At 35.5% G+C, this 72,089-nt stretch overlaps 2 protein-coding genes and 1 long non-coding RNA gene across 14 annotated transcripts; all 3 read left to right on the top strand.

Annotated features, from left to right (window-relative positions):
• The first annotated feature begins 20,496 nt into the window (after positions 1–20,496).
• Positions 20,497–25,485, top strand: LOC132617597 (uncharacterized). Of its 2 annotated transcripts, XR_009573787.1 has the most exons (5): positions 20,497–20,621; positions 22,263–22,699; positions 22,953–23,692; positions 23,773–23,916; positions 24,084–25,485. It is a non-coding gene; the product is annotated as an uncharacterized LOC132617597 (long non-coding RNA). The 2 variants fall into 2 exon arrangements; XR_009573786.1 differs by having other exon boundaries at positions 23,773–25,485.
• A 311-nt stretch (positions 25,486–25,796) lies between these two features.
• LOC132616523 (uncharacterized) lies at positions 25,797–30,945 on the top strand. 10 transcript variants are annotated; one of them, XR_009573236.1, is made up of 4 exons: positions 25,797–26,081; positions 26,457–26,501; positions 30,134–30,460; positions 30,553–30,945. XR_009573236.1 is itself a non-coding variant. In XM_060330975.1 (4 exons), exons 1-4 carry the CDS (start codon positions 26,015–26,017, stop codon positions 30,639–30,641), a joined length of 315 nt encoding a protein of 104 aa, XP_060186958.1. In that variant the 5' UTR covers positions 25,815–26,014; the 3' UTR covers positions 30,642–30,945. The 10 variants fall into 10 exon arrangements, 2 of the variants coding, with proteins under 2 accessions (XP_060186958.1, XP_060186959.1); XM_060330975.1 differs by having other exon boundaries at positions 25,815–26,081; positions 30,347–30,460; XR_009573235.1 differs by having other exon boundaries at positions 25,830–26,081; positions 30,276–30,460.
• A 30,848-nt stretch (positions 30,946–61,793) lies between these two features.
• Positions 61,794–65,864, top strand: LOC132618337 (uncharacterized). Of its 2 annotated transcripts, none has more exons than XM_060333402.1 (5): positions 61,794–62,260; positions 63,597–63,718; positions 64,080–64,171; positions 65,262–65,326; positions 65,443–65,864. In XM_060333402.1, exons 1-5 carry the CDS (start codon positions 61,917–61,919, stop codon positions 65,471–65,473), a joined length of 654 nt encoding a protein of 217 aa, XP_060189385.1. In that variant the 5' UTR covers positions 61,794–61,916; the 3' UTR covers positions 65,474–65,864. The 2 variants fall into 2 exon arrangements, with proteins under 2 accessions (XP_060189385.1, XP_060189384.1); XM_060333401.1 differs by having other exon boundaries at positions 61,798–62,260; positions 65,262–65,348.
• Positions 65,865–72,089: the final 6,225 nt, after the last annotated feature.

Raw genomic sequence — 72,089 nt, 5'->3', positions numbered from 1 at the left:
AATTTCTCTCTAATATTATTTTTAGTAGTTCTTTAGATTCCACACAACCCTCTCCTACTTATCTATGTATATTTGTTATTGATTTCAAGAGCTAAATAAACTGGAAGAAAAATATAATATTATCGATAAACACAAAATATGTAAATTAAAAAAAAATTATAGAAAACATGCAACCGTTTAGGGTTTGGATGGCAACCCCTGATCCGATTGATGAGAATATTGATGATAGTTGGATGTGTTAGTTTAATTAGCGACAAAAGAAAATTGTTAAGTATTTGTTTCTTCTATACAAATTTTGTGTAATATCTAAGTATGTTTTTTTACAAAAAATAAAATAAAAAATAGTTAAATTATTAATTGGTATATTATATAGCTTATGATTAAATTTTTCTTAACATAAAATAATTTATATTTATAAATATAATTTATCTAATAAATTTTGTACTAACAATAAATGAGACATAAATCATTTTGTGTTTGAATTAAAATTTAAATTCTTGTAAAAATCATATCGTTATTAGTGTAAATAACTTTAAGGATATTTAAATCATTTTAACATAAAAATATACTTATTACCAGTTTTTGGTCGAACACTTCAGCTACTTATTATCAGTTTCAGCGTTTTTATCCAAACATGTAACTGCTTATTTATTAAATCAGCTCTAGCACTTAAAATTGCTGATCAGCATTTAATACTTATCAGCTACTTTAAATTAGCTAAGCCAAACGGACTCTTAATATGCTTAAAGTGACCATTAATTAGGGTAAGAATATACATACATATATATATATATAATTTAGTGTACACCGACTGAAATTAGCTTTTTCTTTTGTACAAAAGCCTTTTGGCCTCTTCCATAAGAAGAATTCACGATAACACCCGCATTCATCATTATACTACCAGCTAGAGAGTTTTCTGTATAAAGAAAAAAAGGTTGAATTTGGAAACTATTTATGGAAGACCACTTGGTGAATGGCGATCCTGAAAGGAAAGGCTTTATTATTTATTACTTTGTCTAAAAACTGTCAAACAAATAATAAATTGAGGACACTTTATACTCATGAATATGGTTTTCTTTTTTCTGGCCACTGTATGAAACTATGAATCACAACTTCCAGGAGTTCCCATTGTCCCCATGCAAATTTTATTTTCATTTCACCTTACTGATGGTTCTTGTAATCCTACTAATTAATCCCACTAAATCAGCCATTTAAATATTACTAATACGTTTTCTTCTTGTTGATAATATTGGTGTACATTGTAATGAGTGTGTCGGCATTTTTCTTTGACCTCTCCATGACCAAAATGCCCCTCCCAGCGTATATCACCAACTTACTTGTAAATAAATATTCTTAAGAAAAATGATTAGCAGATGAAAGTGAAAGTCAAGATGACAGTTACGTTTTTTTTTTTTTTTTTTTAAAAGTAAGTGAATTAGAAAAAACTTCACGTCCCCTCCAAGTTTCCGAAAGCGCCCAATTTTTTCCACTCGGGAAAGGTCACCGTCCCACTAAATTGTAATTCTAGATAATTACATGTACGTCTATATACTTAAAAAAATTTACTCCTTCATGTTTGACTTGACACATCCCTTAAGGAGCAATAAATAAAATAATAACTTTACTACATTACGCAGTCACTATCAATTCCTTAAAGTTTCCAACCCAACGATCAATAATAAGGGTAAAATAGGTATGAGATAGTAAAATATCTTTTGATTTTTCAAACTGGACAAGTAAAAGTAGACATCTATTTTCAGTATAATGGACAAATCGGGAGTATTTTGGACTTAATGAATATATCCAGTTAGTATTTAATTAATCATGATTAAATGACAAATTTTTGATTAAAAAATAAATAAACGTTACAGATTGGTTATCGTATATACAACGAATATAAATAATTATTCTCTTCGATTTCTTTTACAAGTCCAGTATTGACTTTGGTTTCCAGTTAAGAGTTACGTTACTTAAATATTTATTTTATAAATTATTGATATTGTTATGCTTTGAATAATAATGAGTAAAAATTCAAAATATACATAAATCTCTCTTTATTTGCTAAACTAAACAAATTTAAAAAAAAAAAAAAATCGGAAAGAGTATTTTGAGGCACATGGAGAACCCGGCTGATTCTTTTGAATAAAAAAAATAAAGAACATTTACAATATTCAATTTTTCTTATTTTCCTTAAAATCAATAAATAAGGTGTGAAAACTCAATGTCAAACACTTCCGGAGGCACGGAATTTTATGTATTTAATCTTCATTTTTGTAACACGAATTGGACTAACCTTGTCCATATATATAAATCCACCTTCCACCTTTTCTACTACTCTATTAACACAACAACAACATTCTTTAACCATGAAAAGTCTCTTTCATTTCATTTTCTTCTTCTTCCTCCTCTTCACCTCTCCAATAATAGTACCACTTCATGCCATCCGGCTACCACCACCAGCTGCCCAATTTTCTGGTCCGTCGATGACGACAAAACAAGAAGTTTTTCATCCTCAACAGGTAAGTGCTCCGTTTGCTAGAGATTTTGAGTCCAACAAGAGGAGGGTTCCCACTGGACCAAATCCACTTCACAACAAGAAAAGAAAGAGTTGAAAGCATGTCGAATGAAGAATTAGCTAGTTCTAATAGGAATGTTTGGCGGGGACTATATACCGTTTTATCCGTTTGAGGTACAATAATTTATTTTTCACTTATTAGTAATTTGTCTATTTGGTTGTAGAGTTTTCGTCTGTATTATATTGGTGATTCAAAATTCTTATTCACCAATTTCAACTTTGTACAAAGTATAGAAACCTTATTTTCACACACGTACGTAATTTGTTTTAATTCCACAATTTTTTTTTAGCCTATACTGAGCTATATATGTGTTATGCTTATGTAGATTTTGCGAGAAGAAGGGAATATGTGGTGTTTGTTAGGTACTGCAGAAATAGTTTGATTTGACTTGATTATTGATTATTCTAGCACTGCATTTTTTCTTCATTTTTTTTTAAATTGTACTACTTAAACTACTTTGTAAGAATGGTGTTTTCGCACCAAGTTAGCCTCAGAATAACGAACATTTAGAAAAGAACAATATTCAATGCTTAATTTGCTGTTGGTCACCCTTCATAGTTTCTTCAATGTCTTTGCTACAAGAGAGACCTATCGGAATCTGCTTCATTAAACTTAATGAAGTGCAGTAGTGCAGAAAGTACGTACAGATTTAAATTGAGTACATGTTACATTGACAATTTTTCAAACCTGCAGAAAGAAAAAGAGAAGTCCCACTAGTATTGTTTATGGATTTTGTACTTTTGATCATATACATATATGTGTTTGCAACAAATTTTTGATATGGAAAATAAATTGCAACCACAAATATAAAGAGATTTTATTTATCAAGATTGTGAGTACAAATCTGTATCATCCCTTGATTCTTCTCTCCTATTTTTTTTTTCGTAATTCAAGGGCTGTTAGTAGCGTATTTCTCGAACGTAAGATGATTTGGATTTGGATATGTGTGAACTTTCTTGGAATGTATTTGATCTCCATGAAAGGATATTGTAGATCTTCTTGAAGTATTTGGTTGTCAAAAAATATCCGGCCACATATTGACTATTTTTGAATACCCCTAGTTTATGAGATATTTTGAGATGTGTCTTGATCTCTTTATGAATACCCAGAGTTTATGAGATATTCGAGATGCCTTTCCTAGGGAATATGTGTCCCTTTATATAGGCGTGAGCTAAGGTTTAGGGTAAAGTAGCCTCCAAGAAACCCTAACTCACCTTAGAGTTTGAAGATGGATTGAACTCATCTTGTAGAGTCCTATTTCAAATCCAGTAAAATTTCACTGTCTACAAATGCCCCCTACTTCAAGGTTTGTCAGAGTGTAGACTTGCTGAAACTCAAAGACGAGACTTGAAGTACCCATAAAAATGGAGCTTCCATCTTTGCAGTTTTGTGGCTCTAGATTTGGCATATCTAATTTGTGAGAGAAGAGATGAAGGGCAGATTTAGTCCCACTGGGCGTGCCAATTTGTTTGCAACAAATTTTCTCAAGATATAGAAAATAAACTGCAATCACAAAATAAATAAAAAGAGTGATCCCATTTGATGATAAAGAATCCGGGTACAATTATGTTTATTCCCTTGATTCTTCTTTCCTAATTTTCTCCGTGATTCGAGGGCCGTTAGTAGTGTATTTCTGGAACATAGGAAGACTTTCTTGTGATGTATTTGATCTCCAAGAACATCGGGCAAGCTTTGAGAAAGCCAGGTATTTGATACCTTGATCTCTTTATGAATATCGCAGAGTTTGTGGGATATTCGAGATGTCTTTTCAAGGGAATATGTGTCCCTTTATATAGGCTTGAGCTAGGATTTAGGATAGAGTAGCCTTCAAGAAACCCTAATAGACCTTGGAGTTTGAAGACAGATTGGACTCATCTTGTCGAGTCATATTTTAAATCCGATACAATTTCGGTGTCTACAATATGTACAAAAAGATCCATCATATGTTAACTCTTCAAATAAACAAACGAAAAGGAAGAAAGAAACACTCACTTTTTTTTCAAAAAAAATCATTTTATCAGTACTTCTCCATTCAATAAAAATAAGGAAATAATTTCAGGTGAAAAGCGATTTTTGAATTAAAAAGATTAATTAAGAAAGGAAAATTAATAAATGAAATATCATTTATAAATTGGATTAATAGCACTTTTGGTCCCACAATTATTGATTAATTTTGATTTCAATCCTTATGGTATCTGACTAAGCACATTAAGCCTTTAATTAATTAAATTGTGCATTGTTGATCCTTTTGCTTGTGATTATACACAAAATTACCATAATAATTAACCTCTCCGCCACTTAACACTCTTGTGATGTTAAATATTTACTATTATTTCATATTGGACGGTAATATAGTTCTACAACTAATAAAATAATATATTTTCCACATAGGCCAAATATTCCCCTGAACTATCGGAAAAGGGTCAAATATACCCCTCGTTATATTTTGGGTCCAAATATACCCCTGTAGTTATACTATTGGTTTGAATATACCCTTCCTCCATTAAAGTTGTCCAAGGTGGACATCCAATCCTACGTGGCATTAATATTTGATGAGGTGGATGCCGCGTGGCATGCCACCTTATCACCCCTAGCCCATTTTACACCTCCATCTATTTATTTTCGCCACTAAACTTTTCGTCACCGTGACCACCACCAATCTATGTTCGTGCATACGGTCTCCTTAGTTTATTATATATCGTTTTGAGGTAAATGGTCACCACCTTACGACTTGCCAGCCGAGTAATTGACGTGTTGCGACGAACTCATAAAACCAACAAATAGATCAAAAAGCACAATAGTAACCGTGATAAAACAGTTTTGTATCTTAATCCTGTCTCCATAATTCTAATCTTTGAAAAAGCAGATCTTTTCCTCCATATAATAGTGTCAACGGTCGAAATTTCGATATGAAAGCTTTGTTATATCTAGACCCATTAATATCTCCACTACTACCTATTACAAAAACCAGAACTTTATAGAGCCCTCAAAATTCTTTCTGAATTCCCTTCAAATGTGTTGATTATTGGGTCGGAAGAAAGAAGAGTTATTTTGCTATAAATATTCTATTGGATTCGTCGGCATCGATTGAAGAACTGAGGGTTCAAGAACCAGATATCAAGAACCCAGCTTTGTCAACTTCCTATCAGAATTCTGAGTTTCCAAAGCCCAATCAAACTGTATTGGATGCTCAAACCAAAGTTTGTACTGGGCCCACTCGAACCAAGCCTCTCAATGAGGAATAGACCTTTAAGGTTTTGGACGCCATCCTCATATTAGGTTTTCTTCCTGGTGGTGGTCAGGGTGGCGATAACGATGGCGGAAATTTTAGTGGTGGAAACAAATAGATGGAGGGGTAAAATGGGCTGGGGTGATGAGGTGGCATGCCACATGGCATCCACCTCTGTGGCAATCCACCTCATCAAATATTAGTGTCATGTAGGATTGGATGTCCACCTTGAATAACTTTAACGGAGAAGGGATATATTTAAACCAATAGTATAATGACAGGGGTATATTTGGACCCAAAGTATAAGGAGGGGTATATTTAACCCTTTTCCGATAGTTCAAGGTATATTTGGCCCTTTTCCGATAGTTCAAGGTATATTTGGCCCTTTTCCGTATATTTAATCATATACCAAGGACCAAATAAAAAGTTTATCGATGACTTACAGATAGAAAATTATTGATGTCACTTTCAAATTTTTGTCAGTTTCCCAATTAGGAGAGGGGATGGGCTCTCGACTCGTTTTCACAAGGTTAATGTTGGAAGGGGTATGAATGATTTAATTAGTGTACACAGACCCCAGTGTGTCATGATGGACCCAAAATTTAAATTTTAAACAAGAATCATAAATATAATCATAGTATTAATATCATACAACCACCCAGCATTTAATAACACTAGCCTTTCATTAATTCATACAGAGAATAAACAGTATACCTAGCTGGCTACTCATCTTCTTTCTCGAGTTAATTCTCAAGATGATCACTCAAATTTGAACAATTGTCTATAAATATTATTTTTGTTTTTTCTTAGAATAACAAAATTACTCAACTATTCATATTTTTCTCAAAATATACTAAACACTTCAAAAGCCTCATTCTCTCCTAGTTGGCATGTCATACCATTAAAGCTTGTTTTCTTACTAATAAAACTATTTAACTCACTATTTAACCAAACTCATGTCTTATACCCATTCAAACATGACCCGATTAAAGTATTTTAATTATAGATTAAGTTTTAAAATCAAAATTTAAATTTAAAAAAAAATTAATTTGAGTTACTTTAGGGATTAATATAATGCTAGATGTTAACATCACAAGTTGGAATATCTATATCTTAATATGAAATAGACTAAGAATATATTATATTTCATATAATACTAGTAAAAGAATAGTTTAAAATAAAATATAAGCGTAATAATAATACTTTAAAATAAATATTATAGTAATGAAAGTTATATACCTTCTGCATGAGAAATAAAAAAACTTGATGGTATGGCAATGAAAATACCAAAAATTACACACTATATGTTAGGATAAATAACTCAAAATACAAAGGAAAAATTAGATTAAAATTAGATTTTGTATAAATTCCAGTTCATTCTTTTGATAGTTAATCTAGTCAATTTACGGTGTAAGATAAACACTGATCTATTTTTCTATAGGGTTAAATATAGCTTAAGAAATATTAGAAAATTAGCAAATTCAAAAGAGAGAGAGGAAAAAAAAAGAACAACATTTAAATTGAGACCAAAAGGGTAATTTCAAATATCTTAAGGTCGTTAGCAACTCATTATTTAATGTCGAATATGTACAATCAAAATAAGTATTTTCAAGAATCCCTAGATGATATTGGTGTCGCATAAAATGATGAAATAGCAAATCCGTCAACTTGAAGTTAGAAATGCGGAGAAGTATGATTTTGTAAAACTTAAACTTATATGCCGCTTTTTCAATCGGGTCATATTTGATCGGGTAAGACATGGATTTGGTTAAATGGATTTAATGAATTAAATAGGCTTGTAATTTTAAAACAAATAAGATTTAGTATATGAGATGTCAACTAGGAGAGAATGAGGGTGTTGAGCTACTTAATATATTTTGAGGAAAATAGGGATAGTTGAGTGACTTTGTTGTCCCAAAAGAAACAAAAATGATATTTGTAGGCAATTGCTCAACCTTGGATAACTATCTAGGGAATTAACTTCTTCTTTCTCTCACAATTAAATGCTGGAATAAAATCCTTCTTCTTCATTCTTTATTTATATACTCCTTTCATTCATTTTTACTTGTTCAATATAAAAAGAATATTGTTACTTTCAGCATATTAAGAGAAAGCATACTCATTTTTTTCATGTTTTACCCTTAGTATTAAGGGAAAAGGGTCAAAAATACCCCTCTCCTTTGGAAAAAGGGCTAAAAATATCCTCCGAACTTATTTTGGGTCAAAAATATCCCTCCCATCCTTAAAGTTTTCAAATATACCCCTATCTTGACGGAAATTATTCCCCAAAATGACCCGAAATCATTTTTTAAACCTGCTCCATCATTTAAACCCGATCCAACTAAATAATAACCCATAATATTCCCTTATTCCCCCAATACGTAGGTTTGAAGTTTGAGGGAATTTGGGGAATAAGAGGATCTTATTGGTTATTATTTAGTTGAGTCGAGTTTAAAAAATAATTTCGGGTTATTTTACGGGATAATTTCCGTCAAGATAGGGGTATATTTGAAAACTTTAAGGATGAGAGGGGTAATTTTGACCCAAAATAAGTTCAGAGGATATTTTTAACCCATTTTCCAAAGTAGAGAGGTATTTTTGACCCTTTTCCCTAGTATTAATCATTTCTTCCTCAAATCATTTCTCAAGACTTAAGACTAAACATCAATTAATATGAATATTATGATAAAATACGATATTGTTATAAAATGAAGCTAAAAGAGTAACAATAGTAAATGATGAAAACAATAGAAATAGATAGACAAGAGAGGAGAGATTTTATTATTCTTCCAAAATGTGTTACAAGTTCATTTCATATGAAAACTTATGCCTCTATTTATAGTGCTACATATGCATTCAATATATGAGATAATGGAAGAACCATTATGATGGTGGAAGATAATGGAAGAACCATTAAGATGGTGGAAGATAATGGAAGAGGCATTATATTTGTGTAGTGGACATCCATACTATATATTTCATAACACTCCCCCTTGGATGTCCATAGATGATGTGTATCGTTAAAAACCTTATTAGGAAAAACCCTGTGGGAAAAAGCCTCAATGAAGGAAAAAAAGTACACATATCTAGTAATACGCTTTGAGAGCTGCCTCATTAAAAACCTTACCAAGAAAAAACCCAATGGGACAAAACCTTGGTTAAGGGAAAAAGAGTACAACACGTATTTCACCCCCCCTGATGAAGACCAAAATTCAGATGTCGGAGTCTTCGCATTCCAATCTTGAATATCATCTTCTCAAGAGTTGAAATTGGTAAAGATTTTGTGAACAAATCTGCAGGATTGTCACTTGAACGGATTTGTTGCACATCAATATCACCATTATTCTGGAGATCATGTGTGAAAAATAACTTTGGTGAAATGTGCTTCGTTCTATCTCATTTTATGAAACCTACTTTCAATTGGGCAATGCATGTTGCATTATTTTCATATAAGATTGTGGGTATTTTATCACATTTCAAACCACACTTTTCTCGAATGAGATGTATCATTGACCTCAGCCATACAACTTCACGGCTCGCTTCATGAATAGCTATTATCTCAGCATGATTTGATGAGGTAGCCACAATAGACTGCTTTGTAGATCGCCAAGATATGGCAGCGCCCCCACAAATAAATACATAGCCTGTTTGAGATCTAGCTTTATGTGGGTCAGATAAATTGTCATGACCCAACCCCGTAGGCCGTGACTAGTGCCCGAACTGGGCACCCGAACACACTCATCCAATCCGAATCACATACAGATAGCGTATACGGGCACAAATATCACACGCTGCCTCAAATTATATCAAACTGTCTCAGACACATTTCAACACAACCATATATATATATCAGAAGCCGGCAAGGCTATCAAAAGGCGCAACGGCCCAAAACATATACAAATGCACGCCGACAAGGCTGCCATGGCGAGTGGGATCATACAAACACACCTGTACAGAAGTAGGCACAACCCACATATACGTCTACAGACCTCTAAACAAACCAACCGAATCATATGGCGGGACAGGGCCCCGCCGTACCCCTGAACAAATATATACATATGCAACGAATGAATATATATACCAAAATGTAGGCTCCGGGATAAGAGGAGCACTCCAAACAACAGAAGAGGGTGTCCTAAACTGGTGGATCACCAAACTGTGCGTCTGTACCTGCGGGCATGAAACGCAGCCCCCCCCCCCCCCCCCCCCCGAAGAAAGGGGGTCAGTACGAAATATGTACTGAGTATGCAAAGCAGAAGATACAGAAATCCAACCATAACTGAAGCATAAGGTACAGAAGGGAATACCGAATCAGTATATCAAAACCGGTACGGAAATCATATGTACATAATGCAAGTAAAAGAAATCATGCATAAGGCTCATGAACGTGGTCGCCACTCCGACATTGGCGCCACAACACAGCATACTCCGGAAATTTTCAAATCTCCGTACAACCCCGAACATAACATATCATCACACACATCATATCATAAGCCATATCACAGCATAACTCCATAAACGGAACCCGGCCCTATGGCGAGGTCTCGGGAACCGTAACACAGCATACTGCCGAATATATCATAGTACGCACGATCACAAAACCGGCCCGGGAATCGGCGAACGATGTCATAATAATGGGCACGAGCAGAGTAGTGCGGAAACTAATGCAATTTACATATCAAAACATTTATGAAACTGGATATAATCATATGACAACCCGTTAGGCAAACTAGTCCGGACAATTGATCAATACGGGGTTTATCTCACAAAAGTACTTCTGAAATCGTATTTATAGTTCAAAACATAAATCAGAATATCACGGAGCCACCAAACATTATCCTTTAGTAGCTAAAGTCATAAGCAAAAGTCTCTTTCCGATATCATGCAAAGATAAGTCAAATAGGGAAAACTAAGAAGTCTCGGAGTTAGGGGGCCCACCTGGGTCAAGTCGAGGTGGCGGACAAGAATCATGAACATTAGGCTCTATGGAATCATCCATGAAAGCTTCAGAGCGATGCGATTACGTTTACGAAAGTTGCGGGTGGTTGATCATTTTTCCAACAAACATGAGAATTATAGTTCAATTATATTGAATGAATCGTACCCAAAAATCAAGTTCGGATTTCCATGAACAGAATTGTCCCCGAGGCTCAGATCTCAACCTAGTATATCTAGGACATGCCAAAAGAAGGAAAGGGGTAGCTTTACATACCTTTTCCGCCTCCTATACGTCTCCAAAATCACGTCTCAAGTTCGCCAAAATCTACAATTTGGTCATAGTTACCAATTATGAGTTGCAAGCTTTTAAGAATTTCAAGTCTTAAATTCATATTGTCTACCGAAATTTCGGCAGCATTTCCCCTATAAATTCAACATCCCCGAGGGTTAACTCGGCCATAATATATCAACAACAACAACCCAACAATGCCAACAACATCAAAAATCGTCACAAAACGCACTATAACATAAATAGTCCTCTTTTCTACATAAGGCGACAATTTCCATTCCAACTTCACAATATCAAGCTAATATCAACATTCTCATATTCATTTACTAACTCAAGGTTATTCAAACATTTCCGCCAATTCCATATTCTATCCGAAACTTCAACGAATGCAACAACACTACCAACTCGCATTGTTTTCTTCCAAATTCATTAACAACAACCATAATTCACATTTAGAATCTCACTCTCACAATTATATAAAAATCATATAATTCCCCATAATAACATACAACCAATTTCAATACTAACTCAAATCGTTAGACCTTTATTTACGTCACAAATGTCATAACGACACATCTAACAAACTAAACGGAATTCAATTCACCTTCCCTTGGTTACACCATGGCTCACGGCCACACGCCACTTCACACACACACACGGCTTCACACACACACATCACAACTAAATATGCTACATAGAATCAATTCATCAACCCAATCACAACACACACATCTACACGACCATACACACCATACACGGCTCACCTCCAACTTACTATATTTCACAAATTTCATCCATATTAACATACTACAACATGCATAAAACATTCACAACTCATAAAACAAGATCAAATCTTACCTTTCTTCTTCAACTCCACAAATAGGCTAGGGTCTGCGATCTACTAGACGGATGGTTTGATCGCTCCAACAACACTTCCACGTTACTTAGGGACCTCCAATTAGTGGATTTGCACCAAAGAAAATTTTTTGGGATGGCTAAAATTGGACTTGGTTTTTCTTGGGTTTGGCCGAGAGGTCCCTTAGAGGTGTTTTCAGTGATTTTTGTTTCTTGAATCTTCTAATGGATATAGAATGAAGACTTAGCCCTTTTATATTAATTTGTCACATGATCAATCACATGACTAATTCATGTTGTGGACTTGGGCCAAGGATTGGCCAGCCATCCCCTTGATTTGAGCCTCAATTCCATAGATTTTTTTTAGCCCAATTTGTTTATGGATCTTATTTTATAATTCACGGAACTAATTTTCGGAAATTTCAATTTTGCCCTTGGCCTTCTTCCTCATTTCCGCATCCGTATTTCTCATGAATATCACACATATGTTAAATAAATTAAAACATAACCTTATTTCCTACAACTCAAGATTATTCCAAATCTTTCAAACGCGCAAAACACGGGATATAACATAAATACCCTGCATCGGCATAACCAACAAGATCGGGACTGCAATTGCTAGAATAAAATAAGCCCAAATCGATAGTCCCCTTTAGATACCTCAATATGTGTTTAATTCCGTTCCAGTGTCTCCTTGTAGGAGCACAACTATGTCTCGCTAACACATTAACTGAAAATGTTATGTCAGGCCTTGTGGTATTGGCAAGATACATTAGTGCACCAATTGCACTAAGATATGGTACTTCTGGACCAAGACTTTCCTCATTCTTTTCTTGAGGTCGGAACGGATCTTTATTCGCATCAAGTGATCGAACAACCATCGGAGTACTTAATGGATGTGCTTTATCCATATAAAATCGTTTCAACACTTTCTCTGTATAGGCAGATTGATGGACAAAAATGCCATTTGTCAAATGTTCAATTTGCAAACCAAGGCATAATTTTGTCTTTCTAAGATCTTTCATCTCAAATTCCTTCTTTAAATAATCAATTGCCTTTTTGAGCTCTGCAGGAGTTCCAATAAGGTTTATGTCGTCAACATATACAACAAGTACAACAAACTCCAATATTACTTTCTTTATAAAAACACATGGGCAAATTGCATCATTTGTATAGCCTTCCTTTAACAAATATTCACTAAGGAGGTTATACCACATGCGCCCGGATTGCTTCAAACCATATAATGATCTTTGTAATCTGATTGAATACATTTCCCGAGACTTTGAACTACATGCTTCAGGCATCTTAAATCCTTCAGGGATTTTCATGTATATTTCATTTTCAAGTGATCCATATAGATATTCTGTAACCACATCCATCAAATGCATCTCAAGTCTCTCATGGACAACGAAACTAATGAGATAACGTAATGTTATTGTATCCTTAACAGGGGAGTATGTCTCTTCATAATCAACACCAGGCCTTTGTGAAAATCCTTGTGCAACAAGGCGTGTCTTATATCTTTGTATCTCACTTTTCTCATTTCTTTTTCGCACAAAAACCCATTTATAACCAACAGGTTTAATGCCATTAGGTGTTTGGACTACAGGTCCAAAAACTTCCCGTTTGGTAAGTGAGTTTAACTCTGATTAAATTGCCTCTTGCCACTTTGGCCAATCACGTCTTTCTTGGCATTCTTTAACAGATTAGGGTTCAAGATCCTCACTATCTTGCATAATTCTTGTTGCAACATTATAGGCAAAGGCATAATCCACATTTATTTCCAATCGATTCAAATTAGTCCCAACATTAATTGGATTAATTGATATTTCCTCATTTTCTTGAGTCCCAGGCTCATTGAATTCTTCAAGAATATCACTATTGCTCAAATCTCGAATTTCTTTATGAGGTTCTTTCGTAGTGTCATCTTGACCATTTGTTTTTCTTTTTCTAGGATTTCGATCCTTAGAACCCAGTGGTCTACCACGCTTCTGGTGTGCTTTGGACTCGTTTGCTATGACACTAGTAGATGGTCCTACAGGGACATCAATCCGAATCGGGACATTCTCTGCAGGGATATATGATTTGGTAATCCTTTTCAAATCTGTAAATGCGTCTGGCATTTGATTTGTTATTTTCTGTAAGTGAATAATCTTTTGAACCTCTTGCTCACAAATAGAAGTACGTGGATCAAGATGAGACAATGATGAATTATTCCACAAAATTTCCCTTTTTATTTCATTATTCTCTCCCCCTAATTTTGGGAAAATTGTCTCATCAAATTGACAATCTGCAAATCGAGCAGTGAACAAATCTCCGGTTAATGGTTCAAGGTAGCGAATAATGGAGGGCGATTCAAACCCAACATATATTCCTAATCTTCTTTGGGGACCCATCTTGATGCGATGTGGTGGTGCTACAGGCACATATACGACACATCCAAAAATTCTTAGATGGGATATATTAGGTTCTTGACCCAAAACCAATTGAAACAGAGAAAATTTATGATAGTTTGTCGGTCTAAGACGAACAAGTGTTGCTGCATGCAAAATAGCGTGACCCCAAACAGCCGGGGGCAACCTCGTTTTCATGAGTAATGGTCTTGCAATCAACTGCAGACGTTTAATTAATGACTCTGCAAGGCCATTTTGAGTGTGAACATGAGCTACAGAATGTTCAACTCTTATCCCAATTGATGAACAATAATCATTAAATGTTTGGGATGAAAACTCTGCAGCATTATCAAGGCGAATAGACTTTATTGGATTATCAGGAAATTGTGCCCGTAATCGAATTATTTGTGCCAATAATTTCGCAAACGCCAGGTTGCGAGATGACAGTAGGCACACATGAGACCATCTAGAAGAAGCATCTATTAGGACCATAAAATATCTAAATGACCCACTAGGGGGGTGAATTGGTCCACAAATATCCCCATGTATACGTTCCAAAAATTCAGGGGATTCAAACTCAACCTTTGTAGGTGATGGCCTAATAATTAACTTGCCTTGATAACAAGAAGGGCAAGAAAATTCATTGTTTAAAAGAATCTTCAGGTTCTTTAATGGGTGCCCATTTGAATTTTCTATAATTCGTCTCATCATTATAGATCCAGGGTGTCCCAATCGATCATGCCAAAGTACAAACGTATTGGAGTCAGTAAATTTCTGGTTTACGACAGAGTGTGCCTCAATTACACCAATTTTTGTCCAATATAAGCCAGAAGACAAAGCAGGAAACTTTTCTATAACAACTTTCTGGCCAGAGACATCCTTGGTGATACCAATATATTCAAGATTCATCTCATCCATTGTTTTAATATGGTATCCATTTTGACGGATATCTTTAAAACTTAATAAGTTCCTTCTGGACTTAGGAGAGAACATGCCATTGCTTATAATGAGTTTTGTTCCCTTAGGTAAAATTATGGTGGCTCTTCTGGAGCCTTCAATCAAACTAGTACTACCAGATATGGTATTAACTTTTGCCTTACCCATAAGTAAATGAGTAAAATATTTCTTGTCTTTGAATATCGTGTGTGTAGTAGCAGAATCAATCAAACAAATGTCTTCATAATTGGATTTTAATCCAAACTTGCTTTGAGAATAATCCATATCTTCAAGTGAAATTACATACACAAAATTAAATGAATACCCATTAAATGTTAACACTTATACACATATAAAGTCAAGGAGGTTAGATAAAAATAGTTTCACGTATTTTATCCGGTAAAATGAAGTACTGACATATTCATTACCATGACTCGTGCAAAAAACAAGTTGACAAGCTATCATCCATGTGACTTGTTACCACATCCCTCCAATTAGAATCTTAATAGGGTATAGCCACGTTATACACATCTCAATCTATGCTAACAAGTTATAGAATAAAAGTACCAAGAGACATGAATTAAATATGTAACTGTAAAAATGAAATAGCATAACACTGCAATTTATACCACTAGATTTGATAAATCAATTCACATCTTTCCAGTTCGCTCTTTAGTAGTATATTAATTCTATTATACTTCAAGTATAAAGTGTAGTGATTAAAAGAATGCAAAGTGTAGATAAAATGAAAAATCTTGTCGGCCAGAGGAATAGAAGAAGTAACAAGATATAGATAATTCAAACTCCATTGAATTGGTGTCATAAGTTTATAAATCTCCCAAAATACTCACTGAGCCTCTATAATTAGTAAGCAGAGGATACTAATACCAATATTAAAATATTATTTAATCAAGACAAACCAGATTTAAATTTTTTATTAATAACTGACTATAACAAACTTACTAAATCTAGACTAATTAAAAATAGTACTCATGTAAACAACTACTATCACATGGTCTTTTATTCATCAACTATTACAACTAGTAAAAATTAAAATAAACAACTCAATCATCTCTAACCACAAAACCATCACCAATCAAGTGATCTATCTTTCGTTCAGGGTGCTCAAAGAAATCTGCTACATCCAAGTGTGTGATGTCAATTTGATTTTCAGAGATAAAATTAGCTTCGGGATTTTTCTCTTTTCTTTTAATTGATGCCTGATAAAGCTCAACCAAGTGCTTTGCCGTACGACAGGTACGTGACCAGTGTCCACTTCCACCACATCGATAGCATTTGTTTTCTAAGCCACGTGGTTCTGGCACTTCATGCCTATCATCCTTCTTTTTCCCCTTTTGGTGGTGATTTTTCCTTGAAGAGTGATTAACACCAGGAAAATAATTTCTTCTTTGACCATTATAACCACCACGACTATTATCACGACCACGACCGGGGCCACGACCTTTTTCACGCCTGGAGTAGTGGGCATACACCTCATTCACTTCGGGGAGTGGTGCAGCGCCAGTAGGTCGATTCTCGTGATTTTTCATCAGAAAATCATTATTTTGTTCAGCCACAAGAAAATGAGCAATCAAATCACAATACTTTGTGAAACCTTTCTCTCGATATTGCTGCTGCAGGAGCACATTCGAGGCATGAAAAGTGGAGAACGTCTTTTCCAGCTTATCAGAATCACTAATCTTTTCTCCACATAGTGTCAATATAGAAGTAATTCTGAACATCTCAGAGTTATACTTCATAACTGATTTGAAATCTTGTAGCCTTAGATTGATCCATTCATCTCGTGCTTTTGGGAGGAAGACCATCTTCAGGTGGTCATACCTTTCTTTCAAGTTTTTCCATAAAACGAGTGGATTCTTAATAGTAAGATATTCAATTTTCAGGTCCTCATCAAGATGATGACGCAAGAATATCATAGCCTTGGCATTTTCTTGGTTGGATGCTTTATTATTTTCTTTAATGGTGTCCCCAAGGCCCATAGCATCAAGATGGATTTCAGCATCTAGCACCCATGATAGGTAGTTCTTGCCCGAAATATCAAGGGCAACGAACTCGAGTTTTGTAAGGTTAGCCATAAAATAGAGAGAATAAAAATATTACCTTAACCTTCAAAAATTCCTTGAGACGGTAGAGTCTCGTGCTGATAACGTGTTATAAAATGAAGCTAAAAGAGTAACAATAGTAAAGGATGAAAACAATAGAAATAGATAGACAAGAGAGGAGAGATTTTATTATTCTTCCAAAATGTGTTACAAGTTCATTCCATATGAAAACTTATGCCTCTATTTATAGTGCTACATATGCATTCAATATATGAGATAATGGAAGAACCATTATGATGGTGGAAGATAATGGAAGAACCATTAAGATGGTGGAAGATAATGGAAGAGGCATTATATTTGTGTAGTGGACATCCATACTATATATTTCATAACAGATATCAATTATTATTTTTAAAGGATGTGCAAAATCCAAATTAAACTGAACAAGTAAAAATGAATGGATGGAGTATAATATAAGTTTTCTTGAGTGCTCTTTTGATCACTTGTTGACCGTTTCCAACAACAGGCCGTCACATTTAAAATTTTGAAACTTTGCCTAAAATTATGAGAAAAAAAAATATTATTTTCATTTATAGCCAAACAATATTGTCTCCTTTATATTTCGACGGACACGTATCGGTAGTACTTAGTTGCGCTGATTTCATTAGTTTCTTTTAGAACTATTATGGATGTAAGTTATAAATATTCACAGGGTAAATATTTTCTTACGCTATTAACGTTACATGTCAGTTACTGTTTTTATCAGCTTATTGCCAATTATAATAATTTTTCACCTATAAGTACTTTATATAATCTAATTATATATAATATTTTAATTTGTTATTAAATAAAACTTATACCCTTTGATTTGATAATAAGGGAGTACTCCTAATGCGATAGTCACTCGAAAAATACGTTTTGTTCCTCAATTATGAGAAAATTATATTAAGCGGTGCAATTCACAAAATATACAATTTTTGGTAGTAAACAACTTCTTATATATAAAATTATAAGAAAGATTGATCCTAAACAAATGAAAAATACTATCTCGTTGTTCAAGTTATGTAGTATGAAAATTATTAAAACTTATCTGCATCATATTTATATGAAAACATATTGTATTAATTTATTATAATTAAGAGATATCAGTGTGTAACAGTGTTATGCGATTGCAGAAACTGCAGGTTAACCGCTTCATCTCGATGACTTCGTTTGTCATATTAACAAAGGAAATATAAAGTTAAATGTTAATTTTCTTTGCTCACTATCTTTGTACATCATAAAATTAGTCAATTTCGAAATTATGTCAATGTTGCGATTTAAGATGACTTTGGCAGTTTAAATATTTTCAGAAAATAAATAAAATAAAATAAATTACTTTTGAATTTTGATATTTCTTCAAATTCATATTTTGAATCGTACTTTAATGAAGCTATCATAAAATTATTAATTAATTAATTTGTACTTATGAGAAAATCTGTAAAGAGATAAGTTGTGCATAGCATAAGGCTCATAAGTTTTTATTGAGCATTTGATAAAAATGAATGTTGTGGAATATTATTACTCCCTCCGAAATTGTTTGCCATTGAGCTTGACTAATTACCTCAGTCAATCATATATAGTGGTATTGACACAAATATCTTTAATTATAGGTCGAGAACGCCCGTTATAAATATGCTAATGAGTGAAAAATTAGATGGAAAATAGAGGAGACTTGGCTCTGATACTTTTTTTTTCTTATGAAATATTAAATTATTGTGGATGTCCATAACTCTGATGCTTTCTCCATTATGTTCCACCTCTTTCATAATTCCAAATTCTTAATGTCATGTCTCATCCTCCCCTATGATCTTCCTCATAATGTCAATAGTTAATTTCATATTCATGATATATTTGATATTCCTCATGTATCCCTATAATAGAGGTATTGAGAATCATGTTGTACACATTTAGTTACTTGGAAGAATAAGAAATGCTTTCATTTCTTGTCTCTCTATGTCTATTGTTTTCATCCTTCAATATTGTTACTTTTTAGCTTAGTCTTATAACACGTTATTTGCTTCCTCATAGGGGTGTCAAATATGGCCCAAAAGTTGATGGGTTGCCAACCCGCCTAAAACTGCTCAAGAAAATTTTGTATTGGACTGATTTAGCCCAATCCAATATAACCCATTTTAAAGTTATCTCGAATTTGGCCCAATACTAGCCCAATTCTAGTTCATTTTTAAGATTTACTTTCATTTGGGTTTATTGCTTGAGATTCACTTTTTTTTTCTATATATTCACATTTCTTATATCATGTATCTTATAAGTTTAGGATGTGTTTGATATGAAGGAAAATATTTTCCTAAAAAATCGACTCTTCAAAAAATCTAGGTCAAATTAGGCGAGTCATGACCCAACCCATTTTTAGCCCATTTCAGCCCAAATAATTTTTGGGCCAACCCATTTATTAATTCAGCCTATTTTGACTTGTTCAGTCTCAACCCAACCCATTTATTAATTCAACTCATTTTGGCTTGTCCAGTCTCAGCCCAACTCGCTCATTTGACACCCCTCCTCCCTGGTATGCTCCCTTTAAATTCTTTTATGATAGTGGTATTATATTACTCTGTAATTGTTATGTGTTTGTGCATGTTAGCAAAGAATATGTTGCAAACGAAGTTAATTTTAGTAATTTATAAGAAATATTGCTTCCGTCTTTTAGTATTGTTCCTTATTTACTTTCATTTTAAAACACTTTTTTTGTTTCCTTTTTAATCCCCCATCCAACTCTATTAAGAATTGAGGAGGGAAGCTTTTCTGTACCTACTTAGAATAGAATGAACTCTATACTATGAACCAAGTAGGATTTCTAGTAAGCTCATAAAAATATTTGCTCTGATAGAATTTGATGAAACCAAACTTTAAGATGAAATTTATCATCTTTCCCAAGACCTATTATGTTAAATCATCAAGAAAATAAATCTAGAAGCGACAATGTATCTGAATCGTGTTAGAAAAAAAATGAGTATGGTATCTCAAAAGGAAATTTAAAAGAGACATCTGAGAGTGGAATGAAGGATAAGAGATTTCATTTTATTTTGTCATTTTTTTATTTCACAAGGTTGATTAAGTTTAAATGGGGCTAATTAGAATATTTAACAACTTAGGGTAAAAAATTAAAACATCAAAAACTTGTAATAAACCCAACCAAATCCCTACCCGTTTTCCAATTTTCAAACGTCTCCTCTCACTTCTCTTCTCTCTATATTCTCTCCCCTTTTCCCTCTTTAACCTACCTTTTTCTTACTAATTTCTCTTTCAAGAACACTCTTTCTCAGCAAATTCGAGTGTTTTGAGGTACCCATTTATTTTTATTCTTATTTCTATTGTTTTTATGCCCATTTGGGACATGGATTTTTTTTCCTGTGTTTGCCTAATAAAAATATTTGAAGTTGACAATCATGGTTGAGTCTAGATATCAGTTGTGAGTGCAGTGATAATTTGATAGGATCGTGCTACTAGGAATAACCAAAAAGTTGTGAGATCATTCACTTATTTGTTATTGAAATTTCAAAGATATAAAATTTTTGGTGTCGTGAAGTGGGAGTAATAGCAAAATGTGGTAAAATTTCTATTTCATTTTATATTGCAGTGTTTCCTTTTATGGAACCATTGTTAGGGGTTCTGCTAAAAAGGGTATTTTTGCCTGTGGTTTTTATTGCTATTAACAAGAACAAGGACTGATTCTTGGGTTGCCTCGCAAAGTGATTTATTGAGATTTTGTTGGTTTTGTGTAATAGTGAGATTCTTGAATTATTGCTATGAAATAATGAATTGTCGCATCTAGTAATATAATGCTTATATTTCTATACTCTTAATCTGAACCAAATAGAAGAAAAAAAAAGTTTTTTTGGGTTCACCTTTGAAGAAATTTTTTGGGTTATATGAAACAGTCTTTTAGGATGTATTTTGAATGACACAATTGTTACAATGCAGCTATGTGATCAAATTCTTTCTTTTGCAATTTTGAAGAAGCTTATATGAAACAGTCTTTTAGGATGTACTTTGAATGGCACAACTGTTATAATGAAGTTATGTGATCAAATTCTTTTCTTTTTCAAATTGGTGGTATATCTAGCTCTTTGCTTGCAAGAAATATTTTATTTTGTGGCTGCTATTGTTTCAGAATTTCTCCTATATTTAATATAATATGATTCCATGTTGAACAAGAAATTGAATGTCGCAACCTTGTGGAAGTTTGATCTCAGTAAATCCACCTTCTCAGCGAGCCTACGTACTCAGTGAGCCCAACTAGGATAAGAAAACTTGGTAGATACTTGCTCCATATGTACCTGATATTCTATCACTTTAATGAGGAAGTCCCGCCGAATTCCTGAATCCAGATTGACCAGTATTCTAGTACAAGTTTTTTCTCATAGCTACACTCATAAAGTTCAACATTTCAAAAGTAGGTCTTGATAACATAATTTACCCAGCGGTCGATGATTATTTGAAATTTGTAATTTTCATTTGTCCAGTATCATACTTGTAGAATAAAGCTCATAAAATACTGAACTATCCTTGACAATTTGGGGGGGAAACTTCTTATCTAGCTAAGTTTGGCTGCTTCATATTCCTTACCTAGGGAATATATTCCTCTTGTGATGTAACACATCAATTAGCCATAAACTAGTACATCTGTCTTTAACAAAGAGTGGATAAAGATTGACTTTAGTTCTAAAAAAAAAAAAGGTCTTGAAAAGCTAATCTCTATCTGATGAATGGATGTAGAAGCATATTGTAGATATGTTGAACATATTTCAATAGTATGTTAGTTCACTAGCATCAATGGTTGTTAATCTATGAAATCTGAACCTACACAGGTTCTATGTATAAACAATCACATATTGTTTAAACAACTTGCGTTTATTTTATAACTTCGAGAACTTTATTCATTTGTTCTATTATTGACAATTTTACAATGCTTTATGTATGTAGATAATATGGCAAAGAATAATCAAAGAGTTTATAAAAGAAGGCCTAGAAAAAAGGCTAGGCCAACGGAAGAAGAGTTTGCTCTGGCTAGAGAAGCAGATACGTTTCCATAAGCTCAGGTAACAGAAGAAATGACCTCATGAGCTCCTAGTTCAGTTAGAGAAAAAGAAAGTGCAAAAGATGAGGAATCAATAGATCAGGAAGAGGAAATTGAAAGTGGAAAAGAAAGTGCAGAAGTTGAGGAATCAACCGATCAGGAAGAAGAAAATGAAAGTGAAAAAGAAAATGCAAAAGATGAGGAATCAACGGATCAACAAGAAGAAAATGAAAGTGGAGAAGAAAGGGTAGAAGAGAGTAAAGAAGAAACAAATCATGATGTACTTTTTGAATAAAGAAAAAAAGTATTACATGATGAGAATGTTGCCCCTTCAAGATCAAATGTGAGTGTTCTTTTAAATTATCATTACTGGAAAAAAAAAAAAAGAGTAGGTGTTTCAACATTCATTTAGTATTTTTTTTATAAAACTACCACCAGTTCAAACAACAAATGGATGCTTAAACACCTACTAATTATTTATTGTAAACAAACAATTGTTACTTAAGCATCGACTAGTTGTTTATAATAAAAAACAATAGATGTTTGTGGATTTTTTATACTTTCTTTTAATTAATCAATTTTATAATCATGTACAGTTTGCTGATGATTCTAATACTGAGGTGCCCGAATGCATCAAGTCTATTGATCGTACAAAGTATCGCTTCATGATAAATTATTCTATGCATGGTGATTTTCCGGGAAAGATTTTGTAAAGTAACCTCTAAGAGGAAAAGCATTTGTTGAATTCAAAGGAGTTCTGGTAGAATAGGGTATTTCAGATAGGTTCAAAAAAAGTTATTTCGGGCATTTCCTTGATATTCCAATGCAGTGAATGAATTTCGGGTCGCTGATAGTTCATGGTCTTCTACTCCGACGTATCATTTGTGAGAAAAAGCTGGAACTGTGGTTTGAACATGAAAATATGCATGTTTGTTTTGGCTTGAGGAAATATGCCTTGATGACCGAACTACGGTGCCACTCCTTTCCTTCTGGAGAAGCATTGGCTAATCTGCTAAAGAATGGCGAACCACTGTGGAAATTTGTTTCAAAGAAAGGAAAAACCGTTAATGCTAACTTTCTCCTTGAAAAGATCAAATCACCTGAAACACCAAAAAAATTATAAGTTTTCACTTGCATTGGTTTGGTTCTATCACTGCATCATATGTGCAAAAGATATATCCAGTGGCATTGATGCCGACATGATCAAGCTAGCTTGCAATCCCTCTATCTTCAACGAATATCCATGGGTCTCAAAAGCTATCTTTTGACTGTTGAGTATCTTACGAAGCCAATAATATCCTAATACAACCTCTACGGCTTTCCGTGGGCGTTCCTGGTAACTAAATAAATATATATTTTTATATTATTTTACTTTTAATATTTATATTGATTGCAATTGATTATTACTCAATTTAGGCTTGGGCCTTTGAAGCTATTTCGAAACTTCAACAAAATGCTAAGAATGTTCCCCCTGAGAGGATATTGCCACATATGATCAGGTGGATGTCGGATGGAGGCCTAAAAAAATCTTCAGATCAATTCACTGCTACTGATGAAAAGGTAAGGCTCTAAAACACGTTAAACAACCCGAGACTTGCTTAAACAACCTGAGACTTGCCTAAACAACTTGAGGTTGTTTGAACTAAACAACATTCAGTTGTTTAATAAACATGAGGTTGTTTATAAAGGAAGACCATAATATTGACTTTTTTGTTCTTTCTATGCAGGTAGTGTTGACACCTAATTTTTGACCTCCCATAGTTTATTTTAATTGCTTAGAGTCCTTGGATATCAAAAAGGAGTAAAATGTGTATTTTCTACAAGTCAAAATGATTTTAAAAAATTATTTCGATAATATTTTGACATTTCATTTGGCAAAATAACTTCAATAATATTATAAATCATTTAGAAATCAATTTACATTTTTTTATAATTAATATGGAACATTTTCTAAATTCAATCAAGCGGATAATCCAAAACAATTATTTATTTAAATGTTAAAATTATCAGAAAATCAATTAGCAAGCATGTTACTCCGTTTAATTCAAGAAGTCTGATTAATTAACTAAGTTAATCATTTTACCCCTTAATTCCTAATTTTGTATATTCAATTTGCATTTGTGCAATTTCTTGAGTTAATCATAATTAATCAATTGTCTAATTGTGGTTAATTTCATAAATCTGCTTTCTATATGATTAATTGGGGCTATAATTGAAATAATCAATTTGTGGGATAATTTTGGCTTTAATTGAAATAGCCAATTCTCATTGCTTAAATCAATTGAGGTCATTATTGAAAAATTAGCCTTTAAATTGTGTAGTTAGTTTAATCCTGGCCTTAATTGAAATAACTAATTTCATGGCTTAAGTCAATTGAGGTCGTCATTGCAAAATTGGTCTTTAGTTGTTAGATCAGGATAACTGTGGCCATATTTTAAATAATCAATCTCATGACTATGCTTGCAATTAAGTTTGTTACATAATTAACTGTGTCTGGACTTTGGCCAATTGGTTAATCCATTATGTTTAGTCGTAATTAAGGAGTTTAAATTAACTAGCTTCCTTAATTATGGCCATTTATTTAAACCAATGTTGAGTCCTTCCCATATATATACACACAAATACATGTATATGTATGCATATATAAATCATTTTTTTGCGCGGATTGCCCTTCTTTGGGGTGGTCTTTAAATTTTATCCCTCATATTTGTGGTCTTTAAATTATGCCCCTCATATTGCTGGTCTTTAATTTTTGCCCTTCGCTTAGATACCTGAGTTTTTGGGTTCGAACTCCCGCTCAAGCATAAAATAAAAAAATAATTTCGCAAGGCAGGATTGGGGGGAGTATATGCCGGATCCGGCATACAATCCTTAAGGAAAAATTAAAGTTATGTCGGAGGGGGCATAACTATTCCTCAGTTATGCCTTATGGGGCAAAACTTTTCCTTAAGAAACTATGCCTTATGAGGAAGATTTTTAATTAAGGCATAACCAAAAGTATGTCCCGTAAGACAGAACTTTTCCTTAAGGCATAGACTTTGCCTTATAAGGCAAACTTTTAGTTATGCCTTAAGGAAAAGTTCCGCCTTATGGAGTATACTTTTAATGGGCAAACTTTTATGCTGGACCCGGAATAAACTTGTGAAGGAATTACCAAAGTTATGCCGGACCCGACATACTTATGCCAAGTCTGCCCATAAGGCATAAGTATGCCGGGTCCGGCATAACTTTGGTAATTCCTTCACAAGTGTATGCTGGTGGGGGTATAGCGAAATTTAAACTCTGCCTTGCGATTTTTTTTTAAAATTTTAACTGTATGGGGGTTCGAACTTGAAATCCATGGAGTTTAGCCGAAGGGCAAAATTTAAAAATTTTAAATATGAGGGGCAAAATTTAAAGACCACCCCAAAAGAAGGACAATTCTGCGCGAATTGCCCTGTATAAATTACCCCTTTCTTTTCATTTAAAAACTCAGTCGGGCCCAGTCCATTTAGGGACTGCCCGACCCATTTTCTAGCAACTAAAGGAAGGGGTATACTTTTTCTTCATTCTTCATAACCAAACGACCCCCTTTAAACTTTTGTATTCTCCACAAACCATAGCCGCCCTCAACCCATTTCTCTCTCCTGCCGGAAAAGGCAAAGATTGCGAGCCCTCGATGCTTGGTGGTATGGATGAGAAAGGAAAGAACATTTATTGCTCTGCCATTTCTCAACCCAAACGAGGTATTATCTTCCCCCTTTTTGTGCTTTGTTTGCATTTCAACGGTCATAGACTGGAATTTCTTAATTTTTTTTATTGTGTTGTGATTTTGAATCCACAATTTCTATTGGTTCATGGAGAAACCAACGGATCGATAATCTGACTCTTTATTTGTTTGTTGGCTTGAACCTCAACCGTTAGATGTGGTTTGAGAGTTTTGAGAATTGTGGGTTCTATATAAAGAACCCCATCCTTCACATTTTGGGAACTGAAATATCAATATACTCAGAGAAGAAAAAAAAATCAAATTAAGTAGGGTTTCTACTTTTGAGACCTTTACCTATTTGATTTTAGTCAAAAATTTTAAAGTTATTTTGTTCTTTTTGTGTGTGGCTGAGCAATTCGAGTGGAGAAGGAGTCTTCAAGTCCATTCTTGATGAAAGGTAATTCTTTATCCTTTCTTTTAGTTTTTGCATTCTTACTCCCTTTTATATGCTTATGTGTTTAATTTGTGTAGCTTAGTTTAGTTAGTTTATGCCTTATGGGTTTTATGTGCTTTGTTTATATAATTTAGTGTTAATTAGTGCTAATTAATGTTAGTTTAGTCTAGATTAGTTGGTTTAGTTAGTTTATGCCTTGTGTTCTTTATGTATATTAGTTAGTTTACATCTTCTTAACATTATATAGTGTAATTTAACATTCATGTAGTTATCTGCTCAGTTCATAGTTTGTTTAGTAGTTTGAATTTGGTTTTAATATGTAGTTTTGTTCAGTGGAGCTCTGATTAGTCAGGTTTATGTTGGTTCTAAGTTGATATTGTCATAGGTTCGTTTAGATTCCGGTTCAAAGTGTTAATAAAATGGATAAGTTCATACTTGGTCTAATCATGTGTGTAGTTCATTAGTCTGTCCAATTTTAAAAAAATGTCATAGGATCCTATCTCTATATCATGTTAAACTGGTTTAGCTAAGTCACATGTTTGATTGATAAATGATTTATAGTTTATAAAGTCTGAAGGGTTCACTGGTGTGCCAAAATGTATTACTAATGATGAGATAGTCTTTCTTGAAACACAAGCTGAAATGAAAAGGGGATATAAGCCTATTACTTTGATTTGAGCACTTGGAAATGTCATGCTGATGCACTAAGGCCACCTGGACATATTTGGATGGCATAAAAGATATGATTTTTTTTGTAAAGTTTTGCTGAAACCTTTTGAGAAGAACTTGATTGAAACCTGTCCCTTCCCCCTTAGCCCCACTTTCAAAGATTTTGGATGTTAAAAGCCTACGTCTTGACTTTTTTTTTTTTTTTGTCTAGATTTTTCCAACTCCTGTGTATTGTCCAAATCCGTCCAAATAAACCTTTTCCCATACATGTATGTGTGTTATGCTCCCCTTTGACACTCCTCCCATTTCTTTTTTTTTTCTTTTTTACTGGTCTCTTAGAACTGTACCATCCCTAGCCCTATTCCCTCATTCTTTGCTGAATTGTTAGGATTATGAGTATTATTAAGGCCTAGGATGATTCATGGATACCCTGTCTAACTGTTCTTGCACCTATAAGCATAATCTTTAGGCTGGCACAAATCTGAAAGCATGTTCCTAAATCTGGCTGCATATGTTTATTTCTTGTTAGTCTGTATTTTGTCTACATGGTTTAAATGTGCTAAGTCTTCAATTGTTCAGGCTACTCAATTTGGATAAGAAATGAACTTGTGCAAATGATCATCTGAAAAGCTTAGGGAGTTTATGAGTCTTGATCCCTTTTCCCAAACACCACATGTCTTGCCCTTGTTTTGCCTTTTCTGAACTCTTCCTTACTCTGTTGAGAAAATCTGAAGTGAACCTGTTGTTGACTATCATGGCTCTTTACCCCCTTTTCTTTTACTTTGAGATCAAGTCTTGTGCAGTCTTAAATTGGAATTCTCCACCATGCACAATCCACATCCCCTTCCCCTTTTGATTGAACTTGTGCATGAACTGTGTTGGCAATATAATGTTGTTAAGTTTGTTAAGATGTCTTGAAGAAGAATCATGTGAAAATCCCTTCCCACTCCCCATGCCTACTGCTAATACGTGTGCTATACACTGAGGATATACAAGGTATGCAAGACTTGTATACATCATGGTGTATACAAGGTGTATGTTTTGTATATCATGCGATATAAATTCCTAAAGGCTGCTCTTGTATGTTTTAAATGGGGTTTGGGGCGAGTCCATTCTTTAATGTTATTTTTCTGTGGATTGCCAATAAGGATGGCAATGGGGCCGTGCGGGTGCGGGGAGGGGCTGGTTTAGGCATGTGCGAGTATGCGCGGGTGCGGGTCGGGTCAAAATTCTTAAAAAATAATTTTGTGCAGGGCGGGTGTAGGTGCGGGTTAGGGCTTTTAAAATATTTACAAAGTCATAACTACCGACTACGACTTATTTTTTCTTCCTCTCTAACAGAGTGACAACGACTAATTTCTAAAACCCTAAACATATTCCATCTCTGCTAATTTCTCTCTCTAAAGGTAAATGTATAAACCAGTGTTTTAAAAGGCGTTTTCGGGGCGAGCCCTGAGGCGGGGCGTACCAAAAATGCCCCGTGGCGATGGGTCGAGGCGAAAGTCTCCAAAGGCATACGCCCAGCAATTCGGGGCGTACGCCCGGGCGTTTGGGGCGAGTTTTTTTTGTTGGGGCGTGTTGGGGTGTAAGCCCAGAAAACTTCTTCAAACTAAAACGAAATTTGTTAAATAAGTCCTTAATATAATGCCCAAATTCTCAAAAGTCAACATGTAATTACTCAAATGTTTTAAAAAGGAACTGAAACATTAAATTTAAAAGTCAAGACTTTTTTTTATTGCTAGAATGTCTAATATATATTCTTTTCCAATTATTTATCTTGTCTTCTACTATCTCAAAAAAATAACGAGCAGTCACTTGTACTTGTAAGTAGCATATAATAGATTGCTCTAATTAGTTTTTTTGTGGGGGTGGAGCATATATATATATATATATATATATATATATCACTTATTTAAAGTTTTCTTCAAATTTTTACGCTATTTCACCTATTTAAAAGTATTTATTATAATTATATCATTTTATAAAATACTAAAAATTAAAACCCCATGGGGCTTACGCCCCGTGCCTCGGGGCTTACGCGTCACTGAGGCAGACGTAAAACGCTTCGCCTTACGCCCTCGCCTTTTAAAACACTGGTATAAACCTCTCTGCCTCTCTCGTCTCTGCTGATTTCTTGTTTTTGTTCTCTTTATTTGATTTGAATATTGATAAATTTTAGGTATTTGTGACTTGGGTCTCTTTTATTTCATTTAAATTCTTCAAAAAATTATCCTTGTCTACAACCAAAAACACTATACAGTTCCCATTGAGGCTCACTAATTGAGAAATTGAATATCCATGTGTGTTACTCTTCCTGTGCCAATTGAGGGTGAGAGCCAAAGGTCTTCTCAAATTATTGAATTTACTTAAGCTGAAAAAAGAAAATTGAAGTCTAAATCATGGAGACATTTTAAACCAGTAAGCATTAATGGTGTTCGCTATGGTGTTTGGAATTACTGTAATGCTTGTATCAAAGCAAATTGAAAATGCGGGACATCGTCTATGTCAGAACATTTTCGTAGATGTCCTAATAAGCCAAGAAATTTGGAAAACGATAGTGGTTCAGGGGGTGATGATAGTAGCCAACATTATTTCGATCAAGATGTTTCACGTAGAGAACTTGCTCCCACCATTGTTTTGCATGAATATCCCCCGTCTATTGTTGATCATGTAGGATTTAGAAAGTTTGTTGCTAGTCTTCCGCCATTGTTCAAAATGGTGTCAAGGAACACAATCAAGAATGATATTTTGAAGATTTTTGACAATTTGAAATAAAAAACTTCTAACTTATTGGAAAAACTCACAAGTAGAATTGCAATTACTACTGATATGTGGACTTAGAGCAATAACAAAAAAGGATTCATGGCTATTACAACGCATTTTATTGATGATTCACGGAGGCTTCAAAGCCATATTCTTAGATTTGTTGGTCTTGTTGAGGTTGATTGTCTGTCTAGCTTTGATAGATTTGTCGCTTCGAGTAAGGCTAATGTGGACACAAGATCGGAGCTAGATTTTTGTTTAGAAGAAAGTTTGCTACCTCGAACTCCATCGTTCGACAATTTAAGTTGGTGGAAGACAAACAGATTAAAATTTCCTACTTTGCAGAATATGGCTTGTGACCTCTAAGCCATTGGCTCCTGACCTCTTAGCCATTCCTGTCTCTACCGTTGCTTCAGAATCGGCATTTAGCACTAGTGGGAGGTTGATTAGTTCGCATCGTAGTAGACTTCATCCTACTACTTTAGAGGTTTTGATGTGTGCTCGCACTTGGTTATGGAATGAAATAAATGGTAAGTAATTCTCTCAATGACTTGTTATGATAATAAAATTTTCAATTTTTAATATTCTATTGATTAATTGAATCGCATACTTTTCTTTTCAGGTTTGACTTCAACGATCAACAAAGTTTCATGCCCTACATTACTTGACAAAGAGGAAGAGCCGGATTCAAGTGGACTTACCGGTCTATAGCTATAGAGCAGCCTCATCAGAACTTCTCCATGGGGGATTCAAGTGTTTTTATTTTGTTTGAGTAGTTGCTTTTCGAACAATAATTTTAGATACTGCTCTAAGTTGTTGAATTCTGTTTTATGTTGTTCAAATAATCATTCTTTTGGCATTGGACCATATCTCTATGACCAATAGTCCATTTGAATGGTCTTGCAGTCGTGTTTGCTCCATTGTGAGTTTAATTTGCATCTATAGATATAATAAAATTCAGACAGGGCTATAGCATCCATCTCTAGAAGAATTGATGCTTTGCTTTTTATCTTTACGTTCATCTATCTTCAAACATTTATAATTCAAAAATTTATGATTAGCAATAATTCTGAAATTTTATAAATTCAAACTTCAATATGTCCAAACATTTTAGCTTGTCATATGGCATAAATCTGATCATATCAACATGTCCTAACGTTTTAGCTTGTTATATGGCTAAATAAGTGACCATGTTATGTATTTTAATAACACAAGAAATAATCCTTGTAAAATCTTTTCCTTTGCTGAAACATCCAGTTGGTTGTCTGTATGGTTCTCTTCAAACATCCAATTCTGAGAAAAGGTCAAAACAAAAGGAACACGGTAAATAAAAAGAAGAGAGTAAGAAAGAGTATTTTGCGGGTGTGGGACGAGGCGGGTTTATGTGGGTTTGGCACTGGGCAGGTTTCTGTGGGTTTAGAGGCTGTGCGGGGTGGGGCAGTGTGGGTTATAATTTGCGGGCTTAGACAGAACCCGCACTGCATCACTGCCATCCTATTTGCCAAGAATATGAGCTTGTTTTCATCTATTGCTTAGGCCTGTTTGCATTTATTCACTTTGGGCTTTAAGATGCTGAGTATATATGACTCAAGTCTGCTTAGAATTATGCGTAAATATACATACATGACTTGAATGTTTCATTTAGTTGAAGTTTTTGTTAGTTTATTATATAAGTTTAGATACCTCCTAACCGCATTTTCCCTTTTCCCTTCTTTTGTTTCCATGAGACACTTCTTCTGGGCCGACTCTTATTCTTTAAACTTGTTGGGCCCGAGGCCCAACTTCCTTTGATCGAGTCCGAAATCTGAGAAAGGGAAGCTAATATATTGAAGGCCCATCTATGGGTGAAAATAGGCAACTGGTGTGCTTAGGTAGACTCACCAGCCTACACCCTTCTCTATTACTTATTTGCAAGTGTATTTGTAAAGATGTTGTATAATATTGAAACCCTTTGTGAATGTTAGAACTTAGGAAAATGTTAATATTATTAGGAAGTCGCCCAAATAATTTTGAAATTCGCTTAATTCTATACATGCATGAAACTGGTTTTTAACTTTGCGTAAGTTTTCTTCAAATTTAAAAATGGTTTGATGATACGGATTAAGACAATGGGAATTAAATGAAACTATTTTGTGATTTTTGGGCGTCTCCCCTTTTTTTTTTCCGTGAAATTTGGATATGAAATGACCGGGATAAAAAATTAATTTTTGGGCTTTAAGCCCGTTGATGGACTGTTTTAAACCAAACATATAATAGTTTTGCCCCCTTTGGGCCTTGGTATTCAATTGGGCTGGAATTGGACCTAAAAATTGACTTGGATATAAGGCTCACTTAAAATTGAGATGGGTAAACTTGGAGCATGACGTAGAATCAAATTCAGATTTTTTACTAAGTAAAAATGGATCTCTTTACAACTTGTTTGGACTTAGGATAATTTTCAGAAAAAGAAAGGGCATTTTGGGCCAAAGGCCCAAACTTAAAGAGATAAAACAAGAAGAATTATACTTGGACCAATTTTGAGAATAAGATGGCTTTGGAAAGTGAAATATAGTTGATTATCAGCTTCAATGGATTAATAAATGGACTCAACAAAACCCTTTATATATTTATATTATAAAAAGGAGACTACTCCACTTACTTTCTTATATAATAAAAACCTATAAGAACTAAACTCATATCATTAAGACAAAATAGTAGTGACTCTACTTGGGAGAAATCCCGAGTGTGTCTTGGTCCGAAAATGAAGAGAGTTGAACACTTATACGGATTTTTGAAACCAAAAACCCCCTTTCCTAAGGGGACATTTTGCCGAAAATTTGAATTTATGATAAGTATGACATTTTGCGATAAAGTAAACATTTTAAGCAAATAATCACATTAATCACACATTGAAGCTCGTAGGTCAACCGTATTATACAGATCCTTAATACTAGGGTGCTTAAAATCTTCCCAAGGAGATCAACAGAACCCTTACCTCGAACTCTAGTCTAAAAAGGATTTTTCTCTTGTTTAAATAAACCCCTTTTACCTCATTTTCCTAATTTTCCTTCAATTAGAGCACTAACAACCTCTTAGTAACTTTTATGCACCCGCGTAAAGTGAGCAGTAACAGGTAGTGCACCCTTTCCTGTTTCCTACAAATGCAGATAGGAAGGAAAAATACATGAAAGACCTTGAGCTATTTTCCAGTGAGAAAGCCGACGAAAAAATTGATATGTTAAAAGCAGAATTGGTTGGGGTGACAACTATCACAACAGGTGAAGTAGGAACTAGGGAGGTTGGTGGTGAGGACAGAATCCCAGTAAGGAGCGGGGATGAGGAAATGAGCCCACCAAGGGGTGGGGTATGGAAATAAGCACTCCAAGAGGCGTGGGTGATGAAATGAACCGGCGGATCCATTTAATAAATTATGATGACAAAATTGTTGTAGTTCGGTCGACTATAATTTTGGTGGTCAGTATAGTGAAAGAGGTGTTGGTAGAGGATATTTTTGTGATTGTCCTTCAAATGTGAAGTGCTCATGTGAATATGTTACTTGTGCGGAGAAACAAAGACAATTGGAACCAAACATTTCTAAAATGGAGAAGGAGTTCAAAGAAGTGAGAGAGTCTATCAAAAAATTTGTAGCAGAATTATCTACTTTGAATAAAAAACTCGAGCCTAGGAGGTTGTTAAGGAATTCCAAAACATAAGAACTTCATTTACTGCTGGTGCATAGAACACGAAGAAGAGTGCAAGTGTGAAAAATTTACTGCCTGATATTTAAAAGCCTCTTGACATTGATAAGAGAGAGAGCCTTCTTAGATTTGAAGGACAAGTAAAGAGCGGAATCATAAACTAGGGATGTGTTTGTTGGGATAGTGTATGTTGAAAAATTTGTGGTGTTTCTTTTTGTTGGACTATTTATTGATGTGGAAGTATGATGTCTATTTATGGATAATTTATAATATGCTATGGACATATCAAAAATTTCTTGCTATATTGGCCATCTTTTTTATGATGTTTATATATGGTTGTTTACTAACACGACATGATGTTGTTTAACAGTTTCAATGGTTGCTTAAACATTCAGTTGTTGTTTACAAAAACAAATACATGATTTTATAGGAAATCTTTGGTTGTTTATGCTAAAAATTCATATCTCATAAAAAGTAGGTAAGCAACCAGTGATTTTCTAGTAAAAAAACGGTTGCTTACTGTTGACATCCAATTTTGACCCTCCTTTTTTGTTTAATTAATTTCACTATGCTTCTCAGTCGTGAAAATTCCCAAAAAATGAGTTTGAAATATTTTCACTAATTATTACGTTATTTTTAGAGATATATTTCTCTAAAGTTAAGGACATTTTTTATCGTTTCTTAGAAATTACCAAAAAAAAATATATCATATTTTATAATTATAAATGACTAAACATCATTTTTTTAAAAATTAAAATCACTCGGAAAAATAATGTTGATATTCGTATATCAATATTGGCATTGACATTTTTCCTTTAATCCCACTTATTATTGTATTAATCATCTTTTCCTCTATTTTTTTTAAAACTAAATATGTATATTAAATTACTTGTATTGTAATTTATATAGGTGTATATATTTGAGAATTAATTAGGACAAAGAAGCATATTTTAATTAATTGATTGAAGTAAAAAGGGATTAGGAAATCAAATCATCTACTAACAATTTGGGCCAATTCTTATTATACCTAAACCAAAATCAGTAGCCCAAAACATTCCTAGCCCAATTCCCCACTGACCCGACCCGAGCCCAACGCCTCCAACTAAAACCCCTAACTTCTCCCTAACCAAACCTAACGGACCCCAACAAAAATCAGCAGCCCCAACGTTCACCTCCACCCCTCTCCCATCACGTCACTTCACCGCCGCCACACCGTTAGGACTGCCGGTTAAACACCTCCACCGACGCCGCTGCCTCATATTACCTCTGTCTATCACCTTTTTCTCTGCGTTTGAGAGCTGTCATAGCTCTGTTGATGTATGTAAAAGGGGAAATTCGAAGATCCTTCGGGTTGAAGCTTGCTTTGTCTTCAATTCGATGGGTATAGGCACAAATTGACTCAGACTACTCCAAAGGACTCATCCCTTCACATCACCCCTGCAAAAGGTGCGAAATTAACTCCCTCTTCATCATTTTTTTTCCTCAGAAGTTTCCCTCATCTTTCTTTGTTTGAAATTCAAACTCAAAGCTTCTGAAGGAAGCTGTTGAGTGCCCCTAATCTCAGCCTATAAATACAGCCCCCTTGGCTGTGTTTAAAACAAGTTTCAAGTGTAGAAAATCCCCTTTAAATTAACAAGTGCAAGTGTTGAAAATCACCTCATAAACAAACATTTTCACAACTGAAAACTAAGTTGGAATTTTCAGAAAATACTATTCCTAACTTAAGTTTTTATTTTTTGGTTGTCAAAATCTCCTCCTTCGGTTCTTGGCTGAGCAAGGACCACTCCGAGCTGATTCGGAGATTCGACAACTGCAGTAGCCTCAGTTCGCTGTCACGAAGAAGGTAATCACACTCGTCTTCTCTTCGTCTTTAATTTACTAGAAGTGGAAATGTAGACATTCAAGTATTTCTCGTTGTTTGGATTAACGGACTGAAATGTGTTTGGACAATGGTGGTGGCTGCTCGTTTGATTCTGTGGGCTTGAACCCAATTTCTGCCTTGTTTGTTCTAATTTGTTGCATAAAAATGGTTAAGGAAGATTAACTGCTGTTATGAATTGTTAATTACCTAGTCGACTATATGAGCATTGATATTCATTTTGTTTCGAGGGGCTGTTTGCATCATTATTGCCATAATATTACCAAGAATCAGTATATATTAATTTAGGTTGGATTGGATAAATCTACTTAATTCTCCGAGCATATTGTGAGCTTGACCTTTGTGTTTACTGGCTTTCACAAGCCTTGCGGCTTAAGTTCCGTTTCTCAAAAGTAGTCCTCCTCTCTGTTAAGATACAATCATGTGTCACGCTAATAAAAATAGGATCCTTTAGTTGAACGACTTGAATGATATGTCCCCTAACGAATTGCATGAATCTGTTTTGGTAAACGCAACTTGACCTCTTTGTGTGGTAGTCACCTCTTAGTGTATCTGGAGTCATAAGATTGATGTGAATCTTTATGTTTAAATTACAAAGTTATTATAAGTGTTTTTGCTGAATATTTCCACATCTTGGTTATCATTTCTTTGTGACAAATATAACCCATCTCTTTGTCTAAAAGTCTATATATATATATAGTCATTGTTTAAAAGAGTTCAGTGTCTTAATTTGAATGACGTAAGATTAGTTGATAAGTGGATAAATGGAGTCATTAGTATAAAAACTTTCGTTCTTGTTATCAGCTTGCTTAAGTTAGTTTAATGTTTGAGTTCCTGTGTTACATTTGATATTTGCTTCTGTTTCTGATTATGTAGTTAGCAATGCGATCGCTTTGAGTTTAAAGATTTATGAGAAGAGCATGAATAAATTTGTGTTTCCCCTTAGTAGTTAAAGGTGTCTTTTCTGACTATTAGCTTGTAGCTTGGTTAATAGTATGCTGCCAGTTGAAGTTGTTATTTGAAATGGTTTGAATGAGGTTCTGTTAAGATTTAATCAAGTCCCCACTGTGCTTTAATCTTGGTAAGGAGTTCTCTTTTAATCATGATCTGTAGCTAATCCCTGTTTGAAGACAATAAGGAATTCACTGTCTTGTTCGAGCATCTGTTGAACTTGGATTTGTCCCGTTAAAATCCCTTTCGAGTTTTGATATGAGTTTTAGGTGTTAAATCTTGAAAAGTCACCGTTTGTATGAGGTTCCATGCCATAACATGATTAAATCTTGAGACATGTTCAAAAATACTTTAAACTTGTCAGGTGTTTTGTTGAACACAATAAATCAATATTGAAATCTGTTTCCCACATCTTTATCATGCTATAAGGAGCTTCATGACTTCCTCTCATTTTAGTTAGTTGCTGTCACTGTTAGCTTCACCATCCACTAACCTACCTAATTGTATTTAAGTTTTAAAAATCATACGTATAGTTTGGTTGCTGGTGTACCTCTTTTGGGTCTGATTGTTGATACTTAAAATCAAGAACATGTTCCTCTAATTTGAGCTTAAATGTCTTAATTTTTAAGATTTTGGAACACTTAAAACTTGCATTAAAAAGGGGAATGGGGCTGTTATATTCGAGTTGCTGGTATGATTAATGTGTTGACTTACTTGTTTTGGAGAATAGGATTGTTTTAGAAATCTTGTCTAGGTGAACTGTATCTTTTGTCTAAAATCGGTTTTGAATGTGCTCATGTAAAAAATTGAATTGATATTTAATTTCTTGAGAAGATATGTGGTTATGTCTTGTTCTCCTGTTAGGTACTTTAGCTGCACATTTAGATGATCTAGGATTTTTTTTTTTAATTTGTGTGGAAGATTTTCTAGCCAGGTAAAAGAGGGTTTGTACTAGTAAGGTTCTCAATATGACCTTAAGGAGATGAACTTGTTACTTCTCTTCACCTATTCTACTTCTCTTCACCTATTCGTGTGACTAAAATAGGGACATGTGCATGAATCTAGTGACTGTTTCCTTGTTCCCTTTGCGTGTCTTAAGTGGGTTGATAGCATAGTATGTTAAAACTATCGTTGAGATTTGTTGAGGTTCCAAAGGTTGTCAAGAATTTTGTTTAGTTAAAAATGTTTACAGAATATGATGAACTTTTTTTTTTTTTTTAAAAAAAATTCCCCGCTAGCATTTGATGGTATTCCTTTCCTTTTGAAGTAGTATAACTTGATAATCTTGCCTTATCTTACTAAACCACACAAGTAGGACTTATTCTAATTTAGGTGCCATCGGGGGATCTAAATTTGTTTACTACATGACGTGAGTGATGAATTAAAGTTACAGTCCCATGTTTCAAATTTAAAGGAATCTCACGAGTAGCTTAGTTTATTTGAAGATTAATTTAATCAGTCTGTTTCTTTTAGAAGTATTTGTTTCCAAGTGCTGCAACTGTACGTTTCCTTCCAGATTATAGGATGTTCAATTAAGTTTTGGTATTTACTATCGAGATGTTTCTAATTCTTTTATTTTTATTTTTATTTATTTATGTGCAATCTTGGGAGCATTTGGAGTTATGGGAAACTCTGGGTTCTGTCCAGATCAGAGAAAGCTAGTAGCAGTCTCCTTTGCTCGTGTCTAGCTGCCTTTGTTCGTGTCTAGCGTCCCCGTCCCTCTTCCTCTCTTAAAATTCTATATCTTTTGTATTATTATATGTTATTTGCACCCTTAGACTAACCTCTTTTATGAGTTTATATTTGTAGTATTTTGTGTCATGCTTGTCTGTGAACTCGTGAATGCCCGAGCTTTGTCAGTGGGTCACTTTTCCTTAGACATAAATCTTGGCTTAAGAATAGCTTAGGATAAAGAAGTGGCAAACGTCCCTTTAACTTCGCATATTTCACAGGTTGTAAAGTTTTTGCTATCCAATAAGATAAGGCTGAATTTTTTTTTTCTTTCTTTAAAGTTAACCAACGTTTCTTTTTAATTCCATTTTAACAAAATGAGCGATTTAAATAGGGGTTTCAAAGGGTAAGATGCATATTTTATGGGTAATCATTTTATATTTAATGCTAATGTATTAAGTTTAAATGAGGAAATTATATTAGGGCCTGAGTATAGTGGCTCAAGCTATTTTACGAGAGCTATAAGGTAAATATTCCATTTTATATACACACATATATATATATATATATACTATCTTATTTTTAGTAGTTTCTTTAATCATCTTTTCATCATGTGTATACATATATATTATTTTCATATGGCCAAAGTCATAGATGGACTCCTGAACTTGTCTTGATTTTCCATCTAGACCCCCCAACTGAAACGTTCACCATCTGAACTCCCAAACATAAGATAAATTGTGTCATTTGAACCCCCTCGTGCCAGCTGGCACTCGCGTGAAGCTCACTGCTTTAAACAGAGCGTGAGAGATCAATTTGTTTCTTTTTTTGAAATTTTAATCATTAAAAATTAATTTTAACAAAAATTCTATTTTAAAATCTATTTAAATAATTAAAAAAATTGAAAAACCCAATCCATCCTCTCCGATAGACCACTTCACTGCCGCCGCTTTCTTTTTTTTTTTAAATTTTAATCATTAAAAATTAATTTTAACAAGAACGCTATTTAAATAGATTTTGAAGCGGTGGTGCCAGTGGCGGCGGTGGCGGCGGTGAAGTGGGCTATCGGAGAGGATGGGTTGGGTTTTTCAAATTTTCTTAATTATTTAAATAGATTTTAAAATAAAGTTTTTATTAAAATTAATTTTTAATGATTAAAAATTTAAAAAAAGAAAGCGGCGACGGCGACGGAGGAGGCAGTGGCGGCAGTGTCGGTGTTAAGGTGGGCTATCAGAGAGGATGGGTTGGGTTTTTTAATTATTTAAATAGATTTTAAAATAGAGTTTTTGTTAAAATTAATTGTTTTTGTTGACATGACTTATTTAAAAAAAAATAAAAAAACGGTAACATGACATGGCTCCATGTCACTGGTCTATTTTTCCATGTCACAGCAAGTGAGCTTCACGCGTGTGCCCAGCTGGCACGAGGGGTTCAAATGACTCATTTTATCTTATATTCAGGGGTTCAGATAGTCAACGTTTCAGTTGGGGGGTCTAGATGGAAAATCAGGACAAGTTCAGGGGTCCATCTATGACTTTGGCCTTTTCATATCACAAAATAACTATTTTTGAACCATTATATACCGTGTTCCATGAGATATAAATATTGCACATATACATTATTTTTTCTAAAAAATATGCATTCCTAATCCTCTCATTTTATACTATTGTATACAAAAAATACATCGTGAATATATACGTATATGTTTACATCTCATGTATAATAACTACTGCCTCTACAATAAACATACACATGTACCATTTTCATATACATAAATATCACATATACTGTCTAATTTTTTATATATCACATATACATCTTATTTTCTTATAAAAAATATACATCTCCTTATTCTGTATTTATACATACTATTCTTATATAAAATGAATGTCATATATATTTCCCTCATGCATGCATTACCATTAACGGCTTCCTTTATAAAATATGCATTTACTCACATAGCTATAATTACTTTAAAACCCTCCTTTTTACACAAATAGTTTTGAGAGAGTAGTTTCTTTTCCGCAATTCTTTAAAAAATAGGTAATAATAAGATAATAAATAATTAAATAATCCCCATCTAGTGTTGATTAAGCTAAGTTTAAAGACTGTCTTCGGATAGACTCTGAGGGATGCTTAACACCTTCCCCTCGGGGTAAATAAAACCCTTACCTAGAATCTTACAGGTTTCAAAGACTAAAAAATGGAGTTTACATTTTTATAAATGGTTTCCTAATATTTTCTAAAATTAGATGATGACTCTGAAAATTTGAAAAACCAGAGGAAACATAGTCATAAGTTGTGAACTAGTTTTAGTCCGTTAAAAATAGGGCATAATAGAATGGCGACTCTGCTGGGATCTTACCTTAGGTTTTGACTTTAATAGGCTTAGTTTAAGAAGTAATACTTGAGGGATGTTTGTTTATTTATTTATATCTTGTCACCTGTTATTTTTGAGGTGCTACATTGCTATATTTGAAAGGACACAAGCCAAAGCCAAACTTGTGCTCCTTATTTGTTTGAGAGAACACTATTTGTTACTGCTTTCCTTATAATGTCATTGCACTTTCTATCGAGTCTTTGGTCGTACACTTACACACACTGCGGTTCACGCGAAGTGTTGTCTTACAAGCCTCCACCCTTTTGTTGGATTCTCTAGTTTCAGAGTCGGTACGGTAGTTTACTACGTACCTTCTCGCAGACATTCAGTCCCAATCCGAAATTCTTAGGAAAAATCTTATTCTAGAAAAAAATAAGTCATGCTGCACACTCCTTAGGCAGGACAATCCAAAGTATTGTCACTGCAAATTAGGAATCCACCCTTTGTCAAAGGTTCCAAACCTGAATGACATAACCCTTTATGTGAATTGATGAAATGATCCTTAAGAGGCACAAGATGATTTTTTTTAACAAACAATACTTATCATAACCTTTAACCTTCTTTTTCAGATGAAAATTAACCAAAACCTACCAAATATCCAAATGATAGTCTCATCTCCCCACGACCTGCAAACTTGGTGGAGGAACATAAAAGTGGCACACGGAGAGGAAATCCGACAACATCTGGGGTCGCTAATGTCACTAATGGGTATCCAAGCTAACAAAACTCTCACCAAGCTGCTGATAGAATTTTGGAATCCCGCCAGTGTAACCTTCAATTTTCTGGATTTTGAGATAACCCCTACTTTGGAGGAAGTTTGTGAATTCATCGACTTACCATTTGAGGGAAGAATGCCGGTGTTACCATCCTTCATATCGGGAGAGAGATTCTTGTGCATTTTGGGATTTAATGTCGACCCGGTCTTGAGGAACCGTGGAAAATGATCGAGTGAAGTTTGACTTTCTTTTTCAGAGATTTGGGCACCGAGAAAGCTTTGATCGATATCGGGATGAGTTTGCGTGTGACCGCGGAAAGTGGGAGAAAATGCGGCCACGAGTCTTCGCCATAGCCTTGTTGGGAGTCTTGGTCTTCCCAAAGAGAGCCTACCGAATCAATATTAACCTTTTGCCACTTGTTATGAATATCTTCTCGGGACCGGATGAATTGGCATTGGTCCCTATGATCCTCGCGGAGATGCTCCGAGCTCTATCGGCTTGTTCAAGAGGGCATAACTTTTTCGAAGGGTGTAATCTCTTGCTACAGTTATGGGCCATGAAACACTTTTATACTCGCCTCCCCATCATAGATTACTACATAGACATTCATAGCAGAATTCAGAGCCACAAGGAAAGAATGAGGTATTGGCCTAAACCTATAGGAAAGGAGGAGTGGCGCGCATTCTTGGTTCAGCTCACGGGAGATGCTATTAAGTGGAAATACCCCTGGCTGTCAGGGAGACCTTTGGTAAGAACTGCAAATCTGTACTTCATTGAGTTGATCGGGTTGGACGGGATTCAACCATATGCGCCTCTCAGAGTCCTGAGGCAGTTTGGAGTTACACAAGATGTCCCAGTCTGGTCCCATATGGCACTGTATGAAGATAATTATGATAGGGTGGTTCTAGTAGCACGAGTGAGAATTCTACAAAGAGAATGGCTGAACATGATCACAATTGGTATGGGTGACGAGAGTTGGTGCATACCCGAGTATTACGCCTGGTATAATGTGGGAGGCTTGGCACTTTTGCCAACCGAGGACGGATTCGATGGGCTCACAGACGATGATGTAGCCGCTTGGCTTATAGTTGAGATATTGCCTTTCATGAACGTCAATAATGACATGTACAGGCAGGTAGTTCCGGGTTCAGTAAACCATATGATACAACTGGTAGAAGAGGAAGATCCGGTGGAGCCGGAAGAAGAGATGGAAGAGGATCCCCAAGAAGATCCGGCAGAGCCAGATGAACCAATAGAAGAGGATCCGGGAGAAGATCCAGAGTGGGAATTAGCGCATAATCTTGTAATGGAGGTAGAGCCGGAGAAATCACCTGAGTATACTCCAGCAGGATATTCCGAGGAGGAACTGGAGGTGCAGTCCGAGTACAGACCTACAGTACATGGTATAGAGGAGGGACCTGAGTATGATCCAGAGGCAGGGTGGGAAATAGAGACCGACCCAGAGGAAGAACCTGAGTATGACCCAGGGCCCGATTATGATCCAGCATATGATGGGGATGACAATGACGGCCCGACATGGCCTTAGACTATTTTCTTTCCCGCTTTTTGTTTTCTTTACATTCCAAAAGTGTGCCGTATGGCCCAATCCCTTTGTACGCCCTCGTGGCCACCCTTTGCATTTTCATTTCAAATTTCCATCAACCCATTCCTTTTGTATGCCTTTATGGCCATCCCCTTTGTGTTTTATCATTTCAGGCTGCCATAGGCCTACCTTTGTAAGCTCTCGAGCTACCTTTTGTTGGAATGGAAGTTATGTTTGTTCTAAAAAATCACAGAATGTGTCAAAAAAGGATTATCATCATCAACTTGTGTGTAACGTAGGCTTACCTCTGGTAAAAAGAGGCTCCACAATTAGGACACGCTTGTTTGCACGTTGACTTGACGTAATTATGTGATTAAACGTGTTACTCTACTCTTTCTAAAGCTTCCCGGACTAACCTTCTTGATTTCCAATTGTCTTTATTTTGGTTTTATCCCCCCAATAGAGGTTGATTTGTGTTGATCTTCAAACTGGCCGATTCACACTACAATTTGAGGTCTAAGGGAAAAATGACTATCACCAACGAAGTCAATCCAACGGCTAACCTTGCCATAACGAATGAAAATCCAGGGAGCTCAAGGGAGAGGATTAATCTGAACGATGAAGAAGAGATCACTTTGCTAAAGCTACAACTTGACGAACTAAGAGGAGAGTTGCGCCAAGTTCGGGACCTGACTCATCTCACTGTGACTGCTTTCCCAAACCTACCTCACTTTCCATCCTTGGATTCGCCTATTCCAGAACACTTCCCTCCATCCATACGCCCACCTCCAGTACCCTTTTCTTGTTCCAACCTACCTCCAGTTACTCCGGCGAATGTACCAAATCTGCCTAAACAAACCCCTTACATCCCCGATTACACCCATATTTCACAAAACCCACTACCAACCCAAACAGCTACCGTACCTACTTACCCCACCGTGCAGAACATACCAGGGGCACACGTTGACACTTCCCACGAGCAACATGTGCCACCGGTATATGCAGCTGGGGCTCCAACCTTTACCGCTCCTGTCACAGTCAGGGTCCCGTTTGAGGTGGATCAGTATGCATAAACGGAGAGAGATGCCAAGATAGGAGAAGACGAATCAATCATTAGCCAACTGCACAGTCTAAGGAAAGAAATGAGGAGCATGCGAGTCACTCGGGGAAGTGAGAGTTTGGATTATGATGATCTATGCATACACCCAGATATTGGCATGCCAGTAGGGTACAAACCTCCTAAGTTTGATGTTTTTGATGGGACCGATGATCCTCATACTCATTTGAGGGCCTACTGCGACAAGTTAGTAGGAGTAGGAAGGAACGAGAATTTGAGAATGAAGTTGTTTATCAGAAGTTTGTCAAGAGAGGCGCTCACTTGGTATACTCGCCAAGATCCTTGCAAATGGAGCGACTGGCAGGATATGACTGGGGATTTCATGACTCGCTTCGGGTTCAACACTGAGATCACACCAGACAGGTTTTCTCTGAGCAACGTACAAAAGAAGGCGACTGAATCATTCCAGGATTACGCAAGACGTTGGAGAATTGAGGCCGGCCGAGTTATGCCCCCATTGGACGAAAGCGAGCTCAGCAAGTATTTCATTCGTGCTCAGGAAGGCATCTACTTTGAAAAGATGATGGGATCAATGGGCCAAAAGTTTGCCGATTTGGTCAAAATGGGAGACTTTTTGGAAGAAGGAATTAAGTTCGGAAAGATTCAATCAATGGCTGCGCTGCAAGCCGCAAGCAAAGCCATACAGTTAGGTTCCATCAGCGGAATTAAGAAGAAGAAGGAGGACATATCTAATATCACACCTTACTACCGGCGAGGAGAGTCATCTTGCCCATACCCCAGAAACCCTCAAAGCTTTGTACATGCCCCTCATGTCCCCTACCCAGCTTATAATGCCCAACCACATTGCAACCCACCAAGAGCCCCCAACTATTCTGGTGCAGTTATGCCGCTACAGCGGCCATCGTGCCGCCCGCGGTACCGCACCGGCGGTGCTAAGACCGCTATAGTGGTCTAGCTTTAACCCTTCGCAATGCCGCTGCAGTGGTCACCTCCCCGCCCTAACGGTGCCACTGCGGCGGACACCAGTAACCTGGACACCAGAAACAGATTCCTAACTTTCGTAAAATCAAGTTCGAAACTCGATTATCATCCGAGACCCAAAACACACAAATAAAATAAGTAGATATACATAAAAACACGCTACGAACTCACCCGTAGCCTCGGATTTCCCAACAGAAGTTTCGTTGACCAAGTCAACTCTAGGTCAAACTGTTTTCGCTTAAAGTCACATTCCTAAAGGGTGTTCCAATACTCAAAATGGCGCCTAGGAAGCCATGACTATTATCTTCTCGGGTCCAAATGGTTCTAACGAGACTCAGAAACGGGTCAACAGGGAAAAAATTGGATAATCACGGTAACAACAAAACGGGTCGTTATATCTATTTTGCTTCCTTCATTTGTAACATGAATCATATGACGGTACTTATCTATTTCATATCTGTGTTCTGGTGTTCCTCTTGTCAAAGATTTTGCAATATAACTATCCACCAGATACTTCCAGTAACTAATCTTGCATCCTAATTCTACACGAATTGTTTCCTTAATTTCTCTTGTAGATAGACTGTTCCTCTCGATAAACTTATTTTCAATGTGTTTAGTAACGACTTCAGTGGTTGCGTGTCGATGATGGCTTGTAAGATGTTGTACTCCACATGTGTGCATATTATATGGTAATACGAAACCTATCGGTACCCTCAAACTTCATAGCTCATAGTCACCACTTGCAACTCTTATCTACACATTTGACATTGTAGATTTTTTTTTGTGTGTTCTTTACATGCTCAAAACTAAAATTATTCTGCACGGCAGCAAGGTTCAATGGGATTTTCAATTCTTGCTTCTTCTTGAAAGTTAGACCCGAGAAAAATCCTGTGCCGTCTTCACGACTGTGGCTACATTGCGTTAAGCCCTCAACTTCCTGTGTATTACTCGGATTAATAGGAGAATCTGTATCTTCTTCTGCCCCTCTACCCCTACAGTATTGTAATCAAATTCTGGAAACTTTGAAGTGGCTTCTATCCCCGTTGTATTGTAATCAAATCCAAAAAAAAAATCCAGCTTCTTCTTGCCCTACTACATTGCTAGCAAGTCCAAGGTACATTCCATCTGCTTCTTTAGATTCTGGAACTTCTATCGGTCCAATTTCAACCACATTTACCCTTAAAATGGGCCAACGATGACTATCTTTGTCAACATCAGCTAAATAAGTGAACAAATCATCATCATCATCCTTTAGTTCAGAAAAATGTGCTTTTTCCATTGCAACAATGCTGAGCATGTAAGTGATTGAGAGATCCTTCGGCGCACAGTATAGCTTACACCTAGTAATGACGATATCAAAAAACTCATCATACGTAACATCCCTCCTCACTAGTATCGGTACTATAAGACCACCCTTCGTCTTTCAACTATAACGCTCATCGGTCTCTATCCATTCACCATGTAGATCAACTGCTAATAGTATTTTGTCCCCCATTAATTGTCACACGCCTGCGGATATTACAAAGATACATATTAGAATTTGTGACAATATTATAGTCAGTACAGTATTTATACATAGAGAATTTATATGCCGGTTCGTAGTGTAAACAACATGTGGTGATTTAAACAAAGTCTGGTTGTTTACATGGATCCTGCATGTGCAGTGCAAACTCTTAGTATAAATACCATGCCGTTGTTTAAACTACATATGAATATTTAAATACATTAGGATGTGCAGTTGTTTAGTGTAAACACTACATGGATATTTTAAAAAATATATGATGTTTATGTAAACACCATGTGCAATGCAGGTCCTTTGTGTAAACACCATGCAGTTGTTTATAAACAACTATCCGTTATAAACAACATGCAGTTGTTTATAAGCAACTACACATTGTTTATTAACAATCCAGAAGAACAGAATGTTTAATTTAGAAAACGATGAAGAACGTTAAATTATTACCTTAAATCACTGAGATGAACTGTTTATCCCCTTTGAAGAAAATGCCCAAACAATGTATTAATAAATTACTATCAAGAACAGAGAAGTAACACAAATTTTAAAATCTTTGATTCAGTGATGAAGAAGAAGGCAAATGCAGATTTCATTTTTGTTCAATGAAGATAAATCTAACCCTAGTCTGAAGAGAGCAAGGCATTTGGAAGACTGGAATGTGCTAAGAATAAAAAAGAAGAATAAGATGAAGATGAATGTGAGGCTGGTTCATTCATTGTCTATGTTGGAATGACCTGAATAAATGGGATTTTTTGTTGCCCTTTTGGCCAAAAAACCCTTTTATATGTTGGGCTTTTTTGTAAATAGAAAAACTTTGGGGTGTATACAAATGTTTTTTTTTAAATGAGCATAACCCCCCAGTTAATACCTAATTATAATAGCGTCCCTTTTACCCAATTTTTAAAACTTGTGTCCTAAATCCTTAAATAAATAACTCAAAAGTCCCTTTTAATTCCATCCCCCATGTTAGCAAAGAAATATGTTGCAAACGAAGTTAATTCTAGTAATTTACAAGAAATGTTGCTTTCATCTTTTAGTAATGTTCCTTATTTACTTTCATTTTAAAACACTATTTTTGTTTTCCTTTTTAATCCCCCATCCAACTCTATTGAGAATTGAGGAGGGAAGCTTTCTTGTGCCTACTTAGTATGGAACGAGCTCCATACTATGAACCCAGTAGGATTTCTAGTAAGCTCACAAAAATATTTGCTCTGATACTATTTGATAAAACCAAACTTTAAGATGAAATTCAGCATTGTTCCCAAGACCTATTATGTTAAATCATCGAGAAAATAAATCTAGAAGCGGCAATGTACCTGAATCGTGTTAGAAAAAAAAATGAGTATGATATCTCAAAAAGAAAGAGTTCTCATTGATCAAGAAAATATCAAAATTCATCCTTTTGATATTAGTGTGGAGGAAATGTCCACATTAATCTACCAAAAGTTAATGTGTCATAATATCATATAAATTAGCCTTTATTTCTAGTCGTTACTAGTTGTTATCAGAATTATGACAATATTTACTTATCCATTATAACCTGATAATTTCCTTTCACCTATATATTCAAACATCCTTTTCTTTTGTGAAAGTGACTAATAATAGAGAAAATACTTTCATTCCTTAAGCAAAATTTTCTTTCAAGATAGATCCTTGTTAGTTCTTGCTCCTAGTTTTTTTTTAGTAGAAGAGCTTATTGAATCTTGAGGGATACACCTATGTAAGGTGAAATATCTATAAGGACAATGTTTTTGACACGTTGCAAGCTACAAGAATTTTCAATTATTTTCCATAATTTGATATATCCACGAGTGCCGCGAAGATTCTCTGATGTTGCAGTTACTAGTCTTCCAAAACAAGACGTAGGCGTCTCAACTTTTTCAATAATAGGATATCAAAAAAGAAACCCTACATTTGATTTGGGGAATCATATTTGTAGATGCACATAATTTTTGTGTATTACTTTAGTCCATCACTAAATTCGAAATTTCATCTAGATGTTTACAAATAATAACTCATACTTTATGAGTTGCCTTAACCCAATTCTATTTTAAACCCTAACCGATCACTTTAATTTTGGATCAATCTTTTTAACAATAGAAACCATTATGAAATTATTTTTAATAAATATACGGAAAAGGGCCTAAAATGCCCTCAAACTATGGGATTTGGTACAAAAATACCCTCTGTTTACCTTTGCGCTCTAAAATGCCCCTACCGTCAACCTATTGGGCTTAAATTGCTCTTATTTTTAACAGCAGGGGCATTTTTGGCTTAATAGATGGACGAAATGCAATATTGTACCAAATCCCATAGTTCAGGGGCATTTTAGGCCCTTTTTTGAAAAAATAATTAATTTTTTTATTTATTACATGGCACGTTTTAATTGGTTAGTTTTAAAATTAACCTACACTAATTTTATCCCAACACAAAATTCGGATCCACCTAACCCTCCCTGACTTAAAATGGTGACCGTAGCAACATCCATCCCTGTCGGCGGGCCACCATTAATCTCCACTATCTTTTCCTCTATTGAAACAACCGAAAACCTCCATTAAAATCACCACTGTAACAATGCTCATCCAAACGGCCCATCGAGCCACCATTAAATAGTCAATATTCTTGACAGTGTTACGGTGGTGGTTTTAATTACCCTTAATTTCATTTGAACCAAGTAACAATATAAGGAAAATTAATGGGAATGTTGATGTGACAAAAATGATTACCCTTAGTTTCACTTGAAACCCAGTACCTATATAAAGAAAATTAATGGGAATGTTTATGTGGCAAAATTGATTTCCCTTAATTTCACTTGAAACTCAGTAACTATATAAGGGAAATTAATAGGAATGTTCATGTGGCGGAAATGATTATCCGGAAATATTCATTTTAAAAAATATTACACTTCATAACTGCATGAGATAGCTATCCATGCAGTTCAATTAACAATCCGTTCTTTTAAAAGATTAGATTATTTGTCTACATAGAACCACTAGCCAAGAATATTAGCTAGTTAATGGTGGCTTGATGGGCTGTTTGGATTAGCAGTGTTACGGTGGTGATTTTAATGGAGGTTTTGGGTTGTTTCAATAGAGGAAAGGACGGTGGAGATCAATGGTGGCTCACTGGAAGGGACGGATTGTTCTATAATAACCATTTTAAGTTAGGGCGGGTTAGGTGGATCCAGATTTTGTACCAGGATGCAGTCAGACCTCTCTATAACGACACCCGCATATAACAACACCTCTCTATAATAGCTAAGATTTTTCGGAACAGATTTTTTATGTTATATTTTACTTCTCTATAACAACATTTCACCTATAACAGTAACATGCAACTTTATAGCAGTACGCTCTTTGTAAAATTACCCCTCATATAATAGCTATCTTCTTTTTTTGGTAATATAATAATTAACCATCTTTATAAAAATAGAATATCTATGATTACCAATAATAAGAGTAGAAATTTTGATCATTTAATACACTATTTATGACAAAAATATCATATGAATATATATATTTTCATCATTAAATGATTTCCCTTCATTATACAAAGTGTGATTAAGCATACAATTTGACAATTAAAAATGAAAATTAGATTTTATGCATCTTTTTTGCCTATAACAGCAAAGTATTATTTAAATGTCAATGCTGTTATAGGTGTATAACAGCCATTCTCAATAACAGCTGAAAAATTTCGGACCCAACCATGCTGTTATAAAGAGGTTTGACTATATAATTAGTTTAGGTTAATTTTAAACTAACCAATTAAAATGTGCCACGTAATAAATTATAAAAAATTTAATCATTTTTTCGGAAAAGGGCCTAAAATGCCCCTGAACTATGGGATTTGGTACAATATTGCGCTCCGTCCATCTATTGGGCCAAAAATGCCATGTCGTTAAAAATAAGGGCAGTTTAGGCCCAATAGATTGACGGCAGGGACATTTTAGAGCGCAAAGATAAACAGAGGACATTTTTGTACCAAATTCCATAGTTCGAGGGCATTTTAGGCCCTTTTCTGATAAATATAGTGTATCCAAAATTTCAATTTTTAAGAGCACAAATATCATGGAATTAAGGGTATGTAGGGACCTAAGTGTATAGCTCATAATATAGTTACATGAGCAACCAATTATAAAAATGATGAGCTACAAGAGTAGGTCATAATTCATCAAATAAGCTTAGAGAGGTAACTAGGGCTGGGCATAAATACCGAAACCCGAAAAACCGGACCGAACCGAATTAATTCGGTTTTTCGGTGTTCGGGTTTTCGGTTCGGGTTCGGTTTCACTTTTCAAAAAATTCGGGATTCGGTTCGGTGTTCGGGGTTTAGTATTCGGGTTTTCAGGTTTTCGGTTTAAACCGAAATATTATGTCTTAGCCCAAAATTATTAATAGTCCAAGCCCATGCCCTATTTAATTTAAGCCCAAACGAAAATAACCCAAGCCCACGTCATTCTTTTCATCTTTTGTATCAATCAGACATAACGTATCAATGTATCAATCCCTAATTTCACTTCTCATTTCTCAAAGCTTCAGAGCTTGGTTCACTGCAAAAAAAAAAAAAAAAAGCTTCAGAGCTCAAAGTTTGCTCTTCCAAGCTCGGCGGCGGCGACTGCTCTTCCAAGCTCGGCAGCGACTTCTCTTCCAAGTTCCGACGGCGACAGAGTAAGTATTTCTCTCTCTCACACTTCTCCTAATCGACTTCATCTGTTCTTTCACTAGTTGATGTGAGCTTCTTGCTACTGTTTTGATTGTTGTAACATGATATGTGGTGGTTGTGAATTTGTTGTAATTAAATGAGTAGTTGTTTGAGATCTGAAAACTGAATTGAAAACTGAAAACTACTACTGCTGTTGTTAAAAATGCTGACACCTTATCTAAATTAGTTATGATTCTTATTGCTTTCAAAGATAAGTATGACCATTTTCAGTTTATTTATTCATGTTTTAGGATTCAGTATTGAGTATTGACATATAATTTAATTTAACATAGCAACTACTTCTCCAGCTTCCGAATTGGACCCCGCATAGGATTTTTTTTCCAGTAAATTATATTGCTTCAGTGTATTACTTCCATGTCAAACGTTCATAGGCATTATTTACAATCCAATCTGGAAAAGCATAATTCCAATAAACACTAGATAAGAGGACAATAGAGAATTTAGCTAGATCATAGGTTAACACATTCCATGTTCGAGAAATATGTACAAGCTTTATATATCTGCTCACCAACTTTTATGAAAAGAGTCGATTTAAGAAAGAACTGATTTGACCAAAGAGAATCTGGAAGCTAGATGCATGAAATCTATATATCTTCCAATCTCAGCGGCGACTTCTCTTCCAAGTTCCGGCGGCGACGGAGTAAGTATTTCTCTCTCACACTTCTCCTAATCGACTTCATTTGTTCTTTCACTAGTTGATGTGAATTTCTTGCTACTGTTTTGATTGTTGTAACATGATATGTGGTGGTTGTGAACTTGTTGTAATTAAATGAGTAGTTGTTTGAGATCTCTATGTATATGGAAAAAAGAAAAAGACTTTTATCATACCTGGTGGCTGGTGGTTGTGCTGTTATTTACTTATTTTTCGTTGAGGTTTTGGTTTTTAACGTGCTCGCCTACAAATACAATGCCTTATATTTTCTCTTTAATTTTCGTAGATGGCGGATGAAACTAAATTAAGTGTTGTCGATTCAACTGGCAGCATACCTAATACAGATGATATTGTTTGTTGCTGGTCACCGTAAAGGCTTCAGGTTCACATTATGTTACTGTTGAACTGTTGAAAAATACTGCTGCTGAAACTGCTGAAAAATGCTGAATTGCTGCTGAAAACTGCTGAAAAATGCTGAATTGCTGCTGAAAACTGCTGACAAATGCTGTACTGCTGAGCTGCTGAATTGAAAACTGAAAATTGCTGAACTGAAAATTGAAAACTGTCTGCTGCTGCTGCTGAAACTGCGCATCTGCTGCTGCCGCTGAAAGCCTGAATTGAAAACACCGAATTGAAAAAACCGAAACCGAACCGAACCAAACTTCAAAAAACCGAAACCGAAATAACCGAACCGAATTAGTTTGGTTCGGTGTTTGGTGTTCACTTTCAAAACACCGAAACCGAAATAGCTAAACCGAAGTATGAGAAAACTGAACCGAAGAACCGAACGCCCACCCCTAGAGGTAACTAGCTAGGCTCATAATAATGATAAAGTGCAGAGCTCAGTTCCATGAGTTATATGAGTTCAGAGAAATGTCAAGCTCTGAATATATATATATATATATATATATATATATATATATATATATATATATATATATATATATATATATATATATATATATATATATATATATATATATATATTCTTGATAGGGAACTATTTTTCCTAAAATCGACAATATACGACATGAATTAAAATTATTCTCACGTCCATAAGCTATATGATTAGGTCAGTATAATATCGTCGAGTCCCGAGAAACTCATAATAAGAAATGTTTTATATAGAATAGAATGAAAATAATGGAGGCATGGGGCAGTCAATTCTTAGTTTAAAAGGGAGCTCCTAATCAGTACTTTTGCACTACAAATAAATCTAGATAAAGCAAGAGTAATAAGAAATCGCCAGAAAATAGTATAATTAAAGGGAGGAAGTGAAAATGATGAGCTATAGCATTTCATAGTTTTGATAATTGACAAACGATCCAAGGACCAGGTCCTCCATCAGGTCCTATGAGAGTATTTGCATGGTACTTAACACCTGTAAAGCTGCTGCACTGTTCCGGCAGAACTGCAGCAACACAACTGTATGTATGATGGAAACTAAGGACCCTTGAGAAGTCACTATCCTTGGTCACATGTTTCTCACATGCTCTCTACATTGGTCTTATATATATACAACATGTGGGGATTAGTTTGACCTAACACTTGCAAATCCAAAAGATATATTTTTCTCAAGTGCAGCCGCCACCCTTATCAAGGTGCTCTCAAGAACAAGCCTCAACAAGACAAAGGACCAGATCCCTGAATTGAAGATGCTTTAAGTCCTTAGGTTGTTGAGTCTTTGTTTCTCTGTTCTATAAATTGTAAACCTACGTTCCTTTGAGAAGGGCTGTTTGTAGGTATTTTCTTGATCCTTGTTTTCAAATAGTGTGTTAACATTTTGGCTAGAGTTAGTCGCTGTGGTTTGAATTCTCAAGAGGTGCCCTTGAGTGGTATACTAGGATTGTACTATATTCTAGGTGTATTAGTCTCTCAGCCTAGAGGAGTAAAAGGAGTAAAGGTTACGAAGTTGTTTGTGAAGGGAGATTAGTGGTCTAGATTCACCTACAACAGAGGTGTTGTGAGGGGTAGAATTAGGAACTAATTTCGAGGACAAAAACTTGTAATTTCACACTTTTCTTAGTCTAGTGAAGTTGGAAATCCTACTAGGATAGGTCGTCATTTTTAATCCCTTGAGTAAGGAGTTTTCCACGTAAATATCTTGCCTCATTTACCTTTCATTATTACTTGGGAGAACAGTTCAGGGACCAAGTCCCCTAGGTTGTTTTGGGTAAAACTCTCAGGCTGTGAACTAGGCAATGGTGAACCCGTAGGTTCTATCAAATGGTATCAGAGCAGGGACTTTCTAAAAAGGTAATACCTAGAAAGGATCCTCTTATGGCCAGTTCACCAAACCTAGAGAAGGAAGAATCTAGCACAAGAGCACCAAGACTCAATCGAGGATATTATAAGTGGTGGAGGGCAAGAGTGCGAGAGGTTATAGAAATGAAGGACAGTGAGCCTATTCAAGATCTTGAGAAAGGAGAGTCAAAGTTAGATAGCTCAGAAAGTGACGACATCGACATAGAGTCTCTCACTCAAAGATTCCAAAATATGGCTCGAAAAAATAATGTAATCTCTAACAAAGGAAGATCCAGCAGGAATTACAAAGAAATAATTGTTGTCATAAGTGCAGAAAGCTTGAACATCTCTCGGAGGAATGCACTCCTCATAGTCAAAGGCTTTATAAAAATCACAATGAAGATAAAGCTGCATGGAACCAGGTCCCTGTCAAGAATGCCCACAGAAGAAATGATGCTGATAATCTTGTGAAGCAGGTCATAGCAACTAGAAAAGACTTATTCACCACGTATAAAGATAAACAAGATGACATATCTATGATGAGTATTGACAATGAACTTCAATCTACATTTACTCTCAAGGTAAGCTCTGTCGCTAAAAATGGCAATGAAGAAGTAAAAAGGGAAGACCAGAATCCTGACAAAAACGTGATTTTTGCTGATACTCAAAAGGATCTGAACTGCTACTCTCAGAAGAGGCTGATATCTCTTGCCAATCTCTCAATTTGCATATTTTCTGGCTGGACAGATGGTTTCAAGCAAAATAGAACTGGTGAAACTCTGTCCCAAATAAATCCAAGTAATTAAGTTAGAGGAGAGATCAGAGAAAATACCTTCAACACTCATCAGATGAAGAAGCTAATAAACATTTCTCCTAGACTGAAACACTGATCAGTGAGATTCATCTTAGGATTGAGAAAGAACTTGAAAAGGCCAAGGCAAATCTCATCGCTGAGCTTGGAAGAAATAAGCCGATTCAGGAGAAGGTAAAGCAGAAAAAGACAGATCTTGAGATGTCATATCTTTGGACATGGGCTTTTGGTGAATCTATTACAGTCCGTGCTAATTACGATGTGAAATAGAGCATTTATGCAGAAAGAGCCACAATTTCACACAACACTTGGGGCAAAGCAGGAGCTCGGGCTAAACAGAGTAAAAGGAAAGTCATTGAAATAAAAAAAAAGGCAAAGGACCCGGTCCTTGGTAGAAGAGGGGAAATTGGCAAAGAGGGGTAAACAAAGATCAAGTCTATCCCTTCTGTTATTACTTGGGATCCAAACTGGTTTTGGGTTCTAGAGTTAACGAGTGATCAAGAAAAGGGCTGGAGTGAGAGAGGGCAGTGGAAACACCGACTGCTTGAAGGGAAAGTTCGAAGAAATAGATAGTCTCTCACTCAAAGCCTTAAAACACAGGAGTGTATTAGTGTCAAGAATGAAGAAATGACATTCTGTATATGAGCAAAACTACAAGGCACTCCTCTATGAAAGTGTGCACTAAGATCGAAGGATTCTGCTATAAATGAGTAGAAACAGCTAGTAGCATCGTCACTCAGTACAGAGATTAGGAGATGCCTCTCAGTTAAACTTCCTCTTCAAGGGATCTGGTACTCAGTGAGCTAAATCCAAGAATATGACAACTCTTTGTCATAAAAAAGGGAAAAGATTTCTGCTGAGAAATTCAAACGTTTTCAATGCTTTAAATGAAGGGTATTGAGACTTATGAGGTCTATCAAGATTCAAAATGAAGTTTCTCTCGTTAATTAAGAGGGTTCTGAAATAATCTGAAGGTAAAGGACCTGGTCCCTATCATCCCTCTTTGAAAACGACTTCAAATAGATGGCTAATCCATCCCGTTTAAAGCTGAAATGATCTTGCTATCATCTGGAGTGCTGCTAATTTGAGCACTAGAGTAGCAGCAGTCATAGCATTTTGGAACAGTCTTTTCCTGAGGGAAGATATGAAGGAAAGGTCAAGTCATCTAAAGTCATGGAAGATGTAGAGCTATAGTACCTACATTCTTCTTAAAGCATCAAGCAAAGGGACAATACAAATGTTAAACACATTGCATTTCTCAAACTTCTCTGCCTAAGCTATCTCAAAAGCCAAGGGACTTGGTCCTGCTTGCTCAGGTTAGTAGTTTTTTTGAGCATTTACATACATCATTAATGTCGTTGAATGCAGTGTCAGTCCTTTCTCCCGCCTTTTTGAAAATTCACCTCATCGATTCACTTTTTTCAAGCCCGACCCGCATTGACCCAATAACCCTCTCTCGACCAATCAAAAGGGGACTTCTCATTTAATCTTTAAACCAAAGTGCTTTCTCTCTCCTCATCTCACAATCAACTCCGTCGATCAAAACCCTTTCCTATTCCTCAACATCACTTCTTCGTACTCAAATCTTGCCATGTCTACCCAGGTGTTAACCTCCTCAAATGCTACTGAAGCCATCCCCACACTTTCATCCTCTCAAGCCCCTCTTCCAACCGACAATCTGTCCTCTGTTTTCGATCTAGAAACCCAAAAATTCCATGAACAAAACCAAATAAGCTCTGCCTCTAAATCAATCGTTCCTGGTCCATCTGACATTCAAAAGGAGAAACAATCACAAGATTGTGTCTTTGAATTCACACACCCCTCTTAGTCCGACAAACCCATCCCCGATAATAGTGCCAATTCTGTCACTACCTCCAAACTCTTTGAGCTCACTGAGGAAGAAACGAAAAAGGATGATGGGTTGGAGATAATTAGCAAAGATGCAATCAAAGGAGGTCAGAGAGGTTCTGAAATATTGGATGAGGAAGTAGTAAACTTAGGTAATCAAAATCTCTTGGACTTAGAGGTAAACGTAGATAAGTTCTTTAATCAGGAATATTTGTATGCTGGGAGTGAACTAGAAATTGAGGAAAAATGTGAAAATTCAGATGATGTCCCTGAAAACACTAAGTGTAAGAAAAGACCAAGCGTATCCCAAACTGCTGATAATGTTGTTGAAAGCACTAAGAATGTGGAAACTAGGGATAAAGTTACCCCTGAAGTCTTTATAGAAGGTGGTAACTTGAACAGATCCTTGGGTAGTGGAAATACAACAAATATTGTTAGTGGATGTGCCAATATCGAAGAGGAGTGTGAGTCTCTGGAAATGGAAGAAAAATAAAGAAACGATGAAGAAATGAGTTCTCCAGTACAAGTGAAGGTACCTGGTCCGAATCAGGGGACTTTGGATGCAACGCCTCTATCCACCATTGTCATTCCTTGGAAGAAGTCATTAGCAAAGGGATCTGGTTTCGCTAAAGGGCCTGCTAAAGGACATGGTACTGCAAAATCATTCAAGAAATGAAAGTAGGGAAATGATAAGTCTACTGAACAGAAGAAGACTTCTTTTCAACACTCTGAAAGTCCACCTCCTTCCAGACCAAGGACTAGAGGACAACTTGCCTCACAGTCCAAGAGTAAGCATAATACAAGGAAGAAAAGGCAACTAATGAAAATTGCTGAGTTGAGTCAATTAAGGGACAGAGAAGCTATGGAAATTGCAGATGAAAGTTAAGAAGAGGAAGATGAGGAGATCTCTTTAACAAAAAGAAGATATAGGAGAAAAGAAAAACCCACTACTGACACAGAAAAGGCAAGAATGGAAGTTGATGGAAGAGAAAAAAGTGGCATTAAAAAGGGAAAGGTCCAAAAGACTCCTAAGAAAAGAAAAGCTCATGAAAAGGAAGATGTTGGATCCTTAAAAAGAAGAAAGTCTTGCATGGATAAGGAACGTAGTTCCTCCAAACTGAGAAGCTCAAAAAGGGAGAAAGAGTTACTGAGATTAGAAAATCTAAGAGGACAGAGCGTACTACTGGGCAGGGTATTTGATTCAGAGGTGGAAGAACACCAAGGAATAGCTGAGCTATTGGAAATTCTAAGAGTTCAAGGATGAGATCATCTTCTTGAAGGACCTGCTCTAGCATATAAGGAACAGGTCGCTGATTTCTTTATGAACCTACAGTACACTGATGATAACACTCTGGTGTGCAAAGTTGGGAAAGTTGATTTTACTTTAGATGAGACTCAGCTCGGTGAGATCTTGGTAGTACCCACTGAAGGTGTGAAGAAACTTGGTGAGGACAAGGCCTCTGACAAATTCAAAAGTATGATAGTCAGATTTGGTGAAGAGATATCCACTGATTCTCTCTACAAAAAACAGATGAAACCTACCTGAGGAGAATGATGAGCTAAGAGAAGACAATGCCAGACTGAGGAGATCCAAGAAAAACTTTTGGCTGCACATCATGCATCAGATACTAGGGTGGACATGCTGATTGTAGCTCTCAACTCCAACAACTTAGCCACCCATTGACTTTCTCTTCGCTATATCAAGTCCTTGATTACCTTGTTGTTGTTCTTGTTCTACTTCTAGTCTTTTTTTGGGGACTGTAATACTGACAATGTTTTTGGGGACTTTATTATGTATGTCTATGCCTATATTGACTGCTATGATCTCTGTATATGTTTTTCTTTGATTCATGTCTTGTTTCTTCTAACATTCTCTGATTGTGAAATTGACAGTCCCTTTTAATTGATGCCAAAAGGGGAAAATATAGAGATGTTATAAAAGTAGTCAAAGGAAAACTGTAGGAAGTCAGGGGGAACCTGGTTTCCAAATGGAAGATTGGTAACTGTGGTGACTGAATTAGTAATTGTTCTTAAAAATAAAAATGGTCACATGCTGTTCAAATCAACAGGGGGAACCTGGTCTCCAAATGTAAGATTGACTGATATAGTTTTAACTTTCTCCTTTTACTAATCGGGTTGAACCTAGCTCCATTTGATCCTGGAAGACATTGCCAATGATGAGGAAGATGTACATGACATGTTCTTCAACTGCTTTTAGAAGATGAAGAATGTGACCTACTCTCATTGATCAACTTTGTGCTGAAAACTGACTATGCCAGGATACCTGGTCCTGATACGGTGCAATGCTGTTGAGGGACATGTTCTCAGGAGGAAGTTGTGAAATGGTTCAACTTTAAAAGTGAAGGTCTAGTATGAAAAAGCTGCATCGTTAATCCTACCTAAGGTCACTCCGGAGAAGAAACCTTAGTCCTCAGGGGAAATATCACTTACAAGTTTGTTATCATCAAAAGAGGGAAATTGATGAGTTATAGCATTTCATAATTTTGATAATTGACAAACGATCCAAGGACCAGGTCCTTCATCAGGTCCTATGAGAGTATTTGCACGGTACTTAACAACTGTAAAGCTGCTGCACTGTTCAGGCAGAACTGCAACAACACAACTGTATGTATGATGGAAACTAAGGACCCTTGAGAAGTCACTATCCTTGGTCACATGTTTCTAACAGCTCTCTACATTAGTCTTATATATATACAACATGTGGAGATTAGTTTCACCTAACACTTGCAAATCCAAAAGATATGTTTTTCTCAAGTGCAGCCGCCACCCCTATCAAGGTGCTCTCAAGAACAAACCTCAACAAGCCAAACGACCATATCCCTGAATTGAAGATGCTTTAAGTCCTTAGGTTGTTGAATCTTTGTTTCTATGTTCTATAAATTGTAAACCTACATTCCTTTGAGAAGGGTTGTTTGTAGGTATTTTCTTGATCCTTGTTTTCAAACAGTGTTTTAACACTTTAGCTAGAGTTAGTCGTTGTGGTTTGAATTCTCAAGGGGTGCCCTTGAGTGGTACACTAGGATTGTACTATATTCTAGGTGTATTAGTCTCTCAGCCTAGAGGAGTAAAAGGAGTAAAGGTTGCGAAGTTGTTTGTGAGGGGAGGATTAGTGTCTAGATTCACCTACAACAGAGTGTTGTGAGGAGTAGAATTAGGAACTAATTCCGAGGACAAAAACTTGTAATTTTAAACTTTGCTCAGTCTAGTGAAGTTGGAAATCCTACTACGGTAGGTCGTGGTTTTTAATCCCTTGAGTAAGGAGTTTTCCACGTAAATATCTTGCCTTATTTACCTTTCATTATTACTTGGGAGAACAGTTCAGGGACTAAATTCCCTAGACTGTTTTGAGTAAAACTCTCAGGCTGCGAACTAGGCAACGGTGAACCCGTAGGTTCTATCAAAAAGTTATATATTCGGTGTCAAATTTTACAGAATTGCAAAAGCAGGGGGCATTTTTCTATTACCATTTACCATTGTGAGTTGGGCTGAAATTTTTCTTGTTCCTCAAGTCAAGTTGACGTTACTAGCCTGTATTCTTGAAAGCCACTCTACCCTAATGGTAAATGTTGACAATGTTATTAATTTATTCATCTTCTCTTTACACTCATTATTTTATTTATCTTGTTTGACAAGATTTATTTACTATGTTGTTTGCCAAATCTCTTGTTATCCAATGATCTTTCTGCCTTCTCATCTGTCTTTTTCATCATTTCTTTTTAAAATTTTATCCATTGTGAAAGTGAGGGAAAGAGAGTAGCAGTAGATAAAAATATCAACGAAAATTTTCTTTGACGTAGTGTACAAGTTTAATTCTTATTAGCATTTCAGTTAATAGTTTGATTGTTAATATAATATATTCATACAACTTTAGATTAATTAACACTGGTTCATAAAAAAAAAAATTAACACTGATTCATCATTTTGGTTATTTTATTTTATTTGAAATTTGAAAAAGAAAGTTACACATAAAATGTAAAACCAATTGTGGAAATCTGGATTTTACATAAAGCAAGTCGGGAGATAATAGGCTGAGAGTCTGCCACGTCTTGGCCAAGACCCTCAAGGCCTAGTCACATTTTTTCTTTAGCTTTGTAGAATTAGAAAAGAAAAGAAAATATCGTGAAAAGTAATAAAAATGGGAATAATGTTTACTTTTTATACGTACTTTCTCCACCCCAAAGTATTTGTATCGTTCCCTAAATATTTAAATTAAGTAGAATTTTAACTGATAATATTTTAAAAGGACTCTATGTGATTTTGATTTGAAAAAATTACAAAATTCGTGTTGGTTCAGGTTGTTTAGCTTTTATTTAGAAAATTCAATTTTATATAATTTAATCCTGAAATCGAACAAATTGACCTTAGTATTCAATCTTTTAATATTATAACTTCCTAAGAAATTGGAAATATTTTTGTTCTGTACTTTAATGTCTTTTAATGAATTCTCTTACTCCATCAATATATATATATATATATATATATATATGAAAAAATAGATTTAGCAAAATGAAATCATCAGTAAGGTTGGCTGGATTGGTTTCTCACATGAAAATCTAAATCCACTCCCTTTGCCAACAACCTTCTCAGTCTGAAATCATCGTACTAGTTTTTTTTTTTTTTTTTTACATTTTTTTTTTGTTTTTCACCCTGTGTTCGGTGTCCGCATTGAAGCCCTACTATATTCGGATTTGTGCTGCGTAGGGTCCCATTTGGCGGGAAAGCACTCCCTACAAGGATTTTTTCATACTCAGGACTCGAACCCAAGACCTCTGGTTAAGGGACGAGCAGTCCCATCCGCTGCACCACATCTTTTTGTGGTACATTTTTTATTCTTTTTACTCGTAGAAAGAACTATTTGTAACAAAAAACAAAGGTGTCAATAGTTTTCTTTATATTTAATAAAAAATACTCCCTCCGTTTCAGTTTATGTAAACCCATTTGACTGGACACAATATTTAAGAAAGAGTGAAGACTTTTAAAACTTGTGGTTCCAAATAAGTCTTGAATATTTGTGTGTCTGTAAATCATTTCATAAAGTGAATTTGTTTTTAAATTAGAAAAAAGATTATTTATTTTGGTATGAATTAAAAAAGAAATAGGTTCACATAGATTAAAACAGAGGGAGTAGTTTTGTTTATGATAAAAGATTAAAATAAAAAAGGGGAAAAGGGGGAGACAGAAGAGGGATACATACAGTATATATATAACCTGGGATTTGATTCAAATTTCCCGTACCAAATTCAACAAAATAAAAAAATCCAATTAAGAAACCGAATTCCACAAACACCAAAGAATGAGTTTCCTAGCAGGGAGATTAGCAGGAAAAGAAGGAGCTTTTTTCTTTGAAGAATCCAAACACGCCGTTACCCGTTTAGCCCAAAAAATCAAACCAACTTCCAATTCTGCAAATCAAGAATCAGTTTCTTCTTCTCCTGATGTTCTTCCAGAAATTCTTAAACATAATTTACCTTCCAAGATTTTCAAATCTCATGTTTCTGTAGATTCTTCACTTTCTAATAATACTTCCAAATGGGTTCTTCCTACTGATTCTAATAAGGTGAATTGTGTATCAGCTGATGCTCTTAATCCTCTTAGAGCTTATGTTTCTCTTCCCCAAGTCACCTTTGGCCCTAAAAGGTAACTTTTTTGCTTTTTTTTCTTTTTTCTTTCCAGTGTTTGGTTAGTTTATGGATTGGAAATGAAGAAAGGGTACTGAGTTTTTTTTTTTTTGGTTGATTCTTTCTTACTTTTACCTTCATTTTTCTTCTTTTAGCTGATTTGTGATTGAAAAGATTGAAAATTTGGATGTTGGTTTAGCAAAATTTTGATATTTGAAATACTGAAATGGTACTGTGCTTTGGAGTGAAAGTGATAATGGGATACTGTGCTTTGGCCCTAAAAGGATTTCGCCCCTTTTATCCTTCTCTGCTGTTAATCGCTTTATTTCGATGTTGTTACTGTTTCTTTTATTTTCTGATGCTATGTACTGCTTGCCTATTAGGCTGTCTATGTCTTTTTCAAACTGTTTTGAAATGCTTTACCTGTGCCGAGGGTCTACCCGAAACAGCCTCTCTACGTACACGAGGTAGGGGTAAGGTCATACACTCTACCCTCCCTCTCTGGACCCCACTTGTGGAATTACAATGGGTGTTGTTTCTCCTTTTGTGCTGCTTTTTTTCAGTCTTTGGTTAGTTTGTGGATTGAAAAAGATGAAGGGGTCCTGAGTTTTGTTTTGTTTCTTTTTGTTGACTCTTTCTTCCTTTTACCTCTCTCCTTTTAGCTACTTTTTGATTGAAAAGATTGAATTTTGGATGTTGGGTTTACCAAAATTTTAATTTTTGAAAATACTGAAACATTACTGGGTTTTCTTTCTTTCTCATATTCTTTGGATAGCTTTGGAGTGAAAGATAATGGGATACTGTGTTTTTTCCCCTCAGAAAATTTGTGATTTAATATTGAATTTTTTGAAGTGGTGTTTAGTTTTGATGCACCCAAGTCCACAAAAGAAAAAAAAAGAAAAAAAACTATACGGGAATTTCAATGATATCTACCTACAAAAAAGGGGATCTAACATGGCCAGTTTTTAGAATGGTTGGTTTGTTATTTGGAATTTTCTGTATTTTGTGAAATGAGTTGGAATTTGGGTGCTGGAGAAGTGTGAATTGTGGTTATTTGTTGCAATGTTAACTTTCTCTGTTTCTAGGTGTTCTCTTTTTTCATGAAGAAAGCTTTGCAAAATCTTCTTAAATATCCTCAATGTGGAAATTGTATTTTATAGCTGATATCGCAGCAACTTTGCTTCCATATGTTCAGCTCTCACTTGATCCTTAGATTATCTGTTGGATAACACTGTGGGATTGTAACTTATATGAAAATGTGCTTTTAACTGCTTCAGCTTTAAACAGTTACTGTGTATGAAGTGAAACCTCTTCATTTTCTTGATCCCGTATCTTCTCTTGACGATCTTCTCCAGGTGGCAGTTACCAAATGCAGAAAATTCTGTACAAGCCTCTACGGCAAATGACTTGCGGCGCGATAAATACACACCTACTAATCCTGAAAAACTTAAAGCTGCAGCTGTGGGGATGTCTCAAAGTAAGACAAAATCTTTACCTGTTTGTTCTAAAAAAGCTAAAGGGTCCATTTGGTTAGAAAGTTCTTCCAAAAACCAAAAATAGCTGCTTTTGGATTAGAAAACAGATATTGAATTTTCAGTAATCAAATGAAAATGTTTCTGGATATCGAATGAAAATATTTTACAGAATTTTAAAAACAAACCAGACAAGGTTTTCCCAAAATTAAACAAATGCTCCTCAAAGTCATCTTCCCAAGAAATACGCCACAAACCATAAGCTTCTGCTTTTTAAATTTTTTGATCTGGAAGCATTCCCAAGCATGGTCTGTTCAGGTGATATTCTTTTTGGATCCTTATTGTTTAAAGTTCGCTTCAATGTAGTTGCGAAGGCATTTGCTATTGCCACTGCTCTTGTCTTTGGTGGTTCCGCCTTGACGTTTAGCTTGGCAGCGTCCAAGCTAGAGTTGCGCAATGTAAGCATAACGATTCTTTCTCTTTTCACTTTCTAACTTAATTTCTGCTAAACATTCCATGGCGTAATGAGGTAAGATTATCATATATGGGAGTAACCATCAATCCACTGCTTTTCTTATCAAAGGAATCACTTTATGATTGATCTCTTAGGCTAAAGCTGACTTTTTAAATGGATGACGTCACATGTGCAAATGTGAAAATATTTATTTGCCAATCTGGTGCCTGGTGACTAGATTTTGCAGCTATACTTGGAAATGGAAAATAGAGTAAATATGTACTCTCTTCTAGTTGGAGTGATGTGGCTGATCCTACACCAAGCTTAGGAGGAATATCCATCTAGCTGAGGCCGAAGAAGAGTAGACAAATACACACAATTTTCCATGCTCAATGTCCACAATTACTTACCCCAGCGAGTAGGAGCATTCACTGGCTTGTTGCATACGACTGTATATTAGGGGTGTCTTAGTTTATATCACACACTTCCCATTTTTAGTCAATATTCACTGGACTTCTGAAATAATCCACATCACAAGATACTCGAGCTATACAAAATATTATAGTCCTTATACTTTGCTTTAATGTGATATCTATATGGTAGACTACTTCGCATAAAACCTGCTATGACAATTTTACTGTATCAGTTGTATCTCTCATTAACACTTTCTGAACAATCTGGCTTAGGGTTGAGAGTGTGATGGAAATAAGCCTTGGCTGTACTGCAGAAAAGTGAGGCTAGTTAGTGTTGAACTAAAGACAGTCTCTTATATATATATCCTTCCTAACTAAAATAATGAACAATTTGAACTTACTTTCTGGTTTTCACACTAGTCAAATGGGTTATCCAATTTGAGATGCTTGAGTACCTGCTATCGATGGAGGAGAGTGATTTTATCAGTTGTTGGTTAGTGGGTGGACATTTTGACGACTAAATTTCTCTTCTAATCGACCTTAGTTGAGGAAATGGTCTGTTGGACTTTTTGTTTAGAAAGTTCGATTATGTTGCTTTTAGTTAGATGGAATGTGTTGCTTAGTTGATCCATTATATGCTTGTGGTTTATGTAATCTGTGGATGATTGTGATGGTGGACAGTCTGATGATATCCGGACCAAAGGGAAGGACATCGTTCAGCCAAGATTGGAGACATTCAAACAGCAGCTGAGTCCTTTAAGGATTTGGGTAATTCAAATGAAGCAAGTTGGGCATAAATGTTCAACTATTCTTCAAAATTTGCTTCTGTCGCCATCTAACGGATATTAATCCTTATTTTCAGGCTGAAGAGAAGTCGAAGAAATGGCGTTTAGAGAAGGAAGAAAACATTAAAGAGAAGCCTCTAATAAAGGAGCTCTCTAAAATACTGGGTGCCAAGTCGTCGAGCTAATGCCGAGGTATGCATGAGACACATTCATCAAAGGATCTGTAATTGTAGGTGGGAAGATGTAGTAGAGGGAATAAATTGATAGTTTGTTGTCGGAGTAAGGAAATCGCTAGGTGATTTCTGCTCTAAAACGTCTCGTTTTCTTCTTTCTCCCTGTGTAATCTTGTATAATGTGGTCTGTCAGCAAGTAGAATTTTCTATGTATCCTGCAGTAATAGATTTTCTGTGTAAATGATGTTGTAAGTGTATATGTAGCCTTTTGTCAAATTCATCTTTTGTGTGAGCTTTTATCCAATCAAGTCGCCTTTTCATGTCGATCTTAGAATTTCGTGTTTATGTTTGTAAAGCTATTGGAATACATTTTTTGATATTTTATTTACAGAAACAGCAAGGTAGTATTTATTGGCATATATGTGTGTGTGTATATATATATATACTACAGTCCACAAGGGGTCATGTGTTGGAACAAATGAAAAATTAAAGAAAAATAATTAATAACAACTCATTTAGCTAAAAATTAGGACTTCTAACAAAGTTCAAATAAGGAAGAATTTAATAAACAAAATCTAGTTGATTTCAAGGTACTATATAATAGGAAAAGAAACATTGAAGAAATTATATAGTTATGTTACACTGATTGAATAAGCAAAGGATTTATTTAAGGTAAACTTTTAGCTGATTGTAAAGCTGTAAATATTAAACCATCCTTAGTGATTTCGAAGTCCTAAATATTAGGAAAATAATTAAATAACAATTTTATCCAATGTAAAATCTATTTGTAAGAGATAAAAAATTAATTAAATTGTCGTATTAGTATTTCATATTTTTATAAGAGTATAGATTTTATAAAGTCTACTTCCTAGTAGTTTAAATGGATATCGGCTGGGAAATAAATAAAAAAGTTATTATCATTCCAAATGAAAATCTATGTGTTGAAATGCGTGTATAGAAAGTTATGATTGTTGAGAAGATAAATCAAATTTAAGAAAGGGTATCAAGAAACATTTGCAAACCTTTCCCGCGTGAAATAGAATCAAGATCAGGACTAGAAAATATTACTAATATTTCCAATTAAAGTAGGACTACGATTTTAAATCCTAGTTCCACTCGGATACGACCACTTTATAAATAGCACTGCTGCTCTCATAGTAGCATACTTTTTCACACAAATCTACTAAGTAATTTTCTCTTCTTTCAGAAAGAATCAACGATGGTATTTGCCGGTGTTGAGGCCGCTGCCTATTCTTTCATTCGTCGTGTGAAATCACATCCACAACTTTACTGTCAATTTCGTCAAGTCATGAGTCGTTATGATACTGAAAAGGATGTCTCGGCGGTCATATCTGAATTGGAGAATCTGTTCCAATCCCACCATGATTTGCTTACTGGCTACCGAGTTTTCTTGCCTCCACAATTTCAAGAAACGTTACTGCAGTCACGACAGCCCCAAAAGAACAATGTTATCCACGCTGATACGAATAAATTGAACCCTTGCATTGGTTTTATGAATAAAGTGCAAAAACGATTTGCTGATGAACGGGGTGTTATCAGGGCATACTTGGAGATCATCAGGGAAATCACTAGGGGTAAACTTTCTAATAAAGAGGCTTATGATGCAGTTGCGAAAATCTTTGGTGATGAAAATCAAGATTTGGTGGATGAGTTTGAGTTGCTTTTGGGTACTGATTATGGGGCTAGAAAGAAAATTAAGAAGAAGGAGGAGGAGGCATCACCAAGTAATAGTGGTGATGAAATTAAGACTCGAAGGCAGAAAAAACATGATGACTTTCGCATGGAAGATGAGATGTTTGAAGCTGACATTCACTTGTCCCATGTTAGAAGAACTGTGAATTCTGCAAAAGCTTTGATGCAAACCTTGAGGGAGTCAGCAGATCAAATAATCAATATCGATAAATATTTTAGTGCTGTGAGTCTCAGTTGCATTAGGAAAGAATACAAAGAACAAGGTTTCGCTATTATAAAGAGACTCCGGGAAGATCCGAAACATGTTCTGCCCCAAATTTTGTCACAGTTGGAGCCCAGAGAAGCGGAACTGGTCGAGTCAAGAGAGAAACGGAACAAATATTGGCGTGAAGTTCATGAGCAGAAACGGAATTTTATGACTACTTCATCATAGAAGGTATAATTACAGTATAGACGTTTAGAGATAATTAAGGAATGTATAATTAATTTCAGTATAGGGGTTTTCTTCTGTTTATCTATTTGTGAATGTACTGTTGTTTTGTTATTATGCCGTTAATGAGTGGCAGATTCTTTACACAATTCTGTAAGAGGTTTTTCTACTCTCATTTACAATATTGCAGACACCAAATGTACACTGATTTGATACTAATAAGCACGTCTATATATTAGGCTTAAAAGCTCCATCAAAGTGTCAAAGCATTTGATGATTTTGATTTTTCATGTACAGTGAAAGTAAGTATACTGATCATCTTGCCACTTGTATTTTTTTTTGGTAATTGATGACATATATGTGGAGAAATAACTGATAAATTGAGAACGCCCTCTAGCTGATAGTCCTAATCATAAATTTAAAAGAAAGCCGCATTTCATCTTGATTCCAATGTTTTTCAATAAAGAAAGTGACTTGCAATTTAGCAGAGCTGTAAGTGAGTGAGACTGACCACAATGCCAAAGAGGATATATGCAACTTATCATTCCAAGAATATTGAAGTTTCAGAAGCTACTGTTTCAACTAGATATGGGAATGATTGAAGGCTAAGCATAAGTGAACAATGATAACCGGTACTTCAGAGTCTAAACCAAATTCAAAAGCTCCAGCCATGGTATTTATAAAATAATTTTTGAATAAGACTTCTAGCAGTTTTTTTAATCAGATGTCCCCGAAGGGACACTTCTAGCAGTTAATTACTCTTGAAGAAGCACAGTACACTTTAAAGCATTTGAAAGAAGTGCTTTTTTGTGCTAAAACACAGCCAGCTGCCTTATCTTACTGTCGCTATCACCAATCAAGAAGTGTATAAAGTTATGCACACACAGATTAAACATGCATTTAGGTAATTAATACAGCCAATCGCCGATCAGGAACACTACTATCACAAAGTATATCCTGGCATGACCCAAACCAAGGCAAAGAAATGGAAGAATGGGGATCAAATCATGACATACTTAAAACACTGGTTATGCTGAGAAAAAGATGAGTATGACTGACTACAGTCAATAAGGAAAAATAGAAAAGAGTTTGATGAAGCCTATCAAGCCAATTTTAAGCTATTGTCTCAGCTTAATAAAGAATAAGGTACTATTAATTATTTGTACTGCAAGTGTTCGTTAGTACAACTTGACTCATGCTGCCTCATTAGATATAGAGTAACAATTTTTGTCTCTAAACCAGCTTCATAACTTCAAGTCCTAATATGTGTAGCTAAAAATTATTCATCATGATCCGTGTGAGAAGATGGCGTCTGTACACAGGAACCAAAAATCAACATACTCTTTCAAGCCTGTGAAAAGTCTTTTAGAGAATTGCAACAGGTAAGTATAACTGGCTAAAAAGAAAGGTTAGAAAGGCATAACAGAAACTTTTCTAGGAATGATTCCACATTTCTGAAACTTCTACATAGAGCAGCTCTTGGATTCTTAATTTTATTTCAAAAAACCCATCGATACATAAGAATAAATTGGAACCAATACAAAACAAAAAAGAAACATAATTCATGTTACCCAAATAATTCACATCAAAATCACGCACAAATACAAACACAAAATATTTGGAAGTTGTGAACAAATGGCAAAGACTGCTCTTAACTATTCACAGCTTCACAGTGCTTCCTAATCTCACCAACAGAGCTGGTCTTGACTTCAATCCTGCCTATTCTCCATGGATAGATCAAATTCAGCATAGAATTGTCTGAGAGATCCTTGTACTAACTTGTTGATGTTTGACTTTGTTGTTTCACTTGTTTTCTCACATTTGCTATGGACAGGCGTTTGTGTCCCTCCTCTTGACTCCTAAAAAATGGATTCACATCCAATGACAGAAGCTAGCATATCAATACGCTAAACAAGACAAGTTCAGAATTCTATGGAAGATGAAATCAGAAACTGTCAAAATGTTAGGGACAATTATATGGCATTTACTGAGTCACCAATCATAGGTGCACAGGTATGTAAAGTTACAGCATAGGGATTTTCTTGAATATATTTTGTTTCTCTTCTGGTCTACTGTCGATGAATATATTGTGTATATATCACTGAAAGCCGTTTGGGAGTGTTCGAATTGCTGGGTCCGAAAATAATGAGCACATTAGCCTTTAAACCAAATTCAAAAGCTCCAGATATGATCTTTATAAAATGATTTTTGAATAAAACTTCTAGCAGTTAAGTACTCTTGAAGGAGCACAATACACTTAAGAGCATTTGAAGAGTGCTTTTTCGTGCTAAACAGCGGCTATGAAGAGAAAAAGATGAGTATGAATGACTACAGCCAATAAGGAAAAGTGGAAAAGAGTTTGATGAAGCCTATCATGCTACAACAGAGGGGCAATTGATGATCATGCCAATATTAAGCTACTGTCTCAGCTTAATGAGGAATAAGCCAATATTAATTATTTGTATTGCAAGTGTTCGTTATACAACTGACTTATTCTCCCTTTAGATCTAGTTTAACTATGTTTGTCTCTAGACCAGCTCCATAACTTCAAGTCCTAGTTTGTGTAGTGCTTGTATCCATCATGATCCATGAGAAGGTGGCATCTGTACTGCGGAGCTAAAATTAATATATCCTTTCAAGCGTGTGAAATATATATTATGTATTGCTACAAAGTATTTTATGCAATCATCAGTCCAAAATCAACCATAAACATTCAATCGTGACGAAAAGTCTCCTTTGCACCGAAATGATTTTAGAGAATTGAATCAGGTAAGTTCACTAGCTAAAGAGAGGTTAGAAAAGCATAACAGAACCTTTTCTAGGAAAGGTTCCACATTTCCAACTTCTACATAAAGCAGCTCCTGGAATCTTAGTTTTATTTCAAGAAAACCTCAATATACAAGAACAAATTGGAATATACACAAGTAAAAAAACATAATACTGTTAGGATTTGAATCCCAAATCCGACCTTTGTAAGCAGGTTCCCAGGAAAGATTGGAGGGTCACAGCTGGACCACTTAAATACCAACCTCCTTAGACAGAACCTACTTACGCCGTGATGTAAGCGAAGAATAAATAGCACACACAGATTTATAGTGGTTCACCCTCAATGTGAGAGCTACGTCCACGTTGCTGCTGCAGATCTTATTAAAGAAGAAATATTACAAGTGTTTACAACACTCAACCTCACAACCCCAATCCCAATTACACTCAAGAATTTTACCACAGAAAATTCTCTCAAAGACCTTCTCTTACTTAGGCCTTTCACTAAGAGTATGTCTCTTAGATTTTTTCTCTCTTGGGATGTGTATAGCAAATGATCTTAATGATATCTTACAAATGAACCATAAGCTACCTATTTATAGGAATGAATTTCCTATGATGAGGTAAGCGCTTACATCACGACTATTATGAGGTAAGCGCTTACATCACGACTATGTGAACAAAAGAATTGACTTGTTTGGCCAATTCCACACCTAACAAATCTCCCACTTGAAGACTAATTTTAATTTGTCTTCACACTTTGATCGATGCAGCAGCTCTTTCCTACTTTCATACTTCGTGCAGGCCAACTGAAGTTGAGCATAGCTTCAGTTTGTCTATTGTCACTGCCTTTGTCAGCATGTCTGCTGGATTCTGACTCCATGCGATCTTCTCAAGCACCAGCGCTCCATCTTCCAAAGCTGATCTAATGAAATGGTACCGGAGTTGTATGTGCTCCGTTCGAGCATGGTAAACCGGGTTCTTTGCCAAATGAATGGCGCTTTGGCTATCACAATATAGCACACTTCCCTCGTGGTCCTGATCCAATTCCCGCAGAAAAGATTGTAGCCACATCATTTCCTTTGTGGCCTCCGTCACAGCAACGTACTCAGCCTCACAACTAGAGAGAGCTACTATCTTTTGCAACTTGGAAACCCAAGAGATTGCAGTACCTCCGAAGGTGTAAACATACCTGGATGTGCTCTTTCTGCTATCAATATCACCACCGTTGTCAGCATCAACATACCCTTGCAATCTTGTTTTTGATTTTCGGAAATACAGAGCTGAACTCGAGCTGCCTTTCAGATATCTGAATATCCACTTCACAGCCTCCCAGTGTTGCTTTCCCGGATTGCTCATAAATCGGCTGACAACTCCCACTGCATGTGCAATGTCTGGCCTTGTACATATCATTGCATACATAAGACTACCGATTGCAGATGCATAAGGTATCTTGTCCATCTGCTTCTTCTCATCCTCGGTAGTCGGCGACTGATCCTTTGACAACCGAAAGTGTCCAGCCAAGGGAGTGCTGACTGGCTTGGCATCATGCATGTTAAACCTTTTGATAACTTTCCTCACATATTCTTCTTGTGAGAGTTTGATGCCCTCCTTTCTTCGGTTGATTCTCATCCCAAGGATTTGC

This window comes from Lycium barbarum, chromosome 11 (assembly GCF_019175385.1).
Source record: "Lycium barbarum isolate Lr01 chromosome 11, ASM1917538v2, whole genome shotgun sequence".
In the NCBI taxonomy this organism is placed as follows: domain Eukaryota; kingdom Viridiplantae; phylum Streptophyta; class Magnoliopsida; order Solanales; family Solanaceae; genus Lycium; species Lycium barbarum.
The sequence above is the reverse complement of the archived record's forward strand: the minus strand, read 5'-3'. Positions and strand labels throughout refer to the sequence as shown.

What these genes read in the sequence shown, in the direction of transcription:
- LOC132616523 (XM_060330975.1), top strand. Translation starts at nt 26,015, where the DNA reads ATGCTTGGTGGTATGGATGAGAAAGGAAAGAACATTTATTGCTCTGCC. An exon ending in CATTTCTCAACCCAAACGAG is followed by an intron (nt 26,082 to 26,456) that starts GTATTATCTTCC and finishes TGTGTGGCTGAG; the next exon opens with CAATTCGAGTGGAGAAGGAG. An exon ending in GTTATGGAATGAAATAAATG is followed by an intron (nt 30,461 to 30,552) that starts GTAAGTAATTCT and finishes TTTTCTTTTCAG; the next exon opens with GTTTGACTTCAACGATCAAC.
- LOC132618337 (XM_060333401.1), top strand. Translation starts at nt 61,917, where the DNA reads ATGAGTTTCCTAGCAGGGAGATTAGCAGGAAAAGAAGGAGCTTTTTTC. An exon ending in AGCTGTGGGGATGTCTCAAA is followed by an intron (nt 63,719 to 64,079) that starts GTAAGACAAAAT and finishes GCTTCAATGTAG; the next exon opens with TTGCGAAGGCATTTGCTATT. An exon ending in TGAGTCCTTTAAGGATTTGG is followed by an intron (nt 65,349 to 65,442) that starts GTAATTCAAATG and finishes CCTTATTTTCAG; the next exon opens with GCTGAAGAGAAGTCGAAGAA.